The sequence below is a fragment of the Alexandromys fortis genome, unplaced genomic scaffold (assembly GCF_014885135.2).
Source record: "Alexandromys fortis isolate MF-2015 unplaced genomic scaffold, M_Fortis_MF-2015_v1.1 scaffold_0, whole genome shotgun sequence".
In the NCBI taxonomy this organism is placed as follows: Eukaryota; Metazoa; Chordata; class Mammalia; order Rodentia; family Cricetidae; genus Alexandromys; species Alexandromys fortis.
The window spans coordinates 26438408-26510496 of NW_026067949.1; positions in this window are offsets into that span (position 1 = coordinate 26438408).

A 72089-nucleotide genomic window follows, 5' to 3' on the forward strand; every position below is an offset into this window, starting at 1 on the left:
GTATTGGGAGGAAATTCCAGTGAGTACTGAAGTTCACCTGCAGTTAATTTCCAATTGCTTAAAAATACCCCTGGCCCCCAAAAGTAGGAGTAAGATAAAAGACTACATTAACATGATACAAGAATATGAACAGACCAATTGAAGGTTGCAAGCTACATTCATAGTTAGACATTCTGTTCCTAGAACAAATCAAGTCATACTCACACCCTAGACCAAAACATTCTGTAGGCAAACCACTCCCTGCGTGGAATCCAAATTTATCTCCTTAAGGGAACTGGAATTCAGTTGGATCCTTAGACTTTTGTTTGAGGTAAGGAGAACACATCTACTTCTCTATTCCTGGAGTACAAGATCTGGATATTAGCCACGCCTTTTGAAAATAATATTGAGAGAGCAGAACTCTCTGATATCAATCTAGGTGGGATATTTGTTTGAGGTAGAAACACAATAACTTTGGAGGAATAGAGGTACGTTCCAACTCTCTGATCTTTGGTCAATGTGTTAATAGGCTCATTTTTTGGGATCAGGGACCCTGGATAGAGGATGAGGTCCTCTCGAGGATCAGTGCAATAAAAAGATAAAGGATGATAGACAGCAGGCTGATGATCTAGAAAGTCAAGATCTCACAAGCTAGGGGTTGGATAGAAATCACCACCAAGGGGAAGGTAGGGCCATAAAAAAAGCAGTGATCCACAAGGGGAGACCATTTTTGCAAAATGTAAATGAAGGCTCTGTGTTAAGGAGCTACCATAAGCATATAATAGCAACAAGCCTCCAGGATTTCCTCCAAAGTAGCAAATCTACATCTCAGAGAGGGAACTGATCCAACCGCATTTCCCCAAGGGCTGCCCTTTCCAAGTGCCAATGGACCCAGCTTTCATCAATCAGGTCAGGTAATGAAAAGGAGACATGGAACTGGTAGAGCTACATACACACAGGAGACTTTTTCTCTGTGGGCCAAAGCTTAATTCTTCATTTTATTTTAATCTTTCTGTTGCATGTTATTTTATTACTTTAAAAAAAAAAACCAATCCAAATTCTCACTCTCTCCTCTCCTCCCACTCCCTCCATACACCCTCCCATCCCTCCCCCCTATAATACTAAGAGAGGGCAAGGCACCCTGTCTTGTGGCAAGTCCAAGGCCCCCCTACTACATCTAGGTTGAGCGCGGTAAACATCCAAAGAGAATAGGATCCCCATAAGCTTGTTTTTATTCTGTTCTTTTTCTTTTTTCTTCTATCCTGATATTTTTTTTCTGTTATCTCCCTTCTACATATTTCCTGATATTTTCCTTCTACATCTTTCCTGATGTTTTCCTTCCACCTCTCTCATTTTTCTCATATCCCTTTTATATCGCCAAGGCAGAAATTTCTACCCAAGGAAAGATTACCTCACAACCACAAGTTACATATTTTCCAAAAACGAATTAAAATCTTTACAAGGAAGAAATTACATTATGATCACAAGTTGCATGTTTTTCTTAGAAGTCCACAGTAGTTAACCATTTTTCCTTTGTACTGACTTTCCCACCATAACCTTTTTACCCCACAGCAATGATTCTCTTATAATAAATTAACAAAATGTAAGCAAGCAAGGTATTCTGTCTAAGCAACTTGTTATAGATTAATAAAACATAAACAAGCAAGGCATTCTTATCCAATTCTTTCACTGGCAGGCTGCATTTTACAGTTACAGAGAAAGGATTAATCAGTTCATTATTTATTCTAAAAGGTAATCTTATAAAAATCTTAGAAGAGCCACAAATCGAAACTTTTATATCTAAAAAACAATCAGTCATTTACACTTTTAGTCCTAAGAGTGCAAACCCACTCATCAACAATTTATTTATTAAAGCGAATCAGGAAGTTGAGGGCTTCCTGGTATGAGAAAAGGGTGCACAAAATTAATCCCCAGCCCGTCTTTAGCAAGAAAGGTACATCAGCTAGTAATAACTGAGCTGACTTGTTCTTTCCTGACCTCAACAAGTCCCTCACTCAACTAACAAAAGTGTGTCTTCTAAACTTTAAATTGTTCCCCACGATCTTCTACATTAAAGCCATTAACAGAAGCATCTTAACCTGATTGTGCTAACGCTAACAAGCTACATCTCTAAATTCTTTTTAAGGGTGGTAGTTGGTTAAATCACTAATCTCCTCTAGCAACAATGCTTAGAAAATGTCAATCACTATTGTAAATATAAGTGACGCTGCCCAATGAGGAATCCCCTTAGAGTGTTCATATAACCATAGATGGTGAGGAATGAGGCAGGCTTGAGGACAATAAGCCGAGATATCCTCAATAACAGCATGAGGTTTTCAGAACATCTAGTCCTCGGGGATCTACTTCTTCAGTGCACACCCATTGTGTCTTTGCTGACAAATGGGTCATTTTTTTATGATTTCCAACACTGTTTGCGGTTCCTCTCACATGCACCCTGACACCAAGGGTAGCTGAGAGTTTGAGGATCATTTATGAGAAAGAATATAATTAAGATAGGCTTTCAAGGAAAAGAGTAAAGGACATTCAGAAGGGAAAATGTGGAAAGCATTGTCAATGGTGACAAATGTTATGGCTGCTACAGAGGTCATCATCCAGGCAATGACCAATGAAATCCGAGAGTCCCCCATCAGACTGAGAAGTAGCCTAGTTTACAAGCTGGGGAGCAAAAATAAAGAAGTGTTAGGGAAGCATTTGCAATGAATAGATGTGATTCTTGGGGATGTCCAGAATATTACTTCTAATCTAAATGACCAGTGTTACATGGAGAAAAATGGGGAGGGGGATAATGTTGGTAAACAGCATATAAGATCAAAGAGGAGCTGAAAAGACATGGCTCAGGGTACTGCTGGAGTAAAGACATTTGGTAGTGGGGCAGCACTGAAGGCCAAATCGTGGAGATGCAGTAAGGAGGCTGGAACCAAGGGGAAGCCTTCTGCCACCTTTGAGCAGTTTTGCATACATTGCAACAGTCACATTTTCTTCATTAATATAGAAACAATTGACATTCTATTGACTCAATGATATAAGCTGAAATTATCTGCCTAAGAATTTGATATCAAGGGATTAAAAAGGAGAGGAAATATATGTTAAAATGTTATTCTTTACAATTAGAATATTTCTTAAAATTGCTTCACATTTATTAATTAAATCATTTATAGTTTGTGTGTGCGTGTGTATGTGTGTGTTTGTTTGTGTGTGTGTATTCAAATTCAGACACCATGGTGTACTTTTGGATGACAGGTGATGGAAACCTTTGATTCCATTCTTCCAAGTGGTTCCCAGAGACTAAATTCAGCTGACCAGGCATAGTGTCGCACTCTCCTGCTTGGTAAGTCATTTCACTGAGCATAAACATGTGATTGCTTAAGAATCTAATTTTAGAAAATGATGGTGCTGAATTTTTTTTACTGTGTCCAGCAAAGTATATAATTGAAGTAATCAATTCCAAAATGCATTAGCACTTTATAAGGGAAAGTGAAATCAATCATAATATCTGGAAACTCTCAAAGGTTTGAACAAAAAAATTTCCACTGGTATCCAAACACTTATATTGGAACAACATATTTCTTAGGACAACTCATGAAATTTAATGATATAATACATTGTATTGTGTGATTGTCTTTTTTCATGTACTATATTGCTTTCAAGATTAATTATGCTTCTTGATTCTTGTTTTATATTTGGTGCATTGATACTCTGAGACCCTGGCTTTCAGATTCACATTATGCATCTTATCTAATAATTCTTTTTAATATTGTGTCACTTATGTTTGACTGTTATACCAATATTTTCTCCTGCTTTTCGTTTGTTATTTCTTAAGTTACATTACTGAAAAGTTTTGACAGTCACCTTCTGCTCTCTATTAGTATAGTCACAGAGGATGGTGCGAGGGGTTTTCTGTATTTTAAAGTACCTCCTTTGTTCTGAAGGATAAGCTATAGTTGGTTGCTCATAGATGAAATTTAATGGTTTAAATGGATTTTCAAGGATTTTAGTTCAATTTTAGTACCATCTTGTGAAGCGAAACACTCTTATTAATTAGTACCTTCCTTGGCTGTATTGAGGGCACTGAGAGGCAAGGAAAGCATCTTAGCATGCTGTCATACTGTTTTCTTCACTTATTTAGAATCAATGTAGGAGAATTACATATTTAGAAGAATCCTTACGCAGTATTTTCCCCAAATTGGAATATAATGTTTCATGCTTTTTCAAAACTATTATAGTTACTTTAAGAAATATAAAAAGTTGCCTTATAAATGATTTATCAAACTTTTCATGCCACTGCCCAAGGTCTATTTATTTTTGATATTTTAAGCATGAATATTGCAGATTAAGGTACACTTTTCAGATAGAAGTTACAGGTGATTTCATAGGCACTGTATTCTCTATTCTTGTCCGAAAGAGACACACATAATACAGACTCTCTGTGCATATTTCATCTTTACCTGGCTTATTCTTTCTTTACTCTTTTTAATATATGACTGCATTCTGTCTCTTTAAAGTCTTTGTTTTATTTTTTAAAAAATCATTTAATTCTTTCTATAACTCTCTATACTCTCTTTCTTCTCTCTCCCAAGTCTACATACATTTATCCAACACTGTGACCCATTTAAAGGTCTATTTCTATTCTAATCTGCCCTTTTGTGTATCTGTAATTCTTGATGTCCAGGAGTGCTTCTTAAAAACTTAAGCTGTGTCATTGGTAGGGGAAATATGGCATTGCCGGCTTTCTCCACCAAATCCAGCATGGCAGTGTTGCTCACCACCTCCTAGAGCCATGCATGCTGTCCTATCTCTAGGCACACAGCTGGTCCGTGTTGCCACCAAGTAAGCTGTATCACGTTGCTCACAAACCCTATTCAAATGTTCAGTTTCCTGAAAGAGCCAGAGGTCATGCTGGCAGCATAGCCCAGAAAGTCAGCATTTTAAAACTGTGCAGCTTTTTTTTTTTTTTCTGAGACTTCTGAATCAGGAAAACCTCTCTTAAAGGAGCTGTGGCACACCATCAGGAAGCTGTGTTAAACTCTGTTTATGTGTGTGTGTGTGTGTGTGTGTGTGTGTGTTTCTAGAATTCCTTTTTAAACTTATTAGGTTTTACATGGATTTAGTCCATCATGTTGAACCAATTTGTTGAAGGAGAGGCCACTTGCCAGTTCCCAATTGCTCACAGAAACCATATTATTTAAATCACTGCTTCACCCATTAGCTCTAGCTTCTCATTGGCTAACTCTTACATCTTAATATAACCCATTTCTAGTAATCTGTGTATTGCCACATGGCTGTGGCTTACCAAGTAATGTTTCAGCATCTGTGTCCAGTGGGGCTAGATGGCTTCTCTCTCACTCCTCCTTTTTTCTTCCAGCATTCGTCCTAGCTTTCCCCACCTATCTCTATTCCCTGCACAGGCCCAAGGCAGTTTCTTTATTAATTAACAGCATGCATAGCATACAGAGAGGAATCCCACATCAAAAACAACATTTAATTAAGTCAGAGCAACAATGTATTTCTAGTTACTAAATTGTACCTGATAGAAATACACTATTTCCAATCTAAGACAGAAAATAATTCATTAGGAGAATCTCTTCTCTATTTCTATGCCTGAACAATAGTGGAGAAGGCATTACTTTGTAATAGTAATAGCCAACCCTACACAAAGACACACAGGAAGCCAAGGAAAGCTGAGAGCAGGAGAAACAGTCTTAAGCATGGAAAAGCATGACAAAATTGTTTATCCATTACAAATAGTCCTCTACCAAATCACAGACATATATAAGTAACATTATACAGACAAAACAGGTTATATTTAATAATATCTATGTGTACAGAAATACATTTATGTATCTTACAACAAGTAATAAAATTAGGTAATGAATTTGAAAGAGAGCTATATAAGAAGGTTTGCAGGAAGAAAAATGAAGGGAAAATAATATAATCTCAAAAACTAAAAGCAATAATTAAAAATTTATAAACACTATTGATTTGAATCATGGGTTATCCCCATTAAAGAAGGATCTCTTGAGAAATACTTAAAATAATATTATATTAGAATAATAAAGAACACATTTGCTTTATGTAATAATGAGAATTTCTTATGGTATTGGTTATTAATGATGTCTGATAACTTAGCTTAATAAACACAATTTCTTTGGGGCCAGAAAAATTCCTCTTCAGAACAGAAAACATAAGTCCAGACTCCAATGTTATTATTATAAGTCATTTTAACACAGAAGACCAAGTAGGCAGTAGTTTGCCTGTGGACTACTTCACTCTCTGTTACACCAGACCCAAATATTAAGATCATCCATTGCACTGGATCAAAATAATAGTTGCAGCTCTCTTCCTCCATGGCTCCAGTGGACTCTTCAGACAATTCATCCCTACTCCTGCCTTTCTTACCACCTTTTTTTTTATGATACAACCTCAAATTTGGGTAGAAATTCCTTGTTTAATCACAGGCCACATCAGCCAGAAGACCAGGAAGGCATCTATCTAAAGACCTTCCTCACTTTCTCTTACACCTCAGACAAAATTCTCAAGACCATCCCTAGTGCTGCAACAGACCCTCCCCTGACCTCCACCAGCTTCCATCAGCACCAAGCATCCTCTGAAAACACATCAGCCATACATTCAAGTAAAACAGGAATCACTGAGCCAATACACTCTCTGAAAGTACAAAGAAGAAGCAGAAAGCAAGGAACAGAAAGCGAACTTCAACAACAAAGGCAAAAACACAAATCAGCACCTAGACCTACCTATAATTGCCACAAATGCAGATACCTATGTGACAGTGTACACATACAATCAAATGCAGCTAGGGCAATAATCTCCACTAGAGTCCAGCTATCCCGTGACAGCAGGGCCTGAATATTTCAATCATGCCAAAGAACAACAAAAGAGTTTAATACCAACTATATGATTATGATAGAGGTGCTTAAAAAGGAAATGAATTAAAGAAATACAAGAAAATACAAACATTTGGAGGAAATTACAAATCTCTTAAAGAAATCTAGATTTAAAAAACACCAAAATGAATAGATTCCTTTAAGAAAGCCAAGAAAAAAATATAGAAAACAAATAAAACTTTTCAAAACTTGAAAATGAAAGCAGAGTAATAAAGAACCACAAACTTAGGAAGTCCTTGAAAGAACATACTTAGTAATCTGAACAAGAACTATTGAGGTAAACATCATCACCTGAATACAAGCCATAGAAGAGAGAATCACGGCATTGAATATTGTTAGAGGAAATGAAAACATAGGTCACAGAACACTGTAAATCAAAAAATTATTGACAAAAAAAGTCCAAGAAATCTGGGACACTAGATACAAGATTAGCAAGAAGAAAAGCAAAAGTATGTTGCCTTCCTATACACAAATGACAAGAACTGAGAAAGAAATCAGTGAAATAATACCCAAATAGTCTCAAATAATGTAAAATATTTTGGAAAAATTCTTACCTAGCAAAAGAAAGACTTGTATGACAAAAGAAAAGTCACATATTTTAAGGGAGGTTGAAAACACAATCTGTTTCCTAAAATATGAATTCTTTTACTATTGCAAAAGTATAATTAGTCAGAATTTCTGATATATGAAGTTTGTGAAGAATATGAAAAAGGGGCCAGAATTTGTATACTTTATAGGACCATTGCCTATTTCCAAATTTGTGAAACCACCAAAATAAGTAAAATCTAAATATAAAATAATATATTTAATATAAATTTGATATAAACAATTGTTTCATTAAAATGTCATTAAATAACAAAATTGGGACACATAAAATAGTATTTTTAAATTGATTTTAATTAATTTAACATTAAGTTAATTTGTTTTTCTACTAAAGTAAGCTATATTATATAATTTTGTGTATTAAAATTACGGTACCAAAATTGTAAACTTGTGTTGAACTGGTAAGTCTCAAACAATGAGCATATGTAGCTGTTCATGATTTACTTTATGTGTAAGTTGTCACTACACAATATTATGATGTGTTCTGCAACATATTTTCCTTCCTTACTGGAATGATGTCATTCTTGGTGGAACTTATTTAGGTTTGTCTCTGTGCTCCCTGCATTAGTAGGGATTTGCTCTCTGTCATGTATTGCATGGACACCTCCTTCGGTATTAACTTCACATTATGTAAATAGAAATGTTTCTTAAAGTGCTTGAACCAATCTTTGCTCAGAAAATTGCTTGCTTTAAATGTTATGCTGGTATCTTTAGCACCTGTGGTTATGCGAAAATGGTTTTTAATGGCTTCTGGCTTCTTAAATTATATTTCCAACCAGAATCCCATATTCCCCATGCACATCTTCACACAACACATCCATTATCTTTTCAACTGTCATGAATAATTCTCTTTCCTCCTATGTAAAGTTCTGGCACTGACTTTAACACAATATAAAAAATAATCTTTATTTCCATATGAAGAACATAGAGTTAGCTGAGTATCATCCCTCACAGGGACGTTTATATCCTACCTTAGTTTTGCAAATATCATTTCTTTTTGAGATCATTCAATAAATGAAATTTGAGTTTAATCGCTGCTCAATATAATATATCACTGCTTGATTATTTTAAATCTAGGTTAGGACAGAATGACTAATAAGCATAGAAAAAACATATTGAATCATTGTTTTTGTTCAGGTTTAATTATTAGGTAAAACAATACAATCCTGTACCATTCTTAAATGAACCTATTAAGATACAAATAAGGCCGTGCATAGGTATAAGAACAAACACATCATAGGATTTTTGGTCCTTGCTGCATACAAAAGAGCTTTTTAGTTTCTATGAATATGAAGAGTTTAGATTACTGTATTTAAAACAGTCCTTTTACATATGTTTGCAAGATTCGAACATTTTGCCAAGCATTCCAGTCAATGGAGATAAGTGGGTAAGAAATGTTCCCTAGCAATGGAATCTACTGTAGTAAATTAATAAAGTTACTGCCAATTTTCAGCTCATTTGGGCTTTACATTATTTGTAACTTTGACTTAAAGATAAACTTTGTTTAAAAAATAAAATAAAAAAGAAAAAGAACCAAAAACAACAAAAATCTTACTACAATAATTTAATAGAATTTATAATAGGCTTAATATAATCATGTATAGTTTTGCTCAAGACTCTTTCATGCTCCAAATCAAGAAGACCAGTATTCAAACATCTTGCAATAAAAAATAAATTTGCCAAGCTTTTAATTATATATTGCACTTCTGTAACTTGGTTTATAATAACAGCTGTCCTATACAAGTTTTGTAGCTGTTATTCTGTATTCAACTGTTTTGAAATACATTTACTTAGCAACATTTCAATGAACTATTAGCAAGTATACTTCAAATTACTAAACCAAACTCTCCAGACAAGCTTCTAATTTTGTTATCTAATGCAGATGAGGAGGTGAGCTCACACCCCTACCATGATCTATAACAGGATTTACAGATGTCCATGGTTTCATGTTTTGGTCAACTCTTTGTTGCTTATATCAAACATGTTTTTGAGTTTACTTTGTCAAATTCATGACAATGTATGTGTTATTCAGCTAGATATAGGTTACAGATTTTTGTTTTTATTCGTGTCATTTTCTAAAAAGAGCCAGTGGTTCTCAAATATAAACTGCTAAAGAAATTCGAAACTAAATCACAATACTTATAACTCCCATGATTAACTGTACAAAAATCAACTGAAAGTGGGATCATACTCCCTTAATAGAAAAGAAAAAAGACTGACACAAATACAATTCTTTTTTAAAATTAATTTTATAAAAGTTATTGTTAAAAATTGTTAATTAAATAAACATATCATAAACAGAATTAAACAGATCCCAAGTCCATACAATTCAACCAATGTCTCTGTTATTAGAATAAGTATTCAGAAGGGAAGTTGTAGAATTTCACATTAAATATTACACTTTCAGTATTGAATATATTATTTACTTATCCACCATCAATACTAAATGGCTCATGACAGAATTAGAAATGGAAAAAGAATTAGCTTTATATCATCTGGCATAATTTGTGTCCATTACCTGTATTCAGTCCTTCCTTATCCCTTTATATCCAGCCTTTATTGTTTTCTTTTCTTTCATGTTATGTTGTATCAACATCTCCATTTGTTTACATATACACAAATATTATTGGCTAGATTCAGCATATGACAGAGAAAAATGCTTTTTCTTTCTTCCTGAGATTGTGTAACAGCCATTAAAATTATAAATTCTAAGTTCTAAAATACTGCCTAATGCTGTTGTAAAATTGTAACAGGTAAATCTAGCACAAAATTATAAATTAAGGGTTGGTGACATAACTGAGCAGCTAAGAATATGTTTTATTCACTTTTGAAAAAGAATTGGAACCAATATAGTTGTCCATCACGAATAGATAGTAAAATGAATGGATAATGAAAATTGAGTGTGTATGTGTGTGTAAGTATGTGTGTATGTAAACCAGATATATGTGAATGCTACTCAGCTATAAAGAAAAATAAGATTAAAATTTTGCAAGACATTGGATGGATTTAGAATTTATAATTTTAATGGATGTTATGCAAATATAATTCTTAATAGTGTGTAAAGGTCACATAATTCCCATGAACTGGATTCAGCTGTTTCTGTGGATTTCCAAGTACTGATCTTAACCCCCTCTTGGTCTGTTTGAGGCAATGGGACCAAGATCTATCCCTGATGTATGAGTTGGCATTTTGGTCCTCAGTTCCTATGGCTAGATGCCTTTATCACCCTTGATGCACTGGGAAGGGCCTTGGTCCTGCCTCAACTTAATGTGCCAGGCTTTGTTGACTCCCCTATTGGAGGCCTTACCTTTTTAGAGGAGTGAATGGTTGATGGGTTGGGGGAGAGTTGGGAGGGAATTAGAGGGGGGAAGGACTGGAGGGAGGTGGAACTGTGGTTGGTATGTAAAATGAATAATTTTTTCTTAAAAAATGACCACATAATTCAAAAGCATACTTTCATACTTTGATTAATAAGTCCTCTCTCTCAGAGCTGCAAGCATAAGTAAACACAGCCTCGCATATTATTCTTCACATACTTAATCTTCCTCATGAGTCAGTCATTCTTAAACAAGAGATGCATTCAATGACCAGACTTATTTAACATTTCCTTTTCATTGTTCCCATTTAACCCTTTATGTTCCTGTGTTATGTCTACTTTTTTTAGAGACCTTTCTCCCACTGTCTCTAATCTCCTGTCCTCCCATGATTGTTCCCAATGAAACACACATATCAGAAGGTTTAAAGCTAGCATCTAGACATGAAAGAAAACATTGATCCATATACCATGGGAATTTCCCAATTTTAGTTTTCTTAGCAGCTAAGTAATATTTCACTGGGTAAATATACCTCATTTTATTGCCTATTTATCAGTTGATAAAATCTAGCTTGTTCCCATTTCAAGACTATTATGAGCAGAGAAGAAATATACATGGTGATCCAAGTCCATCTTTGCTACCCTCTAGAACTTTATGGCAAGACACAGCATATTTGAGTTATAAAGCATGGAGAGGTCAAGATGGTCCTCGTGTGGAAGATTCATCCCTACTGCTAGCTTTCATAGCACTGGAAGATGTTATGTGCACTGCTGGTAGAGAAAAATAATCACCAGTTTACCTAGCCTTGAATTATGGGAGCTATAATAATGCCTGGCAGCAACAAATACCCATTGTTTGTTCCCGGCTGTCCAGAACCAAAATAATCACACAGAAACTGTATTAATTACAATACTGCTTATGCATATTTCTAGCTCACTCTTATCTCTTAAGTTAATCCATTTCTATTATTTTATATTTTACCACAAGATTCATGGCCTACCAGTAAGGTTCCAACTGGCAGCTTGCATCTTTCTCCTCTGGCGGCTCCATGGCATCTTTCAACACCGCCTTCTTTCTCCCAGCATGGCACTAATTCTAGATGTAAGAGCTAGCTAACAATACATTTAAGTGATTGGTCAAGCAGTGATTTAAATAATATAGTTTTTTGTGATAATTTTGGTGCTGAGCAGCTGGGAACAAACAAGCAGCCTTTTTTCAACTAATTGGCATGCCAACGTGGCCAACTTAAAATCTGAGAGAGCTTGAAAAGGAATTGTAGAAAAGGGGAGGTGATGTGGGGTTCCCTTCTGTATGCTGTGAATAACATGGGCTAATAAAGAAACTCTCTTGAGCCTGCACAGGGCAGAATAGATGTAGGCAGGGGAAAAAGCCATGTAGCTTCATCAGAAATGGGGAAATGGTGTGGAAAGTCCATCTGTATATTAGTTGCTTTTACTGGTTAATGAATAAAGAATCTTTCTTGGATGGTGATAAGACTGAATAGAGTTAGAAGGTGGAAACTAAACTGAATGCTGGGCAAAAATGGTGGAGTGAAGATTCAAGCTGCCAGCCAGAATCTTGCCCATAGGCCATGAGCCTCACGGCAAAATACAAAATAATGGAAATGGATTAATTCTAGATGTAAAAAATATATAGCAACAATTTTAGATGTAAGAGCTAGCTAGTAATACACAAGTGATTGGCCAAGCAGTGATTTAAGTAATACAGTTTCTGTATGATTATTTCAGAGCTGAGCAGCTGGGAACAAACAAGAGGCCTCTTTACAACACCCAATAGTACTTACAATTCAATGCTGTTCTTCAGCATGTTATTTAAGCCCTTTATAAACCACATATCATAGGGCTGAAGTTAAAACAAAAGATTTACATTTTTTTGCAAAGTAATACTTCTATTGTAGAAACATTGGCATGTGCATGTCCATCTCAGTCAATATTTATATTTATTTGTAGTTCACCTACTATAGCTGATACCTACAGGATCTCAACAAAAGCCTCTACTGCTCAGAAACCTACACACCATCTGCACTATTTTCTCTTTTTGTGAATTCTGAAGGCTTTGTATCCTGATTTGCTAACTTTTCTGACCACATACTTTATTTCTTTTCATTTTGCTTTTTCCTACTTGTATCAGTCTTGAAATGATGCATGCTTAACCCAAAGGTAACCCATTGGTGGTAGCCTGGGGACCTTTTTTTCAGCAAACTCTTGACTACATACTGGTCTTGTCAACCCTAATCACATTGACACTTACTGTCATTTTCAATGATATTACAGGTCATTGTCTTGGGTCAACTCGATTATAAATCTTGACAGCAAGATGACTATTCATTTGCTGAAAGAATCTCTAGACAGACATCTGCTGATGAATATCTCAAACATCACCAATGAACTCTTATCTTTAAAAAAAGAAATCAAATGAAAGGAAAGGAAAGGAAAGGAAAGAAAAGAAAGGAAAGGGAAAGGAAAGAACATAAAGAGGATCATAGAGAAATATATTCCAGATATCAATCTTGGGTCTCCACAGATATGTACACATCTGTAGACACATAAGTAATCACATATGAATGTGAATATACATTAATAGGAGAATAAAGAAATGTTTTTCCAGATTTCCATATGTTTGAAGTCAAAACAGTAAAGTAATGGTGAATTCAGCAGAGCCCTTAGCGTGCAGCAAGTGAGAACCGAGTTTTAGGAGTGAGGAGTTAGAATTTGCAAGCTATAAAATCAGAAAATAATGAAGTTAGAAGGGAAACTGCTATAGAAATCTGTACTGTGTTTCCTTGAGCCTTGCTAAACAGTGATCTTGCACACACCTGAAATTAACTACTTGAAAGTCTGGGAATAAAGGATCCAATAACTCATCTACGGCAGGGTGAGGTTAGAAACTGAGCCAGAAATGGTCAACCCCTAGGACTTGTGCCTGCTATCTCATAGAGATAGAGCTTCCTATAATATTAATCTAGCTACCACTAAAGTAGAGGTTAAACCTCTAATGCTAGTTTTCTGTTGCAGCTAGAGATTAGGTCTTAAATAGCACACACTGATTCTCTGAAGAGACCTGATGTAAAACATTAAATCCTTAGGCTGTTTGGTTCCTCGTGAGTCATTTGACTTTGGCTTGCAGGTGGGCTCCTTTTCTCTGTGACCTTGAAGAGATTCTTGTTTCTCTCTGTACATCTTTGGTTTTACTATTGTTGTCTAAATGCCCCCCCCCTTTTTTTTTCTAGGAGAACATTGGACAGATTGGATTAGAATGCAACTTCAGGACCTTTCAATTTAATCTCTTCATTAGAAGTCTCATCTCCAGCATAGTAGTTTTCTAAGGTACTTGAATTGAAGGAATAATACATAAATTTGAGAAGACATGTCATCCTAAAAATAATCTCTAAAGTCATTCAGTTAATTTTTGATAAAATTAAATGAAGCAGAAAATGTTAAATACATTTTAAGGAGAACAAAAAGTTCACAAATTGGATAATGTAACATCCCTCATGTCTAGTGATTGTTTAAAGTATACTAGATATGCAAATAATCTGGGAAAGTGGCCTAGAGCAAAGAGATATGACATAAAAGAGTTAGAACAATGGAGACGGTGATAGACTTTTAAAAACAGACTTTTATCAGTATTTTTTAAGTCTAACATTAGGCTGACATAGTATCATAAAATTAATAAGACAAGAAATTATGTGTGAAGGTGTTTAGAGATAAAATTATACAAGATATTAGATGAAAGTTTGCGAAGTAGAAATCACATAAATTGGGCATACACAGAATGAGATGAAAATATTTAAATATGTAAATAGCCTAAAGTTTAAATTATACAAGACAGTGCATAGAAAATTGATACATAAATATAGAGTATCATTTTGACAACTGCTTTTAAACATCATATGACCGATAAACACTGGAATCCTGGAACACTGGACCATTAGAATAATATCCAAAATCACAAAGTGAATTGTTAAAGAATATTAAAGACACCCTAGGGAGGTGGTGGCGCAGGCCTTTAATCCCAGCACTTGGGAGGCAGAGGCAGGCAGATCTCTGTGAGTTCAAGACCAGCCTGGTCAACAAGAGCTAATTCCAGGAGAGGCTCCAAAAACGCCAAAACCACAGAGAAACTCTGTCTTGAAAAACAAAAAATAAAAAAAGACACCCAACACTGAGTTTTACAGATATGATTAAAATATAACAGACAGACAAGTCAAGGATACCGAAACAAGTGAAACAACAAACCGTACAAGTGAGAAGAAAATCTAATCAGAGGGAAGGAAAATGATATAGATATGCAGATGAATACAGACGAGAATCGGTGCCCAGAGTAGATACTTCAATAAAATGAAAGTGAGGTAAGGGAGGGAAGAATGTTAGAAAAGTACAAACACTCATATGTACAAAGTGCCACAATGAATCTCATTACTTTCATATCAACTAAAAGTTATTAAGACTCCCTCAAAGAGGAACTAGGAATAACAGTAAGAACTAGGTAGGAATTATGGTAAGTATTGAAAATTTGCTAAGGTTTTTCTTTGTGTACTTTAATCCCAGAAGTGGTGATTGATGCAGTCAATTTAGAAAGAAGAATCTCATGCTTCAAAGGGGTTCAACCTTTAAATTCTACTAAAGCTTGTAGTGACAGATGTGATTGGAACCCTGACATATGTGTTTTAAATTAAGGATAGGATGGACAATGGATGCGCGAAGCAACACAAACATTTCTTTCACTGAGTTCCTTCAAAGAATGGTCACATTAAAAGTAGCTAAGGCATGGTGAAAGTGCATTTTTAAGAAAAGAAGGAAATTACAACCATATCAGATAAAATAGAGCTTAGATAATAAATATTACATACTAAAACAATATTTTTGCAATAATAAAAATTAGAAAGAATTGATTAAATAAGTATAGATGAGTAAATATCTAGTGATAGTGTTAAACAACATTGAGGGAGAAATAAAGGAGATAAAGAGGAATAAACCTATTAAAATATTCTGGCTTTAAAAATATGAAATACACATTTTCAAAATATCTTTCAGTAATAAGGACAATCCTCATTGGTAAGAATGAAAGATAGCTGAGTGTCATTAGTCATCAAGAATAGACTTATCTGTATAATCAACTTTTAAAAAATATAAGTATGAATACAGAGCAGAATGACTAGGTAGTTATAATGCATTTTTTTCTTGAAAGACAAGTCTTAATACATTCACTGCCTGGCCCATTAGCTCTAGCCTCTTATTGGCTAATTCTCACATCTTGATTAACCCATTTCTATTAAATCTGTGTATCACCACATGACTGTGGCTTACCAGCAAGATTCTAACCTACGTCCTCTCAGGCAGGAGCTTCATGGCGTCTGCCACACTGCCCTTCTTCCAAATATTCTGTTCTCTTTTCCATGCCTATCTAAGTTCTGCCCTATCAAAAGGCCAAGGCAGTTTCCTTATTCAACCATTGAGAGCAACACATAGACAGAAGAAATTCCTCATGAAACTTTATTCAACCAATGAGAGCAACACATAGACAGAAGAAATTCCTCATGAAACTTTATTCAACCAATGAGAGCAACACATAGACAGAAGAAATTCCTACACCAAAGAAGAGTAGTAGGGCCATTGGAAGGAGAGTTCAGATGCAATTGAATCAAAAGCACAAGTCAAACCTTGAATCTGAAACTCTCATGTATTGGACCTGGCGCTGAGGTTATGGTAAACCCTGACTTTTAGCATGGCTGTGTGCAGCATATATGACCACTCTTGGACTGTTTTCTGGTTTGACCTTTAGCTTTTTCTGGCAGGGTTTCCATGTTCTTGGCATCTTTACCATTCTGGATTCTCAGTTTCACCTCCAGCTGCATTCTCGCTGCTATACTTGCAAACCTTCCCTCACCCTGTCTGGGATCATTTTCGAGTCACACAATGTTTGCCCTCTCACTCTTTCCTTCAAAGGGCCAGTGGAAATCTCTAAAGCTGTATTCTGTGTTTCTGCTGAAGTAAACAACAGGAACATTGACAAGTTGTGTCGCCTTCACAAGCTACACATGGGTCCAGTTGAACCATGGCTTTTATCACAGCCTTCAATGGCTCTGATGGCTGAACACAGGGAAAACATTCCTGAGAAAGCGATTTATTTTGGATACCCGCTGAAACAAGAATGCCAAAGCTGCCTTTTAAATGCAGTGTTTTTTCATCGAGTTAATATTTTCTACATTTGAGCATATAATTTGTACAGTCTTATGTATTAGAGAGATGCCTTGAAAGGACAGACTTCTAATAGGCCACACTTTTTAAAATGTTCAGTTACCTTCCAAGATTGATACAGACTGGGGTTCAATCTTCAAAAACATAGACAATAGATAATGTTTTAGATTCAAACTACAGCAATGATGTAACTTTTATCAGCATTAATATGAAGATTCATATCCTAAACATTAATATCTAGAGAGTAGTCTTAGACTACTTGTTGTGCTTTATAAATATTGTAAGTATTGGTCCTGACTTGTGTGTGCATGAACATGTGTGTATTATTATGTAAAATAGAACATGTTTCTATTTTAAATTTTATGATTTACATATATTAAATGAAAGGCACAGGATCACACTTATATAAAAATTAAGTCTGTGATATTGACTACAAGCTTTGTTCAAGAGATCCATACTCCCCAGTGTAAAGAATTTATGGTGGGAAATGAAGGGTGACTAGATATTTGTTTAGTGAGGAGGTTGAGGCACATAGATAACAGCAAACAGAATATCACACTCAAATTTTAAGTAAAAAAATATGATGAATAATATGTAACTTTAAAGAACAACAAATGATAGGGTGAAAATAGTTTAGAATACAGAGTTCGTGAAAGAGAAGTATTTCATGAGCTAGAAAGTTACATAGAAAACCTGAAAAGAAAATGAAGACTGGGTGATAACTGGTTTATCTAGACACAATGGAGACCTCAAGAGTTTTCATCAAAGAGTAAAATACTCAAAAGGACATCCTATGCTGGAGAAACAGACAACTGAAACTTGAGATGGAAGGCATTGCATTCTTCTCGTGTAACATTCTTAAGGACAAAGAAGAGGCCATCTAGATTGGAGAATACTAGAGAGCTTCTTCTACTTTCATAAATGTTGTGTGCAGGCTTGGAATGGAATCTTGCAGGGTTAGGCTATAGAGTAAGGGCTATAGAATAAAGGGACAGTAAGTGTTGGCAATGTTAAATATTTGTTAGGGTCTTTTTTTTTTTAACAAACAATGTGATTTTCCTAGTGATTGACATCTGATTATTTGGTAAAGAACATATGTCTCATGCCTAGAGAAATAAACCTGTGACTCAGTTACCCTAAATGTATTCAAAATGATTAATCAAAAAAATGAATGTGTGATGTAAGCAGAAATAATTAGCTATTTTGGTACAGGTAACAGAAGAAAGAGGAGTCTAACTTTTATTATACTTTAATTTGAAGAAGGAAATTATTGTGAACCTTACTTTAGCCATTTCTGTCATAATTAAGAAAGTGCATTGGTTACTAGACCTGGATGGAGGTGGGTGGTCCTTGGACTTCCCACAGGGCAGGAAACCCTGATTGCTCTTTGGGCTGATGAGGGAGGGGGACTTGATTAGGGGAGGGGGAGGGAAAAGGGAGGTGGAGGTGTGGAAGAGACAAATCTTTAATAAATAAAAAAAAGAAAGTGCATTGGTTTTATTACCTAGTTTGTGACTGCATGCAGTTAGTTATAATTTTTCAAAATGTATTATGTGATATATTTAGTAAAGAATGACAAATTTATTCAATGTCAGATTTAAGTTATATTTATTTGAGTATTTATACAATTAAATATTGAAACATATAAAGGTATATGGCATAACTCAAAATAGCATTTTTTATAATAGAGGAAATAATAATCTTTACAAGATAGATCCAACATGTTTAAAACCACAAATCATAAAAATGTATTCTGAATGTGTGTTTCTAAAATTCCTGTGCTGGAAGTGTAGAAATGAGATGAAATCACTAATTTTTAACAATTTAAAGTCACATCCTAATGAGTTAGAGAAGCATCTCAGACATGAAATGCAAGAAATTTATTTTTATGTATTTAATCAAGAGCCTCCTCTCCAGCCTTTATATTGAAGCCTGTCTAAACATTAGATCAAAAACATTTTCCCCAAAGCAGAGCAACCTTTTAGATGTGATATTTGCATTCCATGGGAGATTAGTGTAGAAGCCTTGGGATTTTTCTGAGCATTTTGTAAAGACTGTTTTGAAGGGCCCAGTGTGCATCACTGAATTTCAGGTGACATATTTCACACTCTCTCATGAATTAAATATCACATTATGCCCACATAATTAAATATCACAAATATGCCCACATTGTAACAATGCTTTCCCTGAAGCCACTTGGTGAACAGTTCACCCAGTAGTCAGAAAGAACACAGGAGAAATGTGTCACGATATCAAAATTAATGATGTCCTTTACCTCCCGAGAGAGTATAACAAGGTTTGCCCTCCTCATAACACTGGAAAGTATCTGTTATGGTATTCTGTCAGCATTATTCACTAAACAGTAATGAATAAAGAGTAATGAGATAGAAAAGAACTCAGTCTCAATGACAATGGATGTATTGAATCAATGGCAATGAGAGTCTGAAAAATGTATCTTTCACTTTTATTCAAGTTTACAAAACATCAAAGCTGAATTTACAGGGCAGCAAGCAAAAACTCAGTTTGAATTGTATGTTTTAGATTATTTTATTGTATTACTACTAAGACTATAAAACATAAAAATAATATTCAATCTTAGTATAATATTTTATTTTGTTCTTAAGGCTAGGCAGAATAGGCATTTCACTGGTGTGCCATTTAGAGTTATAATTTTAAAAGTTGTTCTTATTGAACTGTATATCAAATAGAAAATGCAAATGTTTCATGTGTGTTAATTTCCATGTCCCCATTTCTTTGCTTAAGAACCAAGAGTACTTCAACCATGAAAAGCCACGCTAGGACTAATATTTAGCAAGAAAAGTTAAGTGAGGGCAAACATAAAGAATGGAAAGTTTTGAGTTCATTCATTTTTCATTTCTGTAGAGTTGTACTGTTTGGTAATCACATGCAAATACATTACTTTGTTATTCATTTAAAGATAAACAGATGGTAGAATCATGAACTACATATTCTATATTAATTTTCTCTTATATAATAAAGTTTTTCTTAAACTAAAATGTGAAATGAAAATTTTCTTCTGGTAATGAAGACTGGCTTGAAGTATATATAATCTATGTACACACAAAAAAATCACTTGACAATTATACTCATTTATAATGTTCAGTTATAAGCAAAATTTATTTGAGTACTTCAATAAGATTCTGATAAGCAAAAGAGAAAAACGCATCTCTGAAATTTGAACTTGAATAAGCAGCTTCTACTTTAGGTAAAAAAAAATGTATTTGTTCCCTTCTTAGCATAACTTCTCCAAAAGAGAGTAGCTGCTTCATGTTCCACTGTCATTCCTAGTAACTGTTTTCTTACTCCCGGTAACTACAATAGAGGATGTATTTGCATGAATAAAGTATCTACATAAGAAATTAGTGCTTATCTTTGGGGAACCATGAAGGATTTAATTTCAATATACTCATTGAACAATGGTATTAATCTCTTTATGGCAATTTTGTCTTCAGTATTCTTGTTATAGGATATCAAAAGGCAAAAGGAAAAAAAAAACAAAATCTATATAATTGTTCTTAACTCTTGAAAGGAAATTGAGGTATGCAGTTAGCCTTAAGACGTAAAGATCTTGAAATGAAGGCACAGACTGTAGTTCTACCCTCATAATAGATAGAATTTTGTACTATGGAGAAGGCAGAGTGGCTTGCTAACAAGAAACATGCTACTGTGTCTGTGTCCCAGAAAGAAAACTTGTACATTCCTATCCCCAAGAAGGCAGCATCATAAGACAGTACATAAGAAAGACAGAACACCAAATGCTTATATTGCAGGGCTTCATTGGAGACAGTATCTTGTATGGTCTTTCTCAGACTGAAAGTTAATAAAAGATGTTAGAAAACATGCTAAGACAAATAACACTAAATACGAATACAAATACCTACACACATAGCAAAATAAATTGGAATCTATACCCCTTCTGTCTCTCCTTGGAAAAGAAACTGGTATCTAAAGAATAATCAAAATAAAATAAAAGTAAACATGAATGGAATAAAACGGATGAGAAGAAAAAGAGTCAAAGACAAAGGATAGAATTCACATGCAGATATAGAGACGCACATGTTCATATAAATAGGAATACCCTAAAATTACAAAACTAGAAGCCATCATATATAAGCAAATGACCTGTAAGGAAACACATGTACAAATAAACACATATACATGCATGTGCAAGTGCACACACATACACACCTACACAACATACATACACACATGCATGCAGGCAGGCACACACACATACACACATATACACCTACATGCATACACACATATATACACATGCACACATTCACACATGCATACAAACATATATATGCACAGACACATGGATGCACACGCACATCTTGTTAAAACTTTATGAGGCAAAGAACCTCTGAAAGTAATCTTGAGTCCATTTTGTGTTTCCATCTAACACTGGGAATGAGGCCTGGCCTTAAGAGGGGTTTGAATACCCAGTGAGACTGTTTTGGAGAGAACTGGTTTTCCATTTGTAAGTGGTTAACAATTGAACACAGCTGCTCGGTTAGGGAGGACTGTCCACTTCTCCTGTCAGTTCTGGAACCCCATTTGACATAGACCAATACAGGCCCTCTGCATGCTACCACTGTCTCTCTGAGTTCATATGTGTGTCAGTTCTGATGTGTTCAGAAAGCTTTATTTCCTCAGTGTCCTTCATTCCCTTTGCCTCTTATATTCTTTCTATCTCCTGTGCTGCAGGGCTCTGTAAGCCATGAGAGAATTCTTGGAGATACATCTCTTAGAACTGACTGTTTAAAGTTCTATATCTCTGCCTACACATTTCCACCTATGAGACTCTGCGTTTCTTCTAATTTACTGCAGAAGGAAGATTTTCTGATGATGGCTGAATAAAAACTGATCTATAAATATAGAACACTATGACCTGCTAGTAGTCATTTTAACACTACATTTCTATAACAGAGCAGTAGTATTTGGTTTTCCCCTAGGTCCCTAGATTATCTGATCTCTAGTTCTTGCCCAACAGAGCACATGGAGTTGCTGTTTACTCTTCTTTTTTGGTAATGTGAAAAGGACCTTCAAGTATCATGAACACTAGCCTACAGGGACAAAGGCTCTTGGTAGGTGCCCACTCAACTTCGTCATGTGCAATGAGTTATGTAGATGTTGTCTTCAGCAGCTGTGCCTAATTGCAAGTTTTTTTTTATTTACTTATTAGTGATTTCTGACTCTTCCCCGCCACAGCCTCCTATTTCCCTCTCCCTCCCCAAATCAAGTCCCCCTCCCTCATTAGCCCAAAGAGCAATCAGGGTTCCCTGCCCTGTGGGAAGTCCAAGGACCACCCACCTCCATCCAGGTCTAGTAAGGTGAGCATCCAAACTGCCTAGGCTCCCACAAAGCCAGTTCGTGCAGTAGGATCAAAAACCCATTGCTATTGTTCTTGAGCAAGTTTGTGACAAGAAACCAATAGCCTTGGTTGTTTGGGGTTCCTAAAGTAAGGCACTAAGGGTAACAATTAATAAATAAGAACTCACAAAACCGATATGCTTGTATATAGCAAAAGAAACCATCCCTCTGACAGTGCAGGTGGCTACAAAGCAGAAAAAGACTTTTGGCAGATACACACCATATAGAGGACTAATATCTAAAATATATGAAGAACAAGAAAAAAATCATCCTGAGTGAGGTAGCCCATAACCAGAAAGACAAATATGCTATGTACTTACTTTTATGTGGACGTTAGCTGTTAAATCTCTGATGAGCGTGCTACAATTTATATAACCACAGAGGTTAGGTATAGAATATGGGAATAGGGGGAGGGATGAATTTCCATAAAGATAGCTATAGAATATACTTATAGAAATATTTATAGAATACAGCTATAGAAAAAGCTAGTTATAAATGAGTAGGAGGGGCAAGGAACAAAGGATAAAATAGGGAGAGGGATGGAAAAAGGGAAGCGGAAGGGAATACTGGAATAGACAGCTAAAACAAGATCATTGACAAGTCACATGGAAAGTATTATAATAGAGGCGTCCTAAAACCCATTTATGTACAAAGGCATTTGAAGTGCAATTTCCAAATAATGGGAAAGACAAACCCAAATGGGCTTCCCTAGTCATCAAATGAAGTTTCTATGGCAGGGAACTGGCTGGTTCTATTTAACCGAGTTTTCAACAACAACAACAAAACCCTTTTCTAATGGAATCTGGGAAGGTTGGCATTTTTGTCCCACTTTCTTCATTTTTTAGGAATATTTAGGAATTAATGCAACTATAACCACTTTAAAAGTTCCGCACATGCTTCAGAAGGCTGCAGCCAAGATAAAGGAAGCATTATCTGATATTAAATTCCTCCTTCATATTTCCCACATGCTAATTGGGTAAGGATAGAGAGTTTATGCAACCAGAAAAAAGATAACACTCAAAGTTGTAAGTTGTAAACTGAACCAGAAACCAATTTTTTTTTATAGGAACATAGGTCCATTTTTAAAATGCCCAACAATGGAAAATAAATAATCAAGGAAGAAGGTGATAAATATTAACAATTACATAATCATACAAACACATTAAATAATATAACTGTGGGAAAACATCATAGCATAGTACACATAAGTTATTTGGCCAAAACTTTTAAAATAATGAAGTTTCTAAACAAGATGAAATTTTTTGTATTAGGATTCAGCTGACTGAATATTTATATATAAATAATGGAGATTCATTAGAATAGCTTATAGGCTATAATCTAGCTAGTCCAACAATGACTGTCTTCCAATGAAGAATGAAAGAATTCGGTAGTCATTTTCATCCATAAGGCTGAATATGTCAGCAACTATAATTTTCTCTTGAAATTCTGCAGGATTTCAGAGAGCTGCTTGTGTTTGGTAAATGTCAGAATCCCAAAGAAAGATCTTCTAGTGCTAGTACAGGGTTACCTAATCAGCAGAGGAGATGAACTTGTCAGTGAGTGTGAAAGCCACGCAAAAAGGCAAGGCTTTACTCTTTGATGTCATCTTAAAAATATCTTTGAGACTATAATATGATGACATAATTTCTCTCAGCTTTCCTTCTTCTATATCTTTCTCTTTTAGATTCATGATTTCCTTTTTCCATTAATTGTTGTTAGAGACATACATCATCCCTGAATACATAAATACATTATCAGTCACTATATTATTACCTGTAGTGTGTTCAGATGGGCCCATCTTTAAAGTGGGTCTTCCCACCTAAAATGATTCAATAAAAGAAATGCTTCACAGGCTTGACTAACTGCTTACATTTTAGTGAATTCCATATCTAATCAAGATGATCCCAAGATTAGCTATGACACCCTTATATACACACTAAGATCATATTTAAATAAAAAGATATACCAGGAATTAGAACATATGGTATAATGAGGGCTTTGATGGTATCTTCTGGTCTTAGAGTAGAGAATTCCTCCTTTGTATCATATATAGTGATGCATTAGAATCTTCCAAAGAACATAGATATTAAGGTCTCAAAATTATTTTATATCTACTAGATATATGTAGTGTTATGAAGATGTAATTCAAGGATTTGTGTAGATAAACAGTATTTCAGTAAGAGAGATAGGAGGCAAAATGAACTAAAAAGCTTTGTTAGTGTCTAAGAAGAAAGAGATGGGGTAAAATCTATAAATTAGTGACAACTTTGGAGGATGATTGAGTGAACAGAGAAAGGGCTGACATTGCTTATAGAAACCTAGATATAGACTGTTCTAATTAATTCATCCAACAAGTATTGTAGGGGATGAAGAGGTAGGGAACATGAGAGGAGGTGCAAGGAATAAATGGAACAGAGAAGTGATGCAATTATATTTTATTTCAAAATACACATAAATAAAAATTAATCAAAATCACACTGCAAGTGTCCAACTTGCAATAAATTTCATTTCATTCTTTTAGACCTTCATAATGTTTAAGTAGTTGTACAGATATAAAAATTCTATACCAGAGCAGGCACTTAGCTAATTCATTTATTTTTATTACAGGTATATGTATACAGTCAAATTATTAATAAAATCAGAACTATGTTCTTTGAGTGCTACAATGTGTTTTAGATTTACTTTAATTACGTATGTGTTTGTATGTTTGTTGTATGCACACATGCGTGTGCATGTGGTATGTGTACATAAGTGCCTACATCTACACAGGTCAGATGATATTGGATACTTTGGAGCTCAAGTATAGGTGATCATGAGCTGACCCACCTGGGTTCTGGGGAACAAATTTGAATCCTCTGCAAATCACCAAATAATATCTTTAGCCCCTACCATGTATAATAGCTCACATAATCCATCCTTCAGCATTTAACTACATAAGACAACACAACACCTGTTTTGATTTAATGTTTTTGAGATAATGTCCTACCTTGTAGTTCTGGCTGGCCTGAAGCTGTTATCCCTCTTCCTTCTTTCTTCCTGCCTGCATTATAGCTTTTTCTTCATGCATTTTACTGTAAACACAATCTATATCCAAGACTAGAGAAGTTATAGACCAAGGATGTCACATTTTGGTGCTTTGTTGTTGTTGTTTAATGGTCATGTTGTCAACCTGTCTTAGGTGTTTATAACTGTGGAGTTGTGATGCTTACCCTTAGGCAGAGAAACTTTATTGCAATACAAAGTGGTTAGTGCAAAGAATATAACTCTTTAAATGACTACTAGTGTTTAGCTCTAGATAGAACATCTATATTATCAAAGGAAAAATAAGAGCTGGATGATGAGGGTAAGTTTGGTAATTGTTGTCCTCTAGCCATGGCAGGGTCTGTTGCATGCATAAACCCACAGCAGAGGTTACAAATGACCTGCATAAGTCAGGCTAGTTAAACATGTCTGCATGGGGTTTACTTGATTATTATACTGGTTCTAATTTTATCTACAAATTCTTTAAGGCAGAGAATTTCTAATTCACAATTAAATAAATATATCAAAACAATGCGACAGAGGTTTAAGTCACTAGCTAGCTTTGGAAACCATGAAAATTCTGGGGAAAGAGGAGTTTCTTTTCTTGGGAAGGATAGTCACTTATATATTTCTGAAACTCTCTTTTGAATATGACCTACTCATAAAGTGATATTTTATTGGGTTTTAATAAATAAAGCTTGCATGAAGATAAGAGTGCAGAGCTAAGCCAATAGAGGCTAGGGAATGGTGGCACAGGTCTTTAATTCCAGAACTTGGGAGACAGAGGCAGAGGAATCTCTGTTAGTTCAAGGCCACCCTTGACTACACAAGATTGAAAACATCTAAAAGCAAAACAGAGCCCATGCAAAGGTGGGATCCCACGCCTTGAGTCCCACCATTAGGGATGTGGAGACAGGAGTGATATGGCTGGGCTGAGAGAGGAATATAAGGCAGGATAGGCCTGAGGAGCCTTGCAGTTTGGTGGAGAGCACTGCAGTCTGCAGTCACATTGAGGATCGCCCCTTTAGTTGTCTGAGTCTTGGTAGAGTTAAGAACTCTCCTAGTGGTTTGGTTGCATTGTTTTTCTGATCTTCAGCTTGAACTCTGATATCTTTCTCTGGGTTTTTATTATTCCTACTACATCCTCACATCCATGTTCACGTAGCGTAGCACTTCTTTGAGCCATTAAATTATATATGTGTGTGTGTACGTACCTATGTGTGTGTATTTGTAGATGGAACGGATGTATACAGTGGGGCGGAGAGATTATGCAAAGAGAAGGGATGTGATTAAAATGTAAAGCATACATTTAGGAAAAAATTTAAGAATAAAAAATAATCACAAACTGTGTTAACATGCATGATGCACATTAAATGGAGTAAATAAACACTTCTTTTTGTATAGTGCCATATATATATGTAGAATATGTCATGTCAATCAGAAATATATTTGTAGGAGTAAGCAGGGAATGCTTTTAGGTTTGACACTAGCACCTCCTTAAAGAAAGATGGAATGTTTCATGCTTCAGAAAGTTTTCACTTCCCTTTCAATTATCAGCTCACAAAATTAGCCAGAGTCTGCGATTGAATATTTTTAGCTGAGATGCAATAGTTTGAACATCTTTGACACAGCACACACCAGGTGTCATTGCTTTTCTTGGGGTAGGGAAATCTTTCAAGGGTGAGCATTCTGGATAAACATTGAAGGGTAACAATGTGGGTTTCTAGATTGCTTTAAAATATCCAATGATAATGAATAAAGCTAGAAAAAATGCATTATAAAACACATCCTGAAAAGCAGACTCAGGTGTACTTTTTTGGTAAAGCTACTGTTCAAGGCTCTTTGGATTAATATGCATTATACCTCCTCCACAGATTAAGCGAAACCACCTGGGATATGGATGGCCGTGAACCACCTTATCTGTGCTCTGCAGGTACCTTGAGTGGTTTGCCACCTGCAACATAATTGTTATTCTGCTCTGGTGTAGGCAGTGCTGCAGGAGCTGGAACTATTCTCTCTCCTTCCCTTAATTTCCCACAGAGAAACACAAGGCAGGACAGCCTATTTTTAAAACAATATTGTTTCCCTGTATTTAGACAATAAAATGCACTCGTAATTCAGAGACAGCTAATGTATCCTTTAACAGAAAATAGAACAATTATTGTCTATAGGGAGGAACAAGAGAAAAATAAAATGGAGAAACCAGAGGGGACTTTTTCTACTTTATCAATTAGATTTCTTTGGTGCCTTTCTGAATCAAAATCATTTGTTCAATATTATGATCACGTCTTTAAAAATTTTCATTTTTGTCTGTACACTAACAGTTCAGTAGAAAAATTAAAGAGTAGATGAGGAAAATATCTTAACTCAATATTTATACATTTGAGGGAAACACACGTGTGTGTGTGTGTGATTGAAGATGAAAGTAAGATATAATGTAGGGATATATATATATATATATATATATATATATGAAAATGTTTTGCCTGTTTTGAGATTAGATTTCAGTATTATATATATTTTCTGCGTGCTTGTTACAACATACTTAACACATTTTATATATAAGATGAGAATGGTTCACAAAGGAAATCTATACCAAATGCCTCTTTATTATAACTACCTTCTAATGAGAGACAAAAAGGGAATGGATCCCCATAGATGGGGAGGAAATGGTAGGAACAAAAAGAAGGGAAACTGTAGTCAGGAAATACTGTTAGAGAAAAGAATTTGCTTTCAATAGAAGGAGTGGGGGAATCTTCTGAAGAAGGAAAAAAAAAGAAAATTTTGTGTACTGTAAGGCAAAAGGAATTCTACATCTGAGCTTCAGGTTGTGCTTCAAATAGAAAGCTGACTCTGGACTGTCATACTGGCTCCATTCTAATCCACAAACCCTTGAAGGCAGAGAATTTTGAATTCACAGAGGATTAGGATGCATTCCAAGCATGAGAGAGGCCTAGTTCGTTGCTGCTGGCACAAGAAATTATGAGCAAGAAAACAGACAGCCTTTGGGATGAATACAGACATCAGGCTGACAACCCTGGTTAAAGACCTTCAACTCTAGACCACAAGGAAATTGTTCCAGCTGGGAACATCAATGGTTTGGGAAGTATACAATTCTCCTGAAGCTTCAGGAAGGAATATCATTTTACTAATGCTGATTTCAGTTTTATGAAATTGAAAACCTCTCTGGATGATAGTTATGGTGTCCATCAATCTGATTACAGGAAATACCAGTTTGGGCACCCAATCCACCATTACTAGAAGTTTTAGCTGGAATAATCCCTTTGGATTCTTGGGAATTTCCCTGGTAGTAGGTTTCTCCCTAATAGTGGCTCTCTCTATCAAGGTCTGTTTCATGGCTTTCCTACTCTGCCCTTTCCTGCTCCCGTCAATCAGTCCATTCTCTCATGTTCCCATTTCCCATCCCCTTCCTTTTAAAGCCCTCCCTTTCCCCTAATTTACTGAAGAGATTTCATCTATTTCCCCCTCCCAGGGTGATCCATGTATTCCTCTTAGGGTCTTCCTTATTACCTAGATTCTCTGGAGCTGTGGAATGTAGTCTGGTTATCCTTTGCTTGACATCTACTATCATTTAATATCCACTTATGAGTAAGTACGTACCATGTTTTTTCTTTCTGACTCCGGGTTACCTCACTCAGGATGGTTTTTCCAGTTCCATTCATTTGCCTGGTAGTTTCATGAGACCATTGATTTATGTAGCTGAGTAACATTCCATTGTGCAAATTTACCACATTATCTTCATCCATTTTTCAGTTAAGGGGGATCTAGGTTGTTTCCAGTTCCTGGCTATTACGAATAATGCTGCTATGAACATTGCTGAGCAAGTGTCCTTGTAGTATGATTGAGTGTTTTTGGAATATATGCTCAAGAGTAAACCATATTATTTTTAATGCTGTTGTGTCCATTTGGCTTTATCTGTGCAAAGCCCACTGATCATTTCTAAGAGTCACACATTAGACTCTCTTTTTATAAAATGTAGTCAAGAAATTAGGATTATATTTGTAATTATAAGATTTTATTTGCACATATCTTTAATTTTTAAATATCCCTAGATTCATTTAGCCCATATCTACTGAAACCCTATCCTGTTTTCAGCACCTGAATGTATGAATAAATAAGCAGAATTTTTGCTATATCTAATAAGCTTACATTCTGCGAGGTAAAAATAAAAAATAAAAGTAAAAAACATACACAAAAAAATTAAAGAAAAATAAGGTTGTACGAATGAACAAAGTTAAAAATCAGTAAAAATATCAGAATATTTAAAATTAACCAAATCAAACTATTTATCAAAAAATACAACTATAAACATTGACCGACTTTCTATTGGCTTTACAGTTGACGTGAGAGTTTATGAGAAGTTTCTAACAAAGCACAAGCACACCATAAGAATTCAATACAAAGGAATATAATACACAAAGTGTGATCTTAGATATCTATGAGAACTCAGAATAGTAGGAAATATGAAAATACTTTGAAAAAGCAGGATACTTATCCCAGTTTTATTAAAATCAAATTTACTGAGAATGCATTTTGTGAGCATTCATGTACTTCAGAAAGATATATATATATATACATACCAAGATGATGCTTATGAACGATGAGAAGAGAATTTCTGTAAAAAAAAAATCTCCTAAAATATAAACATAACGCAAAGAAAACCAGCCCACAAATTACAATCCCAGAGAACTTAGACAGCAATGAGGACACTAAGAGAGATACATGGTCTAAACTGCATGGGAGGTAGATAAAGACAAGATCTCCTGAGTAAATGGGAACATGGGGACATTGGGAGAGGTTTGAAGGGGAGGGGAGACAAAGAGAGGGGAGCAGAAAAAAATGTAGAGCTCAATAAAAATCAATAAAAAATTCTCTTAATATTCAAAACCAAAGAATCTAGAAGAATATTATACTGCATGCAAGAAGTGAAATAACTGTTCATGCAAAAGCCTCAGATAATTTCTAAGCATTTAACTAGTAAGGAGCTCACCTTATAACAATATGATTTTTCAGAACACAAAAATTCTGGACACCTAACCTTGAAGACATTTGGAAACTACGAAATGTACTTGTTTTACTAAACTTAATAATTAAGTCAAAACAAAAGTTCAAATATAAGTACTACAAAAATAATCTACGTGTACATACATGATATATAAATGATTATTAGGAACTCACATTTATAGAGAATGTTACAGAATCTTATAAACTTAGTAGAGAAGAAAGTAAGTAAAACCAAAGGTCTAATTTCACCAGATAAAAGAAAACCACCTTAGTGTTAAAAGGAATAGCATATGAGAAAGAAATAGCAAAGATGCAAACAAAATTCAGAAGTCAAAAATAAAATATGTAGTAGCAAATAGTCACAAAGTAGAGGTTAATTTGTAAACCCCCTTTAGAAATGATGAGAAAGAGAAGAAAAGATTTTTTAAAAAAATAAATCATAAATATTGTAGCATTCATCCACAAAATTACCTGATTAATATTTTCCACTTTTTAGTTTGCTTCATTCATTTATTCACGTTACCTTCTCTTCCTTCCACTACCACCCTCTCCTCCTCTCCTCTTGTCCTCTCTTCCAACCTTCCCTTTTTTCTTCCCTTTCTTTTCCTTTTCATTTATAATAATAATGACTAATAATAATAATAAATAATAAAGAGTTATCATAAGAAATTTCATCTAATTAGAACTAAGCTCATCCAATATCATTTTTCTTTTTCTTTTTTTTTTCTTGTTTATGTTTTTCGAGACAGGGTATCTCTGTATAGCTTTGGAGCCTGTCCTGGAACTCACTCTGTAGACCAGGCTGGCCTCAAACTTATAGAGATCTTTCTGCTTCTGCTTCCTGAGTGCTTGGGATTACCATTATTTCTTAATATTAGCATTCATAATATCTGAGGAGAAAAGAGCAAGTCATATCCAGAACCCGGAAACAACCTAAATGCCTCTCGACTGAAGAATGGATAAGGAAAATGTGGAACATTTACACAATGTAGTACTATACATTGGAAAAAAATGATGACACCTTGAATTTTGCAGGCAAATGGATGGAGGTAGAAAACATCATTTTGAATGAGGTAACACAGACCAAGAACAACTTTTTAATGGTGAAAAATAACCCAATCAGCCAAAATAAATAACAGTTGTTATAAAATGAAGACCTTATTGGCTGTCAGTTGATACATGCTGCTTCCTCTCTCACTCGTTCTGTGTGTGTGTGTGTGTGTGTGTGTGTGTGTGTGCACCCATAGGCCATAGGGGTGTTGTCTATGTGTATGTATGATGAAGGTTGTTGTTTGTGTGTGACTGATATATATGCATGGGGGTGTTCTTGGGCCCAAGCATGTATATGGAGGTCAAATGGTGATCTCTGATTTAGGCCTTTTATCCACCCACCTTGTGTTGTCTGAATCTCTTGCTCTTCACCTATAAATGCAGCAGGTTATCTCACTGCCAAGCTACTGAAGGTTTTCTGTCTCTGAATTTTGACTCACTCTAGGAGGTCTAGTATTGCAGATATGTCCTATCATGCTTGGTGTCTTGTGGGTTCTGGGAATTTGAACTCAGACCCCCACATTTGAAAGACAAATATTGCCGAGCACCGCGCCTCAGTCTGTGCTCTAAGCACTAGAACCCAGTTTGCAAGCTTTGGGCAAGGGGCTGGAGGTTGAGGAAGCACCCTCAGAGACAGACCAACACACGGACCTCCAATCGCTGGTACAAAAAAAAGCCCTTCTTTAATAGCACCATGGAGGCTTAAATACCCTGCAGTCAATGGCCAACAGGTGAAAATCCCATCCTCTGATCCTCTAGATAAAGCACAGCTTTTAGTAACTTCAATTAGAAGGCTCTAGCAGGGAAGAGCAGCTGAAGGCCAGGACTCAATTAGTCCCAACAAAATATATTATTCACTCAGCTATTTTCCCTATACACATACAGATATTTTGGTGAGAAATATTATGTTATTACATTCCAATACCAGTCTCCATGATTAAGGATTCAAGTGAAAATTTTACTTTATTTAAACTAAGCAGATCTTCGAAGACCTCATTTTTTCTTCTGGATGTAATGATGTCAATTTTCACTATTTTTTCTTTTATTTAAAAGTTTTTTTTTTATGCTATGTGCCTACCACAGTTCCCCTTCCTTCCCCTCTTCCAGTTCCCATCCCCACACCTCCCCCCCCAACACCCCCATCCGTTCTCTCCAAGGGGAGTCAACATAATCTGGCAGATCAAGTTGAGGCAGGACCCAGACGGAGCAAGGCACTGGCTTCTTTTTGTATCAAAAGGAAAGATGTGAGGGACATGCAGAACATTGATGGTTAAAATCCACTAGTATGCAGCATTAGCCTTGCATGTACCAGGGAAATTTGCTGTTCTTTACATCTTCTGTGAGTACACCCCTTAGCTCTATTATCATAGTGAATTTAAAATCAGTAACAACTGTTTTACTTTTTTGATCCATTTTACTATTAATAGCCAATGTCATAAAAATAAAATGGCAAACCTCACAATTTTGGATGGACTTTTATTAAAAGATCATTTATCTCCAGTGGTAATTCATCCTTTTACATTTTCATATGTGTATATTTAATTATGGATAGTCACTTGCTGTGTTAAGACACACATTAAGTGGCCGGGCGGTGGTGGCGCACGCCTTTAATCCCAGCACTCGGGAGGCAGAGGCAGGTGGATCTCTGGGAGTTCGAGGCCAGCCTGGTCTACAAGAGCTAGTTCCAGAACAGGCTCCAAAACTACAGAGAAACCCTGTCTCGAAAAACCATAAAAAAAAAGGCACACATTAGAAGTTTCAACAAAGATCTTGTCACAGGAAGATCAAGAGGTACAAAGTTATAAATAGCTATTTGGGCATGAGTGCTTCTGTTTATCAGAAGTATTAAAATCACAAAAATTTTTTAATTCATAAACTTTGTTTAAAAATGCTTGCAAATAACTAACCTCACTTTCTAACACTCCAGACCTGAAGTCTACACAATGCTATGAACATCTGTAAATTTAGAATAGGCATTCAGAGAGGAAGCTAAGAAGCATCTTTTTAAATTTTACACTTAGGTACTTAACCCAACACACAAACAAAAATAATCCATGAGAGAACTAGAGCTAGAATAATAATTTTATATTATAAATAACTTTATATTATTTTTCTTAACTCATGCCTGATACCTACATTCCATTCTTCTGCATTCCCTTATATCTGACTTTCTTGTATATTTTACTTCCATATATATATCATATATGATATATATATATATATATCAGACACATATACACAAACACAGATACATACATAAGCACAGTTATGCCATAAATTGGGTTAGATTGTGCTACTTTTACTGTTTCTGTCCATGGGCAACTGGTCTTTTTCAGTCTTGAGTAAGCTTATTCTCTCTCTCTCTCTCTCTCTCTCTCTCTCTCTCTCTCTCTCTCTCTCTCTGTGTGTGTGTATGTGTATCTGTGTATGTTTTGTGCATCATTTCTGAGAAGGTGTTGCAGAGGACAGGAGAAAGAATCAGATCCCTGGAACGGGGATTCCAGAGAATTGAAAGACTGATGACAGGAAGCCTGGGTCCTCTAGAAGAGCAGTAAGTGGTTTTAATATGGTTCCACCCCGCCAACTCTTCAACCTGATGTCATATAGATATAGGAAGAACAATGTTCAACAATCACATCACTATTTGCATATTGAGATCAGTTTTAAAAATGCTGTTTCTTTAATTGCATTTTAAGTGAAAGTACCAATCAAATCAAATGGGTTCTTAGCTTAAAATGTTGAGAATTTCTTTAAAACTTAGTATGCCTCTTCCATTTAGTGATTTTTTTAAAGCTAACAAGTCACAGTAATTTTTCAAGCCAGAAGCTAAAATGCACTAAATTTGAAGAGCTCTTTCCACGATTTTTGCAAATTGTCTTTTGTTCAATGAATGTTTTACCAACAGATCTTTTTAACTCAATAAAAACTTCTATGAAATAACATGTTATTTCTTAGAAATTAGAAATGAAAAGATGGAAAAATATGACTTTCAGGCTTTTAAAAAGGCAGGCATTAAAGATAAATGATTGACTCATCCATTTCTACTTTTTCTCAACATAATATTTTTATTAATTATTTGGGAGTTTCACAAAACATACTCTGGTTGTATTCACTTCTCAGTCTTCCAGGTTCATCCTTTTCTTGGTACTATTCTCTCCTCAAAAAAAAAAAAAAAAAAAAGAGAAAAATCTTGCTATAGTATTTAGAAATTTAGTGTGCATGAATGTCTGATATATGCTAGCCTAAATTCTTGACCATAATGAATTTTATCTAAATGAATTTACTGCAATGTTCTCTCAAAGAATTTAGTTTTTATTACCACCTCACTGAATTGTATAAAACTGACTGTTTAAATGCTATAACAACGTATTTTCTCCAACATGATCAAATGTCACTAGAAAAGATAGTTTTAATAGTAAGATTCTCACTGTTAGCAATATAGAGTTAAGTCACTAAACCCAATAAAACAGTTTAATAAGATCAGAAACATTGTCAAATCTCTTTATGGAAATATAAGAGGGTGTTTGGTCTCTAATAAAAAATATTGTTTTTTCTATTTCTTAATAGTTTTGCTACAAGTGGTTTTAAGGAAATTATTAATGCTCTTCAAGTGCTAGTTCCTACATTTGTAAACTAACAGTGATAATTAATACAAAACACATGTGTCTGGGGGGACTAAATTAGAAAATACTTGGAAAATGCATATCATTACTCTAGATTATATTATGCACTGAACAAATTGTTTGTTAACAATACTAACATAAAATTATATATTTTTAATATGTAAAATTTTAAACTTGATATTACCTGAATGCACTTTATCACAATCTTTCATTATCTGGTTATACTTTCTTTTTTTAAAGACATGATCTACCTATGTAGATTTGACTGACATGGCATGTTTACCAAGTTGGCCTCTAATTCATAGAGGTGCTGCTGTCTCTGCCTTCTGAGTACATTTTAAAGGTGTGGCCATCATGTCCGGCCATTACTTGAATTTTCAAAGGACATTGTTTGAAACAGAATTTTGAATTGAAATATTGGAGTAAGTAGAACATGAAATTTTAAGATGGATTAGTAAACAACATGTATTTCTATAAGCTGTTGCAATGGGCATTATAACTAATTATTGAATTAATGAATAATATATCAATATTTATTTATATAGGAATGGACAAGTTAACTCCAATATCTTCTGAGAAACAAAATAAAATGGATCTTTAAAAACAGTAAAGTGTCGAAGTCATTAACTCCAACATAACTTTTATTCCTGTGTTCTCCAGTCTTTGTCACTAATTATCCAAATATTGCATCTTCTGAATTCAGTTTGCCTTCTTAGATTTGGTCTACTGCATGAGAAAAAGGAGGGAATATTAGCTTGGGAGATTGCTAGGGCCTCTTTCATTCTGAAATACTTGTGGCAATTTTTCTATTGAGCAATGTGTATTATAGGAATATGCCATAAATTCAAGCAATCTAGGAAGACTGAAAAGATTATAGTTGAAAAGCACATAAGTAAGTGTGTAATATGCATGTATATTTTACACACACACACACACATATATATATATATATATGGATAATTGTGTTTGAATGATTAGTTTTTATGTCTATGATTGTTTTTATGTCTGAAGAATGAGACAGTTCTTCCTGGTCTGCATCTTTTGATCCTCCTACTTTGGCATCACAAGTCATGGTACTAAAGTCATGCACTACCATGTCTGTGTAATAAATTTTGGTGCATTTCTGTAGTTTGTTTTTATTTAAAGTACTAAGAAATAGAAAATTCTCCAAGGTTTATAAACCATCAAGTCATGTGAGCTAATACTCTCAGAGCTTATTTTATTTATTCATTTATCTTCAGTACATGTGGCAAATATAAAGTAATCAAAAACTAAGATTAATGAACTTGAGGGAATCTAAGTTTATCAACTTTCTTAATAAAATGGAAATAAAAAATACACACACTTAGGTACAAATATAAAACAAAAGTAGCATTGAGGATGGCAATTGACAAACCTGTTAAACATCAAAGGGTCAAATTATTCTCTTTCTGAAGACTGCCAATTCTCTTCTCTTTCAGGGGAGGGTGAAACTTCATTCATCACTGTCTGAGTTTCAGTGCCTTCTCCATTGTAGGTGCTCACCAGTTGCTACAAACTAATTGGTTTGGCTGTCTGCACAGGTCGATTTTACCTCCAGTCATGCAGCCTTTGTAATTTCCATGATTCTATTTTTGTCTGTGAGGAATTGTGATTGAGACTGTCAGCCAAGACTAATGAGAATGAGGTGAAGAATTTTATTAACTTTTAAACAAGCTCCCAGCCTTTCTGGAGAACCATTGGTGATGAGTCACCCTGCTATTTCTGTATGACGATCAAGTCTGAGTTCAGAATAGAAACTTGGGTTGTGACAAGACTCATTTATATAACATTTTACATAATGTCAAAGTGATATTTTAATTCATAGTCTATCCCAGAATAAAATATTCCTAAGGGAAAGAGAAAGAAGCTTACAGAAAATATTAACCATGGAAAATAAAAAAACTTTATAAATTAATAAATTCAATCTATAATGATTATCTGGCAACACAGACAGAACTTAGAAGTTAGAATTCATAGATTATATTCCTTAGTAACTAACTTCCTTCTTATGTCAAAAGATTTGATCACTATAGATACGTTCCCTTCACGGAACAATTTTTGGACCAGATGCTATCTACTGTCTCTCAAAGCACTGTGAGCAAAAACTGAAATGTCAATTCATAGCTACTCCTGTTGATATACAGAAAAATCTCTTTTGTCCAGAACAATCTTTAGGCTTACATAGTGTAAATATAAAATCTGCAATCATACATTTAACTTTTAACCCATCAGTGAAAAGTTTCAATGCATATTGAGAGCGATTTTCTTTGAGTCTCTAAAACATTCAATATTACCATAACCTATTCTTCTGAGGTACTACTAGTTAAAAGTTATATCTTTTATATATACTGTGCTTGACTTTTGGTGGTATCCTGTATCAGTCAAACACAGATAATAAATTTAATCTTATAGAACATCTTGAGTTAGAGTTATATAAATATAGATTTCCTTTCATACAGATTGTGGGAATGCAGAGGTTATTATTGTATTGCTATCATTTAAAATACTGGAATCTGTAATGGTATGTGTGGTGATATTTTGATTGTGTTCTAATACATAAAGCTTGCCTGAAGATTAGAGGCTGGAGCTAGCCATTATTTAACCACAGAGGTCTGGAGGTCTGTACGGACAGACAAAACGTGATATGGGGGGGCAGAGAGAAGAATATAAGGCAGGAGGAGACAGGAGCTCAGCCCTTTTCTGGATGAGGAGTTAGCAAGGTAGTTGGCTGCGGATGCTCTCTCTGATTTTTCAGCATTTACGCTTAGATCAGGTTCTGGGATGTTATTATTAATTTCAATTAGAACTTGTTTAATAGATATGTCTTGAAATAAAATATGAGTTTTATTTGGGGACTTAAATCTAAATTTATTGTACTAAATCTGTTAAAATACACAGACTAAAATAAAGCTATAAAACATAAAATTTGAAGTCACTCCCAACATATTGATAAATGCAGTTTATTAAATTTTCTATAGGAGAGATTTAATTCTGGGTATGGCTGATGCATCCAACTCCCAATTCAGGTGGTTGCAGTGTACATTTTGGTAAGCTGTCATGTGACAATTGATGTGAGAGATGACTCTGAAGGTGAGATCGTCCAACCCTGAGCCTGACTTCAGTTGAAAGCATGTCTATGTCAAGTGTCCCCATGCACTGAGACCATCTGGATGCCTATCTCTACAATAGGTAGAGAGAAAAAATAAACTTCTAAGGATATTGTAAACATTGGATCCTTGGAAATAGGTAAACTAATTCCAATAAAAGTTACTGTTGTTTCCCAATTTTCTGAGAATCTGCCATACTGATTTCCAAAGTGGTTGTACAAGTCTACATTCCCACCAGCAATGGATGAGGGTTCCCCCTTACTCCATATCCACTCCAGTATAAGCTATTATTGGTGGTTTTGATCTTAGCCATTCTTACAGGTGTAAGATGCTATCTCAGACTTGCATTTAATTTGCATTTCCCTGATGGCTAAGGATGTTGGACATTTCCTCAAGTGTCTTGCAGCCATTTGAGATTCTTCTATTGAGTATTCTCTGTTTAGTTCTGTACCCTATTTTTTAATTGGGTCAGTTGGAATTTTGATGTCTAATTTTTTGAATTTTTTTTATATATTTTGGAGATCCGTCTTTTGTCTGATGTGGGGTTGGTGAAGATCTTTTCCCATTAAGTAGGCTGTCTCTTTGTCTTATTGATTGTGTCCTTTGCTTTGTAGTACCTTCTCAGTTTCAGGAGGTCTCATTTATTTATTGCTGTTCTCAGTGTCTGTGCTACCTCAGAATCCAGCAATACCACTCTTGGGCATATACTCAAAAGATTCTCAATTGTACTACAAAAGCATTTGTTCAGCCATGTTCATAGCAGCATTATTTGTAACAGCCAGAACCTGGAAACAACCTAAATGCCCCTCAACCAAAGAATGAATAAAGAAAATGTGGCACATTTACACATTAGAGTACTACTCAGTGGTAAAAAAATAAATAAATAAATAAATAAATAAATAAATAAATAAACAGTGACATCTTGAATTTTGCATGCAAATGGATTGCATTAAAAACACTATCCTGAGTGAGGTAACCCAGACCCAAAAAGATGAATATTGTATGTAATCACTCATAAGTGGATACTATCTATAAACAAAGAACATTGAGCCTATATTGCTCATGATCCTAGAGAAGCTAAGTAATAAGATGAACCCAAAGCAAAACATATATAGATCCACCTGGAAATTGGAAACAGACAAGATTGCCTGACAAAATTGGGAGCATGGGGGTGGGGGGAAAGGGAGGATGGAAGGGGAAGAGGAGGAGAGAAGGGGATTGTTGAGGAGAACTTGAGGGAATGGGATAGTTGAGATGGAGGAAGAGGAGAGATGAGAGCAAGGAAAGAGCTATCTTGATTGATGGAGCCATTATTGGTTTAGCAGAAACCTGGCTCTAAAGAAATTTCCAGGAAATCACAAGGCTGACTCCAGTTAAGACCCTAAGCAATAGAGGAGAGGGGGATTGATCTTGATTTGCCCTGTAGTCAGACTGATGAATATATTAAATATCACTATAGAACCTTCATCTAGATGATGGAAACAGAGGCAGAGACACACAGTGAAGAACTGGGCTAAGCTGCCAAAGTCCAGTTGAAGAGTAGGAAGAATGAAAATATGAGCAAAGAGGTCACAACCACAATGGATTCACCCACTGAAACAGTATACATGAGCTAATGGGATCTCAGCAACACCAGCCAGACTGGGAAGGAACAAGCATAGGACCAAACTAGTCCCTCTGAATGTGGTTGACAGTTGCATGGCTGGGGCAGACTGAAGGGATACTGGCAGTGGCACCAGGATTTATCCCTACAGAGTTTATGGGAACCTATTCTCTTTGGAGGATACTTTGCTCAGGGAAGATATAGTAGAGAGGGCCTTAGATTTTCCACAAAGCAATGTGCCTTACCCTCTCTGAGTATTGGAGGGGTTGGAGTGGGAGGGTGTGTGGAGGGAATGGGAGGAAGAGAGGGACTAGGAACTTAGATTGGTATTCTTAAAAAAATCTGATAAATAAAATAAAATAAAAAATGTAAAAATATTTTTAAAATTTATTGTTGTTTATCCCATAATATAAAAATGTCTTTAGTGGGAAAGGACAGCCAGCAGCTCAGTCATGAAGAGAAGGCTTGATTGCAAACTGCCAAAGACTGACTATACAATACATTTCTAGTAGGATTCTGCTCGATTCTTGTGTTTGTAAGTCCCTGGTTTGGTGATGATTTTCTATTCATCTCCTGTGTCTCCATATCCCTCATCCAATATTACTCTTTTAATTTGAGAAATAGATAGATTTGGTTCTTCTCTCATTTTTATCAAATAATGAATTTATGAAATTCTTAACCCATGTATGTATTGATATACATATATATTAATAATAAATAAAGAAACAAACATACATATTAATCATATATATATATATATATTTATCCCCACCATTTAATAACTTTCCAATTGGAAATGCATTTAACATATGCATTAGTTTCATCTCATTTTCTTTTTTATTGTTTTTATTAAGCAATACATTTTTCTCTGCTCCCTTCTCCCATTTTCCTCTTTCCTGTGACCCCATGTTCCTCATTTATTTAGTAGATTTTGTTTTTTTTTCTTCTTTCTATGTAGATCCTTGTATGTCTCTTTTAGGGTCCTCTTTGTTGTCCAGGTCCTCTGGGGTTGTGGACTGTAGGCTTGTTTTTCTTAGCTTTGGGTCTAAAAGTTACTTATGAGTGAGTCCATATTATATTTGTATTTCTGTGTCTGGGTTACTTCGCTCAATATTTTTTTTCTAGATCTAGTCATTTGCCTGCAAATTTCAAGATGTCTTTATTTTTTCTGCTGTGTAGTACTCCATTATGTAAATGTACCACATTTTGTTTTTAGGTTCTGGATATGATGAGTAGCGTTGCTATGAACATAGTTGAGCACACACACTTGTATGATTGAGCATCAAATAAATGCTCTACATCCTTATCCATCAGAGAAATTCAAATAAAAACAACTCTGAGATTCCATCTTACACTTGTCAGAATGGCGAAGATCAAAAACACTGATGTAGCTTATGCTGGCAAGGTTGTGGTGTAAGGGGGAACACTCTGTCTTTGATGATGGGAGTTCAAACTGTACAGCTACTTTAGAAATCAGTATGATGATTTCTCAGAAAATTAGGAAGCAATCTACCTCAAGACCAAGCAATAGCACTTTTGGGTATATACCTGAAGGATGCCCACACATTATTATTTCATATTACCTGCCATATATACAATAAAATATTCATTGAAGATCTAAAAAAAAAAATAAATGGCTAGTGTAGATCATTCGCCAGACAATAGAGAACATCAGTGCACTGTGCTTTAATGGGAAAAGAATTCACAACTGCCAAACTTGTTTTAGAAATGTGCATTTAGATTATGTACTTGTAAACTGTTATCACATCTCTCTGTTTTTGAAAACATTTCTTTTTTAAACAATTGATTTTCTAAATGATCATAGCATAGATTTTATGTCACTTGTACTTTAAAGCAACTCTTCCATCCATCATTGGCAAGAAGAAGTAAACTACTGAGCAAAAATATTTCCATAAGAGTAATTATAATTAAATCCAATAGGTAGTCAAAATTTCACAAAGATCTACTTGGCTGGAAATTTTCATTTTAGACAAAAATAGGTTAGTATATCTAGAGCCCCAACTGCTCCTTCAATAATTTCTACTGAAATAATTCAAGGTTTAGTTTCATATGTGACAAGTGAATATGAAGGAGTGATGGAGTAGTGGTAATATATGAAAATAGGCAAAATGAGTTTTAAAATACCATCAGCCAGTATCATATTCATTGGTATCCTTGTGTTATATTAAATCATTAGGAGTGAACAACGTGATCTTAAGATTCTCTTGTTTTTACTGTAGACTTGCTTCTTCATTTTCAAAAACTATTGATTTGTATTATGTATAATATTTACTTTATAAAATATAGGTGTAATACCAAATTTTCACTGTACCTTCAGAGAAAACTTGTAAGTCTTTGTTTTACAAACCCTGGATGGCATTCAGGTAGACAGAACAGACACATTTCTATGAAATCACCAAGGAAATCACTACCAGTCTGCCTTACGTCTGCTGGACAGAAGCCTAATTTAGAAACACCTGCCAAGCATCAACAGGCTACTCTACTTAATCTTACTGAGGGTCCTCCTTTCCAGTGTCAGTCAGTACTTTTCCTAAAAATTCATCTCAGTTTTTATAAGTCTTTTATCTCAGCTTCTGTGGAGTTCAGTTTACTCTCTTGTCTCCTGCCATTAGCCATGCCAGAGGAGCAGTGGGTGGTTATTGAAGCTGCAGGTGTCAGCCCACCAGAAGAAAACTATCTGATGTGCCAATCTCATGTTGGCAAGGCCACAGGACTGTGCCCTGGAATGTATTTTGCTTCTTCTGTGCCTTTATATGTTCACTGCAGCTCTCTTTCTCTGGCATCTACAGGTGTGAGTGATGTGTGAAGATCTCCACTGCCTGTATTATAGTTTTGTAATAGGAGCAGTGGGGCTGCGTCCCCAGCACCCTGGCCACCTGGTAGCTTATGCCCCGAAATAATTACACGGACACCGTATTCATTTAAACACTGCTTGGCCCATTATATCTAGCCTCTTCTCAGCTAACTCTCACACCTAGACTAGCCCATTTCTAATAATCTGTGTAGCCCACAAGGTAGCTTACCAGGGAAGATCTTAACCTACGTCCATCCTGGGTCGGAACTTCATCGCGTGTCTGCCTCAGAGAGCAGAGTTATACGTCTGCCTGGAGGAAGGGAGCATGGCGTCTCTGAGCTCACTTCCTCTTCCTCCCAGTATTCTGTTCTGTTTACTTCTCCCACCTATGTTTTAACCTATGAGGCCAAGCGGTTTCTTTATTATAATTAACCAATGACCTTCCTCCATCATTATAGTATGTTTATCTCTTGGAAACAGTGTTCTTCTGAGCAGTTTTTTACCTGTGGGTTGTCAAGAAGATGATCCTTCTCTAAATGTAATGTCTAATTTGACAATAATAATGTCAGTCTATACAAAGTTTTGATGAATAAAAATAAATACAAGACCTATTTTTTCCTTTGTAGTCTTAATACCCTTTCTTTATTCTGTATGTTCAGTGATTTGATTATTATGTGGCAACAGGACTTTTTTTTTTTTGATACAGTCTATTTGGTGTTCTGCAAGCTTCTTGTTTCTTCATAGAGATATCTTTCCTTAGGTCGGGAAAGTTTTCTTCTATGATTTTTAAAATATATTTTCTGTTGCCCACGGACCTTGCTGGGGAAATCCCTTTGAACACTTGGGAACCCCTCTAGAGCCAAGACCTAAAATGACTTCCTTAATTAAGATATTTTCTTCCCTGCTCCCATATCCACCCTTCCTCCATCTCAATTATCCAATTCCCTCAAGCTCTCCCCAATCCTCCCCTTCTCCCTTCTCTCTCCCTGTCTTCCCTCCCCCCTACTCCCAAATTTGCCCGATGATCTTGTCAACTTCCAATATCCAGGAAGATAAATATATGTTTTTCTTTGGGTTCACCTTCTTATTTAGCTTCTCTAGGATCATGAACCATAGGCTCAGTATCCTTTGTTTATGGCTAGAATCCACTTATGAGTGAATACATAGCATATTCCTCTTTTTGGATCTGGGTTATCTCACTCAGTAAAGTGTTTTCTATTTCCATCCATTTACATGCAAAATTCAAGATGTCATTGTTTTATACCGCTGAGTAGAACTCTAAAGTAAAAGTTTAAGTTTGTAATTCCCTTAAGACTCTTTATAAGATTACCTTTCAAGGTAAGTAATAAGTAATTGGCACTTCTTCGTAACTGCAAAATGCAGCCAGTAAAAGACCTAACTGACAAGAATGTCTCTCTTGCCTACACATTTAACTTAATACAAATTGCTTGAGTAAGAATGTATATGGGTTCTTAGAATGATGTTTTCCACCTGTATATGTAAAATGTTTAATCATGTAAGGGATGTGGAAAAATACACTGTTTTTAACTGTTCATTTTATATTCATTGTAATCATTCACTTGAAAAACAGAGTGTCACCACAATATAATTTATATATTGCCTGAAAAACTTTGTTGGAGTATATAAGCTGTAGAGAATAAGTATACAGAAAGAACAGAGAAAGAACAAGAGAGAAGAGAGGATAAAGAAGGAAGTCATATAGAGAGTGCATGTCTTTTTTCCCTAAAACCTCTAAGATAGAAAAGTCTAGTTTTTGCTGACATTGTGGATTTCTCTCAAAGCACTGGGCTGGTAGGGGTTTGCCCCACAGAGCAGTACTCTCCTCTTGGTAAAACCTCGAGAAGAAACATCCTTGTATTTTTAACTTGTCCAAAGAAGTATTTCTTGATCACAGGTTACTTAATAAGAATAAAAATATGACAGAAGAAAGAAAAAAGAAAGGATCTTGAGAATATACATTTATTTTAGTTTGATAAAGCATAATTATATGGAAAAAGCTTTTCAGTACTTGAATATAATTATAACTTAAGGACATTGGCTAATGAGTTTCTTTACCATTAATATGTGTGCTGTGATGACATTTGTAGCACATTCTGGATAAATTCGTTCAGCTCTGAAAGTAGGCTCTCTTAAGTATGAAAAGGTTTCGCTAGCATAGACTGCTGTAATTTCTGTATATTGTACTCTAAATGCATTGTCCACAAAGTCTCAATATGTTACTTAGATCTGTGGGAAAGCTGAAACTGGAATTTTTTTAACTAATTAATAAAATCAGAAATCTTAGCTCAGAAAAACAATAGGCAAGTGCAAATCACCTTTTGCTTAGTATAACTTAATGTGGACACTTTTTGCAACTGTAGAAACAAAGTAACACAGTAAAGCTGTATTTGAAGTTATCAAGGTAGAAGCATGCCTTACATGTCCATTTCCCACACCCTTGCTTCATGCTTTGTCATCTTCATGAATAACTCATCCTGGTGCTAGATTAAAAAAAATCAAAAAAGTTCCTATCGAAGAGATAAGGCATCATGATCTACAATTTGGAACTATTCTAGCCATTAAGGTCTGCTGCGATGTGTTTCCCAAAACCTGTGTTAAAAGATTGTTCTCCAGTGGATAGCATTACTAGGAACTGAAAATACCTTGGAGAAAAAGGGCCTAGTAAAGGAAATTTAATTGTAATTTAAAGGCTGACATGAAAAGTAACATCAGTTAAGAAAAATGATAAAGGACTCTATGAAATCAAGTAGGGTCAAAAGAAAAATAAAATACTGGTGGTAAAAAGAAGAAAGATCAAAGTTCTTCGCATTGCAAACACTCTCATCTAACTGGGATAGGAATTGTTCACCTGGTAGATAGGGAGGCACTGAGTAAACATCTGATATTAAGGCATTCTGGAAGTCTGAATTTGGTGAGGTCACTTCTGTGAGGGCAGATGAGAGGCCATGTGTAGCATGACCAAAATAGAAGTTACTAAACCCAGAATTTGCTATAGATGTAACATTGTTCTTCAATGTCCAAAGAACATTATAAGCCTAGCTGCACAATACTGAAATGTAGTCGATTTATATCCTGCTAAGATGATCTAAGATGACTTTAGCTACATATCTACTGCTTTTATCTCTAAAACAGGAATAACCCCTCTAAACACATCAGCTGCCATCGAAGGTTTCTTGGTAAGTGATTTTTATACAGAACGACCTGACCTTTAAACATGGCCTAATGGCATAATTAAGTTTAGATTTTGAAACAAAAATGATGCTCATCACAGTATTTCATAGGCATTTCTGGACTTCCACAATTTGCAAGAGTCTGAAAATGAAATAACTTCAAAACAAAATATTAACTATATATTACTAGAGCAAGATAAAAATGTGAAAATGTTTAGCATTTTGTCCTCTTTCTCAATTTTCAGAAAATAAATATAAGTAAGCTGTACAGCTTTTTAAAAATAAAACTTTACAAATTAATTAAAATGATTACTAAGCATAGTAATAAAATGGACACAAAGTATAGATTTTTATTTAAATATTTTTACATATATTTTGTGTGCTTGAAGATATTTGTCCCATTCTAGTTTAGACTCCACACATCATAATAGGATCTGTTTTTAACTACATAAAGTACATATTGTTCTAAAACAAAGTTTACTTGATTTTGACAAGCAATTTTCAAACTGCCTAAAGTTTAGGGAAGGTATATCCATATGTTCAAACTATAGCTCATTGGAAATCAGCAGGAAATGACTCTGTATGGGCAGAAAAGCAAGCTAACTGTGTGCAAAGTTTGCTTAGAAAGAACTCTTAGGTTTGTGGCGAATGCAATAGGGTTGTTAATGGTCTTGTGTGGGTTTCCTGAGTGTTTCACTGTTAATCCTCAGGGTTGGTGCCAGGCAAAATATCTGCACGATAAAAGTACTGTTGTATTTATTTCTTTAAATTGTATATTGGTATTAGAGTTTGCTGTGAAATAGATTACTTAGTTTTCTGAAGGAAACACCTAATTACAGAAATTTATTCCTTGGACATTTCATTTATAATTAAAAATTTCTTATTGGTCCATGTAATTTAGCATGCTTTATTATTTATTTTAATTTGTCTATAACTGAGAATGGCTTGTTGGCTGGAAAACACTCAGGAGTTCTGTCATCTGATCTAAGAAAAAATGATTAAGAAAGAGAGAAAGAGAGAAAAAAAGAGAGAGAGAGGAGAGAGGAGAGAGGGAGGAAAGGAATTTATGTGTGAACGTATTGCATACATTACCGACAGCTGTAGCTTAGACATTTCAAGGGGGTCACATATTTCTTGACCTTCATTTGCAATTTCATAACTACAGATAAGCTATTTTGAAACTGGTCATTCTTCACAGTATAATGAGCAGGGCTTTCTTAAGAGATTTCACAAGAAAAAAAAAGTATGTTGTCTATGTTCACACTGTGCTTTGTCAAAGAGAAAAATTTGATGTTACACCAACAGTGACCGACTACATTAAGGTACAGGTGCATGACCTAATGGATTCAGAGCGGGTCTGAAAGCACTATTAAGTGGGCAATGCTTCCCTGCAAGTATTTTTTTTTACCAGAATTGAAAAATAGACATCTTTTGAGTTCAATATTATGCTATTTAATATATTCTCCAGATGAGTAGGTAAGAGTTTTCTGCCTGCCAAGGAAGTGCATGGCAAGATGAATGAAATTTTTCTCAACAGTCAGTGCTAATCCATTATTTTCAGTGCATTGGGCTTAATTTTAATACCTAAGAAAAACATGGGGCAGACCTGTGCTGACTCAAGGGAAGAAAGGGAATAGATCCAGAGTCCTTCCCTCCTCTCTGAGATTCGGCTCAGGGGAAGGGAAATAAACCCAGAATAAACTCACTTATTGTGAGTTTTACACATTCTTTATTCACAGAAAAGTGGTTAGGATCTCCCCTCCCCCAACTCTTCCCCGAGGTTTCCCCTCTCCCCTTCTATCCAAATCCTTATCCTTTCTGGGTCTCCTTAGAAAACAAACAGACATCTGAAAACAAAATAACAAAATAAGATATACCAAAAAACAAAGAACTTGAATATGCCCAAGCAAACAGAAGAAAAACCCATTTTTAAAATTAAAAAAAGCACAAAATCTACACAGATTCACAGATACAAATATTTCCAAGCAAAAACATAAAACCGGAAGATATACTATTTATGCAAAGGACCTGTAAGAAAAAAAAAAAAGCTCTGACAAAATGCTATGAAGAAAGGATTACTCCAAGTATGGTGTTGATTTCATTTTGTGTTAGCCATATTCCTGCTTCTCATGGGGCCTGCTCTTAAGGGTGGTTTGTAGACCCTCTGACACTCCATTGGAAAACTAGGTTTTCTTTTGCAAGCATTGCTCAGTTGGAGATAGTTTATGGGTTAGGGATGGGGTTTGTTTCAACTTCCTCTCTAAGCCTCTAAGCCTGTGCCCACATCAGGCTTAACCTGTACGGGCCCTATGTATGCTTCCACACACTTTCAGTTCATATGTGTGTCACTTCTGTTGTGTCTAAAAGCCCTTATTTCTTTATAGCTCTCCATAGACACTGGCTGCTACAATTGTGTTGCATCCTTATCAGTAGAATTCCCTAAGTGCTAAGCGGAGGGCTTTCACAGACACTTTCAATTTAAGACAGAGTGTTCCAAAGTCGCTCACTGTCTGTACATTTTCCAGTTGAAGGGCTGTATTTGTTCCCATCTCCTGCAAGAGGAAACCTCTTTAATGAGGCTGAGCAAGACACTGATCTATAAGTATAGCAGAAAATCATTAGGAGTCATTTTATCGTTACTGTTCCTTTCGCAGAACAGTAGTATTTGATTTTCTCCTGGGTCCCTGGACTATCTAGTCTTAGGTTATTGGCTACCGAGGCAATGTTTGGTGTGGGTTCCATTTCATGGAGTAAACCTTAATGCTAATTAGATAATGGTTGGTTAGCCCAGAAACTTGGTGCCACAATTGCATGAGTGTATCTTGCAAAGAAGTTACCCGTGTGTATTGAAATCCTTCTAGCTTAGTTGATGTTTACCTTTCTCCTCGCGTAGAATGCCACATATCTTCCGGTACTATGAATGTTAGTCTGTAGGGGCAAAAGCTCTAGGTAGGCATCAGTTCCACTTCTCCATGTCCAGTGAGTTATGTAGGTTTTCTATTCAGTAATAGGTCCTTAATATCAGTTGTGGGAAGCAACCAGTAGACTTTGCAATAGTCAGGGTTGCTTGGAGATTTCCATGACCAACAAATGCTTTATACATAACCCATTCCTGGAACTGGGGGCTTCATTGGTTGGCAAGATGTATCTAGTTCGGGTTTTGTTTTACTCATTATTTGATGATTCTACTTAGATTTCTTATATATAAATATATATTTAAGAAGGTTCTACTATACTAGATTTTCATATGAACCTTCTCCCAATACCCTTATTTTTGACTTTCTGTTCTGTATTTTCTCCCTTATTACTCTCTTTCTCCCTCCTCCCTATTTGATCCTCCTGTTCCAGCCTCTGTCTCAAACACATCCACGCACACATATCTATTCTCTTTTCCCTTCCTAGAAAGAACATTCCTTTCCCCATAGATTCCCATTCTACGTGTTATTTCTGTTGTTGGGGTAATTTGTACCACAGGCCATTAACTCCTCCTCATTGTGCTGTTAGGATTTAATCTCACATCCTCCAAATAGATAGTTGGTAACAGAGAAAACAATTATTTCCTTGTCTACTGATATTAGGTTGTACATTATGTTTTAGTTTGTACGCTTCAAAATGTATTTAAAGCTAATAAAATTTGGTAGTTGCTAGACTTGGTTCATTCATCAAAATGAATCTGTAAAATAGTTTACAAAAAAGCTATTATAAATTTCTCTCTTGCCTCTTTACACTGACATATGTATTGAAACAATAACACATGAAAACTGGAATTGCTGTAGTTAAAAATATTGACAATAGAAATGTGGAGATTTGGACAGAATTTAGAATCTACAAAATTGCTATTACAAAAAGTCTTTTACTGCTTAGGTGACCAAGACAGAGATGTAATAGCCAGAGACCTAGGGTAAACCAAATACTAATGTTCTAAAAACTAGTAGAAATAAAATAACTTCTAATAATATTTCTCCATACTCACAGATCAGTGCCTTGCTACATCCGAATCAGAAAAAAATTTCCTCTTGCAGAAGTTGGGAACGAATAGAGCGACCCACAGGCGGTCGCTTTGCAAAAAATGATACCTTGAACATAACTCTAAATAGGTTGTCTCCACCAAATCCCTCCACTCAGAGTTTAGGGTCTTGGTCTCACCCATTATTTGATGATTCTATCTAGAATTATTACATATATGTATACATTTTCAGAAGATTCTGCTGTATCGGGCTTCCATATTACCCTCCCTTATATAAACAGTATATATTTTATGAGAAAATAATATTTTGCTTATGTTTTGAGATAGGTTATATCTGTGTAGTCCTAGTGTCTGGGAACTCTCTCTGTAGACCAGGCTGGTCTCTAACTCAGATATCTTCTTGTCCCTGAGTCACTAGTGCTGGGGTTAAAGGTGTGTGACACCAACACTAAGAAATCATCTAATTGAATAGAAAGGGCAAAAACAAATGACAAACATTTAATCATTATGAAAATGGTTTATCGTTTATTTTTAAAAGCATATGTAGATTACATATATTTAACATATAAGCCTAAAATATTTCAATCAAGGGAATATAAATATATGCCACACCAATACCTCCAAATTAATTTTCCTAACAATATAATTCACAAACATGAAGAACATTAGAGGAATTTATCAAAAAGCGATTACTCCTATAAACTAAAAATGAATAAAATTGTAACTATGAAGGGAAAGAGATTATTAACTCTACTTCTCTGCCTCTTAAGTCAAAACAAGCCTCTAGTTCCTGACAACAGATTAAACCACACTATACACTTTCCTTGTCCTTTTTCTTAAGGTATAAAATTGACTAACTATGAGAAAGTAACTTCTATTATATATACCAGTTATTAATTCACTGTCACTTAAAACAATAATTTCTCTCTCTCTGTTCTCTCTCTCTCTCTCTCTCTCTCTCTCTCTCTGTACCTTTCATTAAAAAAAAACAAGACATTATTGTGTATGCTTGAGAATTCCCTTAAGCATTTGAAGCTACCATGCCTTTGTATTAATAGATAATTTTATTAAATATGAATTTATTTATAGAATGTCACTATCTAAATTTCTAGTCATACAAAGTTTCTGTGAACTTAAAATGACTTAATCATAAACCCAAAACATGGAAAATGAGACCCCAAACAGATGTATGTATCAGCATTTATTTAGCAGCAGTTTTACAAATGTTTAAATGTTTGACACAATTTACATAAGGGAGTATTTAAGTTATAACTTCAAGAGAAGATATACAAAACCATAGGACTATGTAGAAGGAAGCAAGGAGTCAATATTTAGTGTGGCAATGTATGTAAGAAAAGGTAGAAGTATTACCCTTATATAAATCCATCTATAAATATATGAACATATTTAATTGATTTGCATTTTTAACAATTCCATGTCTAAATTGAATAGCATTAATAGTATTATAATGTTGCATAAGCTTTGCCACTATTTCTGGAAATTTTAACTAACCTAAACACAAATTAACTCTATCCTGAACAAAAATTCTCCATTTCTTTGTGTTCTTCCCTTAGTATCTTCTATTCTACTCTGTCCATAAATTGACTACTTGATAGTCAGGATGTGGAAACATAGTTCAGGTTTCATCTGAGCTATCCTACTTCATTTAGTCATTCAATATGGATCTTGTGGTGTTTTATGTTTGTGAGATGTAAAATTGCATCATCTTAAATTGATATGAGCATGTCTTATAATGCAACCCCACAAAAAAGATGAAATTGCTATTCACTCAGGTGTGTTACCTTGCAGCATGCTGAAGGGGTAGGTTGCCAACTTCATGTCACAAGGCCTGAAATTACACAGCATTCCTTTTCTTAACAGAAACAGCAGGAAGCCATGTTCAGTCCAGACAGTGATAGAGACCCCCTACCGATGATGATTTAGATCGATTTTCAGAAAGTTTGCTCTTTTTAAAAAATGACTGCCTACTGCTTTTTCTGTCTAGTATCTTTTCTTTCTGCTTCTTTTTAAAAAACAGTCTCTCCTTTTGTCTTTAACTATGGAATTCCCTCATCTTGGTTATGTTAAAGTATTAAATATGAACATCCTGATAAAGTTTTAGGCATTCTGAAACATCATGCCAGTCTCCTGGTATCAGCAACAACAAAGAAGAATTACCACCCATCCTGCATCTTTTAAGAATTTGGCACATACACATGAAGCTCTCTTCATGTTCTATGATGAAATACATGCTGTGTTCTTTGCTATCTAAAATTTTCCATTCACCAGAAAGAATTATGTGAAGTTCAGATTATTGGCTGTCTTCTTTAAGGTGAATTATATCATAGTCAGTATGCATTTTGAATTAATTAGCTGCACCCTCTAGAATGAACAAAAAGTGACTGAAGAATCATCCTTTGTATAAAAGTTTGGCAGCATTAGAATAAGAACTGAAATAGAGACTACCGAGTGACTCTGAAAATAATAAGAACTGCAATGGTAGATAAAGATAATTGCCATATGAGGGAACTTCAGGACCATAGCTTGAAACTTTGGAGCCAAAGTGTTGCAATTTCAAGCTCCTAAAGATATGGAACTTCTGAAAATTTTGATTCAACCACTCAACATTTGGTTGCATTTAAAGTCTTTTTCATACTCTTATACCTTCAGCCAAGTTGATCCACATTTCCTTTAAAATATTTGAAGGAAAATTGTTATTTTAAGGTAAACTATGCAAGAGAAGCCAAATCAATACAAAATTATTTGTGTGTTATTAGCTTTTCCCAGAGTTGGATTCAGAGATGTGTGATTGATTTCACTGTTATTCTACTACTAGTATTTCTGAGAGCTGATAATAAAGAACTGTAAACACTTATTCCTGTTTATAATTAGTACATTATGTAAGTTGTATAAATAGCACTTCGCTATTCTATTTTCTTCTGATGACATGAGAATAGTAGCATGAGACGTTCCCTTTTCAGAAATAATATATTGAAATAATAGAGAAGGGACCCTACATATTTGACTTCTATTTGACAAATTATTTTGTTAAGAAGGCAAAAATAACCTTACCCTCGTCTTAATGCCCCTATGATATTTCTCAATAAAACATAGTGGAAATACAGTTATAGTCATTAACTATGCATGAGTAAAGGTTAGAAAAGGATATTGAATTTCACATTTTTTTTCATATAATGAAAAAATGTGATTTCTTCAAAGTTGGAGCTTGCCATTATAGAAATATACTTTCCTACTCTTGATAAACCTATAATTAATGAACATAAAGCCAACTTGTGAAGTTTAAATTATTTGTCCATGATCATTTATCAAAAATATTCCAATGTTTTTAATATTTTCAATTTAATTCTAGGAAAGTTTGATGGAATATTATGTAAAACATTAGACTCAATTTCTTTAAATCTTTGTATATTCTACATTGTTTACTTTTGCAACACAATATTTACAACTTATTTATAGTAATATTTTATTTATGTTTTAATAAAATAAACTCGTCTAATGATCAGAAGGGCAAAATTAAACCACTAGAGGTCAAGTAGTGGTGGTCAACACCTTTACTCCCAGGATTTGGGAGACAGAGACAGATGTATCTCTGTGAGTTCAAAAGCTACCAGAGCTTACACAAGATCAAATGCAGAAACAAATCCAAGTGATGGTGGCCTATACCTTTAATCCCAATACTAAGGAGTCATTCACCTTTAATTCCAGCACTAGAGAGAATATAAAATGAGAGAAGAAAGAGGCTTAATCTGCTTAGTCTGCTTAGTCTGTAGTTGCCCAGCTTTGGTAGAAGTAAGACTTTTCTAGTGGCTTGACTACTTTGATTTTCTGTTTTTTTTAGGGGTGTTGAACCCCAATATCTGTCTCTGGGTTTTTATTATTTGTGCTACATTTGGTGCTCAACATGGGGCTTCAAACCAAGGTGCTGTGGTTAAGAATCTCATGCACTACCAAATAGATAACTAGAAAAAAAAAAAAACCATAAAATTAAATGAGTATTTCATTTTTGCCAAATGTCTGTGTGAGTGTATATATGTTTGTAGGGAATGTGTGGATACATGCTTGTCATAGTAAAAGACTAACTTTATATGTTGTTACTAAGACACCTTCCAATTTGTTTTTGTTTTTAAAAGATCTCTCATTGGCCTAAGATTCGCCAAGAAAGGCTAGCCCAGCTGGGACTCATCCCCATGGGAGACAGTATCTTTTGACAGCTGTGAGTGCAAACGTAATTTATCTGGATTTTTCTCATGGGTTCTGGCTGTCAAAACCAACTATTAATTCTTGTTCTGTAGGTAATCAACTTGCTACTGTGTGATCACCAATGAAGTGACTATTTTTTTTTTTATTTTTTCTTAGTTGTGATTAAAACGTACTTGAATTGCAAATTGTATTTCTTAGCCAAGGTTTGTTTGGCATAGAGCTCACCAAGTAGGCTTGGCTGGCTTCCCTGGAATTGCCTGCCTTTGGCTGTAAGTACTGGGAATTCAACCATATGCCACCACACTAAACCGTCTTTATATGAGTTGTGGGGTTTGAACTCAAGAACTCATGCTTGTGTGACAATGTTTTTATTTACTCAGCTTTCTGTCCAGTTCCTATATTTACTTTTTAAAATAAGAAAATTTATTTTTCTAGCTTTCAAGTACCTGTGTTTATAATTTCAATATATAGGTATGGGTAACTTTCACTGAAACCAGAGAATCCATAAGTAATTTGTGAAACTATTAAAATTATATGTGAAATATGTGGCTGCAGTATATTGTGGCATGTTTAGGTGTATTGAAACAAATGGTACAAAGAAGAAAAACAGCAAGCATAAATCACATGAAAACATTAGAGTATGTAGAATTTTATATTTAATGCTGATAAAGTTTCCAAGAAATCCCATATCTAACTTATTTTAGTAAAATTGAAAACATGCTAATTATTTGCAGATACTGCGTGTGGACAAAAGAGACATATTCTGAAAAACAGAATTAATTTTGGTAACAGTTAATTATTTTCAGTTAATTTAGTTTTTGTTCATGAGGGAATAAAAGTTTTAAACTACAATGTTATTAATGTCATTAGAGTAAGAACAAAAAAACAGGCTGGAATAAATCTAAGAACAGTGTAAAAGACATACAAAATAAAACCACCATCAATCTTTGTAGAAACATTTTTAAGACAAGTAGGATTAAAAGTTTAGTTGATAGCAAGTTTATATGAAAAAGCTGTCAATTTTCTCTTGCATAAAATATCAATATAATGTCCAAAGCCAGCACTTAGGGATCTGAACCAAAGATCTGAACAAAACACCAAAACTGTATTTAAGAGACAGTTGCTATGGGAAGGGAGAACATCAGTAACCCTGCAGAATTATCCAAAGAACATCAAAAGCTATGTTTCATGTGTGCAGACATAAACAACCTGAGGGACAAGAAAGGGACAAAGAGCCATTGTCCCATGTGTGCAGACATAAGCAAGTTAAGGGACAAGAAAGAGGCCCTAAACCAATATCCCGTGTGTGCAGACATATACAATATGAGGGGCAAAAAAGTGGCTCAGAAGCAATATCCCATGTGTGCAGATATAAGCAACCTGAGGGACAAGAAAGAGACCTAGAACCAATATCTCATGTGTGCAGCCATAAACAACCTGAGGGACAAGAAAGAGATGCAGAACCAACAAAAAGTAAACAGGAAGTGAGGTTCGTTGCAAAAAAGTATTGACTAGTCAAAAAATACTGGCAGTTTACTTGTTTGAAAATAAGAATATTGAGCTTTTTGTCCACATTAAGTGTGAGTGTAAGTTTATTAGAGCAAAACCTTTACAAGGGTTGGAAACATTATATTATATTGATTGTAGTGAGGAATATATATATATATATTCATATATATGTATATATATATGTATACACACACATATATATCAAATTTTCTGTAAATTGTTGAAAATATAAGCCATTAAACTGGAAGAGTTATGCTGAAAAATAATGTGTATCAAATAACTTGCAGAATATATAAAAAGCTTATGAAATAAATAAGATCAGAGAAATAATTCAACAGAAAAATTTACACTCTAAATGTGAACTGCACAGGCAATAGTACACAAATGGTAAACTACAAATAATTTTACTCTAACACATAAACACAGAAAAGCTCAAACAACACATAACAAAATGCTAAAAACATCAATTTCACATGTTTAGAAAGACAAGATTTAAGAAGTCTACAAGAATGCCAGTGATTGTGACCAAGGTGAAGTAAGAGAATTCCTAATGCAAGCTTGGTGCCTAAATAACTTCAGAAAAAGATATTAAGGTAGATATTGACAAACAGAGAGCAGATTTCAAGATAAGTAACGCATTATGCCGCTTAAGATTAAAATTAAATTGTCAAAAACTAACATGTTACCAATGGTGATGGATCTCACAAATATTGTTCAGTAAACAAACCTTCTTGAAGGAATATTTTTATGGAATTAGATATAATTTAAATATAAATGTGGCTATCTCAATTAATTTCCCCAGTTTCTTTTTTTTAATTTATTTATTTATTAAAGATTTCTGCCTCCCCTCCACCACTGCCTCCCATTTCCCTCCCCCTCCCCCCATCAAGTCCCCCTCCCCCGATCAAGTCCCCCTCCTCATCAGCCCAAAGAGCAATCAGGGTTCCCTGACCTGTGGGAAGTCTGAGGACCACCCACCTCAATCCAAGCTCACTCATATTTGGTTTCTAGCCATAAATAAAGGACATTGAACCTATAATTCGCGATCCTAGAGAAGCTAAATAAGAAGGTGAACCCAAAGAAAAACATATAGGCATCCTCCTGAATATTAACCTTCATCAGGGATTGAAAGGAGACAGAGAAAGTGACCCACATCGGAGCACTGGACTGAAATCTCAAGGTCCAAATCAGGAGCAGAAGGAGAGAGAGCACGAGAAAGGAACTCAGGACCGCGAGGGGTGCACCCATACACTGAGACAATGGGGATGTTCTATTGGGAACTCACCAAGGCCAGCTGGCCTGGGTCTGAAAAAGCATGGGATAAAACCGGATTTGCTGAACATAGCGGACAATGAGGACTACTGAGAACTCAAGAACAGTGGCAATGGGTTTTTGATCCTATTGCACGTATTGGCTTTGTGGGAGGCTAGGCAGTTTGGATGCTCCCCAGTTTCTTAAAGACAAATATTCACAGTTCATAGAAATAATAAACTGAAGACTATTATAAATATCTATTTTCTCAATATGTTTGATAGAGAGAGAGAAAATCTATAGTTGAATAGGTAAAGAGGTGTGAAGTATTTGGGAAAGTTTCAGGAGGGAAAGTCTGTGGCCAAAAGTATTGTATATAAAAACTGTTAAAGAATAAAATTACTAATTTTTATATGTATGTATGTTTTGTCTCATGTACGTCCGTGTACCATGTGTGTGGGGTACCAGGGAAAGCCTTAAATAGGTTTGATCCCCTAGACTGTAGTTGCAGACAGTTTAGAGTTGCCATATGGATGCTGAGACATGGACCAGGACAGTCTGGAACAGCAGATAAAGCTCATATCTATCCTCACACCTCAAGTTTTTACTTTTAGTGGATACAGACTATAATGTTATTTTTATTTATTAAGAAAATAAATTATAGTAGGCATATGACTTCTACATTTAGAATAAAATAGTTACCTGGGAAATTGAAACAGAGATGTTCTAATTTTCCATCAAACCTGACAACCTGATTATAATCCATTGAACCCACATGGTAGAAAAAGGTAACTGTTTCCCAAAAGAATGTCTCTGGCCTATGCACACAAACATGCACAGCTCTCTAGCTAACAATTTATGAACTGTTGTGCCTAACTTGTTACATAGGTACCAGAATTCTAACCCAATCTCTCAGGTTTCTTTAGCAGGTACTTTGGGTACCGAGACATCTTTCTAACCTTTTAGTTTTCTTTTCATCATGTATGTAGAAGGTAAGTCCCTTACCTGAAGATATCCTGTACTTCAGAAACAGAGTACAGAGAACTCTGAGCTAGAACTGACCTTAATTCCCCCTCCCTGAGTACTATCTTTTATATTATAAAGCACCACAGAAGCTTCTGAAGGGAAGGGACAATTTATAGCCCTATTGAGTTATAATATCTACAAACTATATTATGACCAGCATGTTGCAATAAATTTAATGGTACATTAGTGTCATGTTTACCTTTGTTTTAACTAACAGCTTTCTTCTTGGATTCAAGACTTACTCAACAAGAAGGAATCCACTCCTGGAACAGGAAGCCTAACTAATTGCTTAATTATGTGGAATTATGCTTATTAAAGGGGAATGTGCAACCTCTAATTTATGAATTGGGGTCCAATTTGAGTTAGCCAACCACTCCTGAGCATGAGATCTGTGATCCTAGAATGTGGTTAATATGCTCAATGTCACTTCTTTGAAAAAGTTCTGCTTATTCCTTTCCCAGAAGCTATCACTGGGAATTGTAAATTGCCTCCTAGCTATGGCTGATACTTTGTGCCCACTTCTCCTTCATGTTGTAATTTTTGTCTGATTTATGCTTTTCAATTCTGTTACAGTCTCTGTGAATTCAAGGGTGCATCAGCTCTGTTTAAGAAAAGTACCATTTTCTTAAAACCATCTTTTCATCCCTCTTCTACATATATCCCTGAGCCTAGAGAGGAAGAGTTTGAGAAAGACATTCCTTTCAGGGGTTACCATTCCAACATCTCTCACTGTCTTAACATTATCCAATGGTGGGTCTTTCTGTTAATTACTGGTAAAACTTCTCTGATGATGATTGAGTAATGCACTGCTCCATGGGTATGATAATAAACCATTAGAAATAATTATATATTTTTGTTGATTTAGTATAAAAATAGTAGTAGGCTTTCTCCTGGGCCCATGCCTTACCTAGTCTCAGGTTTGTGGCGTCATTAGCAGTGCCAGTCATGGTATCCATATCATGGAAAGGGTATAAAATCAAGTCAAAGAGATCAAAGAGTGACTGGTTATTCCCAGAACATTTGTGCCACTGTTTCATATGTAGGCATATCTTATAGACAAAGTATTACTTGCAATGGTCTTAGATACGTGTTTGATGATTATTTTTCTCCTCCAATATCATGGAGGCATATTCTAGTACTATGACCAAACTAACTGATAGGAATCAAGTTTCTAATTTTCTAATTGAATGATGGCTAGGTAAGGTAGTCAATAGTAGTTGCAGTAATCTACAGTGCTTGAGTGGTTTGGGGGGAAAATGAAACCTATTTCTGGTACTGGGTTTTTATTAGATAATGTATGATACCTAATTGGAGAAATTTACTCTCCTTATTGTGACTTCATTCAAATGCCTTTAAATATATGCATGAATCTTAGGAAGCTTTGATAGTAATATAGTTTCAGATATCTTTATAAAAAGCATTTTGTATTATTCATTCCTCTTCATTTTCCCTCCTCTGCCTTCTCCCTCTCACTACTACAAATACTTTTGTTTTAATTTCCTCTGTATTCCTTTATAACAATATATTATACACTCCTTACCTTAAAAATTCGCTTTGTCCCTCCTTGTGACTTGCTAGCTATCTAGCCACTCATATTTAAATTACATGAAATCTAATATGCATGTACAAGAAAATATGTGATAATTTTCTTTCTGTGTCTAAGCTACATAACTCAGTGTGATTGTTTCTAACTCTAACAATTTATCTGGAAGTTTCGTAATTTCATATTTAACAGCTGAATAATATTCCATTGTTGAAGTAAATCACATATTAATTATTCATTTATCAGGTAGTGAGCATCTTGGCTGATTAAATTTCTGATTAGTAATAAATTAGCAATGAACATGGATGAACAAGTATCTCCATTGTAGAGATTTGCACACATACACAAAAGTGGTATAAGTTGATCTTGTTGTAGATCAATACTCAGACTTTTGAGGAATCCCAATGCTTTTTCCCACCTTGACTCTACTACTATGAACTTCCATTTTTATATTATTTCTTAGTCATTTGTTTCTCTGCTGATAATTCTCTGTCCAACTCCATATTGAAATCTAGCATTTTATAAGCTGAATGTGTGTATGTGCGTGTGTGTGTGTTCTATGCTCATATAAAAAAGATTTAATTCAATTAGAAACACCCAAGAAAGGGAATAATGTTCCTGCTAGTGAGATACAGGTTCTTAAATAGAAAAACCAGTACCTTTTATGGGACACCATCTCTCAAGTTGTTTGTCAGGGATTTTATGGAGACTCATAAAATAATACAGTGTATTTACATTGATCTGGGTTGCCAAACCAAACTTGCTGACAGAAACTTATTGCTGAAAATGTCTCACACTTTGTTATAGGGCATAAAGAAATAATGCTGATTCTAAAACTCTTTCTTCCTAAAGGCTAGCCTTCATCATATCAAAAGATAGTGTATAGGCTGCAGAGGAAAAGCATCATCAACAGCCCATTCCAGCTGTGAATGCTGTAAACTGCAATAGTGGTCATCATGATGAGGTTTGCCTGTGGAAGTAAGATTACAATAAATAATATGGAAATAACTCATTGCTCTCCAGTTCTACAGAAGGGAAAACAAGTCTGGTAGTATAAATGATATAGAGTCCATGCTGAAGAGATCATAGGCATCAGAGATGAACCTACCACCACCATCCTTATAAATGGACATCATATTAATCTGTATTTTACATTTTTATCTCTATAGTGTAGATTACACATCTCTCAGAGTTTACCATGAAGGTACTTTTTTCAATGGACAGTGGTTAATGCACCAACTCACAACAAGTGAAGATGAAGAGAACTAACGTCAGTGCTCAGCCACAAACACGATATCTATATTAACAAGCATGCCCTCAACACTTAGGTACCATTGCAGAAGAGGGGACGGAAAGATTGTAGGAGCCAGAGGGCTGGGAGGTCCAGAGTTCAACTCTATTTTTAGAACATGACAGCTTATATGGACTGACAGTACCTAGGGATGCTTGAAATAGATGTGCAAATAAAGTCAGTCAACATTGTATCACGTAAGAAGAGGCAGTTAAAGGCCACATCCCTAACAGAGGGATCATTGACAATTGAAGGCTTAGAGGAAAGAAGAGTCAAGTTTCCTGTAAGGGTGTGAGCTCTGCTATGTTGATCACACATATGCTGATGACACTAAATTTACGGTGATATGGGCAGCACAGATTAGATTCAGTGGAATACCAGAAACATTTTCAAGATTGTTTCAGAAAAGGAAATGAAGTTGGAAAGGAGGTGGGGATGTAAAAAAATGGGTCAGGGAGTTACTGGGAGGGATGAGGGTGAATATGATAAATATATATTTTATAAAGTTAGTAAAAATATTGTGTTATAAAAACAGTTAACCCAGATTTATGTTTTCTTTCTAAGGTTTGTTCTTTGCATTACTGCCTTATTCAGCAGCGATATCCACTGCTTTGCAAGCATCTGTAATGTTGAAGTGTGTCTCTAAGGTCTGCCTCTCATATCATCTTTATTTTCTCTACAAGTGCATTTCCCCACTTTATTCTTATTTGTTTGGAGGGTATTTTTCAAGCATGTCTATGAATTTCTAATTAGATTTTCTATGGTGTCACTTCCATTCTTATTAGGCCCGCTGTGGTTTTTCCTTTGACAATCTTGATTTTCATTTTAATGAAATCTTCCTTACAACCTATTCACTCGAGCAAACAATCCTTTTGTTAATTAATGCAAGTGAATAGTGTCTTCTTACATGAAACAAAGATAATAAAATTGGTATCTTTGAATGTCTCTATACTGTAGGACTTTTGAATTATGGATTTCAATGTATTTAGATATATTTTAGATAAGAGTAGGAATTTGAAATGATGCGGTTTAAACTTATACCCCGTCCTATAGACCTGAAGTTGAGTTTGTTTTGCTCTTTCTATTTTTATTTATTATTTAGTATTGGTGGCCTGTCGTTGGTAGTTTAATCCTTAAAAGTTCATTTCTAAAATATAAGAAGACTCTTTTTAATAATATTTAATTTTTCCTTATGACTGGCAAGGACATGGTGATGGATTTTGTGCACTTTTGTTAGGGACTAAGTATATTTCAACAACAATCATATATTAAATTCCTATTCTGCAATGTGATAATATTTGGAGGTGAGTCTTGGAGAACTAGTTATTTCATGAGGGTGGAGCCTGCTTGGACAGAATTAGTACCTCTTTAAGATTTGTGGCTAGAACTTTCTCTCTGTTTCATGAGGTCCCAGAATAGGGAGAAACCAGCAGTAGAACTCAAATTAGTAAATATAGTGTTCTTGGACAACCCATGTCTAAAAGTGAGAAATAAACTTACCATGACATTTTGTTATGCTAGTATGTTCCAGTAATCTTTCAGTTACCATAGCAAATATATGAGGTAATATAATATATAAAGAGGAAATTTTATTTTAACTTACAGTTTGGGAGTTTTCAGTCTGGTGTCAGTTTCATTGCTTTTTCACCGGAAGCAGGAAGTCCATCAATGGAGAAAATCAAGCTCTCCATTTAATGTTTGAGATGCAAGTGAGACAATACGTACTGAACAGTCCAGTGACGGAGCCACTTCCCACGACCCATAACCTACTGCTGGTTCACAGCCCTCTTTCCCACAACTTCCCAATCTCTATTTCTAAGCAGGGGGTAAAGACTCTCAAGGTCATTCTTCATTTAAATCACAGCACCAAACAATGTTCCTGCTGCAGACTACTCTGTCATAGGTCCTTGTGCTAACTGATGATATTTAACATTTCCTGCTGTGTCTGTTTATCTCTCAAATGGGAATTCTTTTCTCACTTATTTGCTTTTCGTATATTTGCCCACAAGATAATGTCAAAGGAATTCAGGAAATAATAGATGATGAGGCGGTACAAATATTTGTTTTATAAACTAGAGGTACATTAAATCCTGCTTTATCTAAGTCATAAATGCAACATCAGCAATGCTTGGGGGCTATGCCATGTGGAGCCCACCAGGTAAAAATGTGAAAAGCAATAACAAAAGGGAGAGAAACATCTGTTGGACATCTTGCCAGTAGCCAAGAACTGAGGGTCAAGGTAAGCCACAAGAATTCCTCACGTATCAGCACAGATGCAGGACAAAAAAGAACACAGTGTGAAAACTGGATTGATTCCTAGAAGAGGAACAATTGAAAGGAACCTGATAAATCCTCATCATGGTTAATAGTAGATCACACCAAGTTATACTTGACTGTTATTCATTGTAGTATAAGGTGATAAGTATATAGCAAAATGGTTGATGGAGTTTTAAATTTTATCTGTTCTACAGAGACATACTTATGTAACTCTGCATTTATTCTTTTTAAAAGAGAGATATGCTAAAAGCTAAATAATAGGGACAGGACGGGATGGCTCTGTGTTTAAGAGTGCTTGCTGATCCTGCAGAGGACCAATGTTTAGTTCCCACCTATCAGGCAAAAAAAAAAAAAAAAAAAAAAAAAACACCTTTTGCCCATGTGGTGTTAGCTGCTCTATACTGACACTCTTTGGTACTACCACACAAGCATACATACTAAAAATTACATGCACACACACACGTACATGCATGCATGCCAATAAATAAAAATGTAAAGCAAATAATGACCTAACTTTTTATGGTGCTGATAGAATAATGGAACATTCATGTAGAGTCCTTTATTTTAAAAGGTTGTGTTGTGTAGCAATGCCTCTTAATTTTTAATAAGTAGAACAAATGTCTGAAAATAATTTAAATTTACCCTAATCTTAATGAATAGGTCACTTTAACAGGAAGATGCTGGATACAGCAAGAAGTAAACGAAGACATAAAAACCTAGTGATTATTGCACTATGAAAATATAAAGACAAAATTATATTAATTACTGAAATTGGGCATGTGAAAAAATTAAGAACTGTGGTCTTCACTCTATAGTGTTTATTCTCATGATATTTCAAGCACAATTTTAATGAAAAGACCAAAAACAAAATACGTTACTCCCAGTGCTGTTGATATTTAAAAGAAATTAGAGGAGAATTAGTTGTCCATCACAGAGGCAAAAAAGCAACTTAAATATTTGGGATGCTTAGAGGAAAACAAATAAGTATCCCGAGGAGCAGAGAAGGGATGCCGACTTCTGGCATTACATGTATATGACTTCAGAGCCCTACATGCATGTGTTATTCTCTAGGAGATTGTAGTTTCCATCAAAACAATCTAAAAGTATGTAAGCAAGATACTGACAATTACAGCACGATACCATTTACTTAAGTTTTAAAAACCATATTCAGTATTCTCAAATTAATTACTATTATTCCAAGGTTTTTCAGAAACATAAAGATTAAATTCATAAGGGACAGGAGATATAGATTGTAATTTGGAAAAGGAGTCAATAAGTCACTAAAATATACGAAAGAGTAAATAAGCCATGTGCTTAAGATAATAGCAATTGTTAACTATATTTAGTTCAAACGTTTTTGGTTCTGAAGTCTTTGTTTATCATTAACCTCTTCTTACTAAACTTTAAGAGATGTTAAGAAGTATTCGATTACTAGGTAGTCTCGTCCATTCCTGTATTCTCAGCACCTGGATTGAGAACTCCAGATTTAGCCATGAAGCTAAATCTTTTAGTAATCATTAGACCCTTCTGTCTGTCAAAAATATCCAAAGAAAATGGAAGAAATATCTATTATTTAACAACAAAATCCAAGGTATAGTAGACATGTGAAAAAGAAAGTTACTATGAACAGAGGCTGTAGGTCAAATTATGATACAGCTGACAACTCAGCACACACTACACATACATCTACATAATGTTGCATGATAAATAATATAAAACAGAATAATAAGTGGACATGCATTGTACAGCTATGACAGATATCTATTAATAGGTATATAAATATAAAGTATATAAACATTTCATATTGAACATTGATGCAATTAATGCTTTGTTTACTTTTGGCAGGATATTATTTTTGAGACACATTACACCATGTAGCCCTGGCTTTCATGAAGCTCAGTACATAGAAAAGGGCTGTCTCAAATCCACAGAAATCTGCTGCCCCTGCTTCCTCAGTGCCAAGATTAATGGTATTCACCACTACCCCCAGCCCATTAGTGTTTTAAGTCCTTGATGTGAAATTTAAGATTATAACAAATTTAATAACTTTTAAAGATTGATTTATATTTTCCTTAATCATATAAATATTTTGTCTACATACAAATATTTACAACATGTGCATGCATGGTGGCCTCAAAAGTCAGAAGAGGCTTCAGTTCTCCTGCATCTGAAATTATGGATGAATGTGAGCTACCATGTGGGTGCTGGAAGTTAAAGCTATCACTCATTTTCAACATCAATAGCTAAGACTTCTCTCCAGCTCAAGATTACAAACCTTAAATGACCTATTCATTCACAAACTATAATAGAATATATAGTTTCCTGAAAATATCTATACTTTTATGCCTTGAGTCTAAGGCTACTACCTTATAGAGCAAAAAGTGAAATTTTTCTTATGGCAAAATATGTATGTCATCAAGGTTTTTTGAGATGTCCTTATTTGGATATGCATAATTCTGTTGCAAGGATTTTTTTTTCTAGGAGAGATTATATAAGAGACAAAAGAATAAAGGGAGAGAAGAAAAAGAAAATAGGGAATGAGGGAGGAAGGGACACACAACACATGCACACACAAACACAAACAGACATACACATGGGAGGAAGTGAAAGGAAAATGTGGAAGTCTATATTCTGCAAAAACTAGGCATCATTTTCTGCAGACAGCAAAAAGGAGCACATTTGCTTTCTTCTTGGTTTTAACTTAGTAAATCTAAAGTTTTTAAACCCTTTATATACAAATATTTAACATAATAAGTTTGTGTCATGTTGAGCAAAAAAAAAAAATTTGAAGGCTTAGTTAATGGCAGAATGTTGCCCTTCCATAAAATTATATAGATGGCCACAAAATTAATGAGTCATTGCCAAAGCAGCATTCTGTTCTATATAATATCCCACAGTAATAACTTTGCCTTAATCGTGTGGATTAATTAGGTGATATATTTTATAATCATTTTAAATATGTTAGTTGTCTGTTGCTTTCCAAAATTTCTTCATAGTTCAACCAACTGTTCAACAACTGGTAAATGTCCCTTACACGGAGAGCCAAATTCCACTATAACAGACATCCACTCTTTGTGCAGACATCTAATTAACTGTAAATTTTTGGCAACCTATTAACAACCCATGCAGAAGGTCTCAGATAAAAATTAAAAGATTATTAATTTTCTATCACAAAGCATTATTGAAAGAAATGTAAACTAGAATTGACATGGCAACAAAAAGGTATTTCTATCTGATCAGCACAGCCTTCTCCAAATCAAGAAATTAAAATAGAACTCAGTAAACAGAAAATATACAGTTTAAAGTTGTCTGACAATAAAATACAATAATGAATTTGTTTCATCCCGTGTCGCTTTTGATGTCTTTTATTTTACTCACACATGAAAGAACACCATGTTGCTATAATTGCAGCCATTAGTATGAACATGAATGATGTTGTTTTCCTTATCATTCACTAAATGTTAAAAAAAGACCCTGTGCAGTTTTTCTTGAATTAGATATAAGGCATTTTCAATAGATCAAAATTATCTTAAATGTTATAATATTCCAATTTCCACTAATTAATCTTGGAGCTGCTTTTTTTTTTCTCAAAAATCATCAATGTACTGGAAATTATAATTTTTTTCTGTCACAATACATATTCATCATAAAGATTAAATTTACTGTTAGTGAAAATGCATTGTTTCTTAAATCATTTTTGAGTACACAAATTTACAATACTTTAAGTCATTTTTGAATTTTTGCCATACATGGTTTCTCTGCTTTCTTTAAATGGTTTTAATTTTTTTAAGAATGAATTTAAAATGAAAGGAAGTAGAGCCTAACCATATCTCTGAATTTCTTGGGAACCTCTGGGAATATCTACAGAAAGTCTCTTTCATGTACCTATGCAATTGATAGCTGCGCTACGGATAAATGTTTATCTTTATTTCATTGCATATAAATAATCAAAAACCACATAAATGAGGAAGAAGATAATTCAAGGTAGATGAGAGCTGCAAGCATGTCTTTAGGTAAATGCACATTTGAGAATCCCTTAGGGAATGGTTTGCGAATGAAGTCGCAGACTTTAATCTTATCTATTGAACAAGTGTCTGTGAACTCCTAAAATAAACATTTTAATATTTTACAGTTTATATGAACATGTCCTATGTATTACAGGCACTAAAGTAAACACTCCAGAGCCGAAATATGAATCTCTCATAATTCCATAGTTGCATTCATCATTTCACTTTTTTGCATGTTAACATCTAGAAAAACTTTAAAAGCATTACAACTCATACTTATGTCTGTCAGGTTATGTTTCCTTTATGTTAGAAGAGGCATACACTGGTTGTGTAGTAGTCTCAATAAAAAGGCAGTATTTATGAGGAGTCTCTGCCTTCAATTCCAGTTTCTTTCATCCTTCTTTCATTAAAAAAATGTGTCTAGACTCCTCTGGTGCTCTTGGGTACACTTGAAATATTTTATACCTAGAATATTTAACTGTCACTGGGGGGAAGAAAGCAAATCTTAATTTAAATATATCTTTTCATTTCAAATTATATCTATTTTGGCATCAGTAGATGTTCTGGTTCATTATCATTTTCATCAGAGTAGCTGAGACTAATTGAAAGGCACTACAAAGAACCAAATTCAAGTCTGTTGACTTTCTTTCATTAAACCTTCATGTGAGACCTTAGCCATTCCTTTTTACACCTTCCTTCTAGATAAATTTAATTTTGCAATCTTCATGTGGACTTGTGACCTCCATAGGTAATGGAGCATACAGACTATGGGATACCAAAAGTGGCTTATCTCAAAGCTATAACAGAAAAATTGTCAACCATGCTTGGGCAATGATACTTTCTGGTAGTGTGACTAGTATAGGATCACCACACTCTTGTACTATACTAAAGATCTGTAAACTCAATAAATTCATTGGCTCCCTAAACTGGGCTTTGGTGGGATCATAATTTGTTCTATCCTTGGAGTCCTCAAAGAAGTGAGTAATTATTTGTTTGAATATCCCCAGAACACTTTTACATTATTTTAGTGGAAAAAAGCACAATAACACTGTTGTATTTGCTCAGTATTTTCTTTAAAAAAATAACTAGTATCTAGTTCTAAACTGTAATGTTAATAATAAAATGATTTGGTATTCCATGCTGTAGAGCTATGTAACCATTAGTTACGATTAAACACTTTAGTATCAGGCCACTATACTTCATCTCATTAAGCAGTGGTAATGAGTGACTTCTGTTTAAAGTATTGAAAACTTTACAATCTCAAGTTTATTTTAAATACTCTAGGGCATATCACACTATTTTGTGATTTGGCAATTCTTTAAAAATATGGTTCTCAATTCCCTCCCCTCAAACATCAGCACACCCTGCAGAAGAGGAAGCAGAAATATTATAAGAGCCAGAAGGGAGGAGACTACTAAGAAAATAATGCCTGTAGACACCAAGATTCATATGAACTCACAGAGACTGTAGCAGCATGTACAGGGCCTATACATGTCTTGGCCTGATGGGGTCCCAGAACTGGGAAGGGAAGTGGACAAGGGCCTACATCTAACCCAGGAATTATCACTAATTGGTAGCCACCTGCAAATAATTTTGTTTTCTCATCAGTGGAGTTTCAGTTGATGTACAAACTACTCTTAAAGGCAGACTCCATGTTCTGTCTTAGATGGCCAACAAAATATGAGCTCAATGGCATCGTTGAGGTTCCTTGTCTCATAATTCTTTGTCGTTTTTTTTTCTCTTGCAGCTTCTTTGCATATGCTTTCTAGTTTTGCATTTTTAGGGGACTTCTTTATGTGCAAATGTGTGTCTCTCCATCTACATGGGTTTCTTGAGCTTTACTTTGGCTCTTTCTTCTGTTGGTTTGATTGTTTTGTCCTATTCAGGTTTATTTGTCTAATTATATTTGATGCTTGTTGTGTGTGGAAGCCTGTTTGTTTCTTTAAGGAAAAGAGAAAGAATAATGTGAATTTGAGTGCATGGGGAAGCAGGGAAGTTCTGAGAGGAACTGGAAGAGGGCTGTATTGGCCACTATTCTATTGCTGTGAGGAGACACCATGACTAAGAAAACTTACCAAAGAAAGCTTTTAACTGGGGTCTGGTGTAGAGTTTCAGAAGTTTAGTCCACTTTCACCATAGTGGATATCAGGCAGCAGAGGAGGCAGGCACAGCAGGTTTGCTGGTGGAGAAATAGGGGAGAGCCACATCCTGATCCTGATACACAGGAAGAGAAAGCAAGTCTGCCTGGCTTGGGCTTTTAAATCTTCAGAGGCCACCCACAATGACACACTTCCTCCAACCAGGACCCAAATTCTCCAACAATGTGACATTTCATAATTCGTCTAATACTAATCAGATGGTGCCACTTCCAGATGGTGACTAAACATTCAAGTATATGAACATATGGGGATCATTTTTGGTAGTTTGCCTAGATAGGATTTCTCTGTATAACAGTCTTGGCTGTTTTGAAACATTTTGTAAATCAGGTCAGGCCTTGAATTCATAGAAATTCACCTGCTTCTGCCTCCCCAATGCTGGGATAACCACCACAATGAGGTAGGGCATTCTTATTGAAACCACCACAATGGGGAACCAAAATCAGAATACATTAATTTTTTTAAAATCTATTTTGAGTTAAAAAAGATACATGAGGAACAACTTAAAAAAAGATGATGATTCTATGAGTACTAGAATATTTATTACAAATTGTTATAAATATTTATTTTGCTATTTGAAATTGAAGTCTTGCAGTCTGACTTAAGTTTAGTAAATTTCTTCTACATATTTTATTCAAATACATACTCTCATAGAATTCTAACACTGTAAATCATATCTGGTAGATATTTAATTTAGCTACCAGGGTATTTTCTGGAAAGAAATAATTAGTTTTTGAGAAATCTCTCATGCTTTATGTGTCAGAGATTCTAGTCAAGAATTGCTAATTTCTACACCAACAGAGGAGGGTAAGAATGAACAACACTTCTGCTCAGCCATAGTCATTTTAATCAAGCAAAGGTTTTTGATTCTTTTGAGAGAACTTCTCACATCCCCAAGGGTAATTCAGCACAGTGGCATCATGCCTACGGGAAATTAATCAGCAAAGGTTAATTATAACTGAAGAGACTGCTTTCTGTTAGTATGTTTCTATCTGCAATTACTCAGTAATAAAAACAGATATTTTACAAGATAGTTGACTTTTATGAGCCCTACAAGGTATTTTCCTAGTGATCATGCCCAAAATATACTAGGTTCCTTTTTCTTCCAGGAACCATATCTACAATCTTAAGCAAGATATGGTTAATAGGACTATAAAATTATTAAATTTATCCTAAATCTTTACCACTTACCTTATAGACAACTGCAAATGTATAATCTTCGCATTAATTATCAACATACCTCAAATATCTACATTTATTTAACATGAATCATTGCCTTTGATATTTTTCCTACAGATGTTGCCCTTGCCCAACACACAAGACACCTTGCTGATAGAAGGAAGTAGGTCCTTGTCTTGAATCACAAGCAGTTAGATTACAGTTGCATTTTCTTTTTAAAACTATTATTTTAAAATATTTTTATATAATCTTTTGGTCATATTCTTTTCCTTGGCCACCTCCTCCTAAGTCTTTCTCATCCCCTTACTCACCAAACCTCATGTTTTTTTTTTTCTGTCTCTCCAAACCAAATAAAAAATTAAAACAAACAGAAATATCAACATGTCAAAAAAATTCAACCAAGCAAACACACCTATAAAACTAACAAACTAAGTACAACAACCAAAAGGTAAGCAAAAAATTGTGAAGATCTTTTGTGATGGCCAACTACTCCGGGACTTGGTACTGCCCTGAAATGATGTGATTTATACACCAAGTTATACTCCACTGAAAAAAAAATCACTTTCTGAACATGTTAACAGTTGTAAATAGCATCTTCCTTAGTGGTGGTACTTTGTGCCTCCCTCTGTTACTCAGTTTTGGTTTGTCAGATTTGAATCTGTGCAGGTCCTGTGCTTACTGCCATAGTCTCTATGAGTTCATATGTATGTCAGTCCTGTCATACCTGCTAGCTGCCTCTTCCATGGAGTTATTCATGACTTATGACTCTTCCTATCTTTTCACCTCTTCTTCAGCACAGCTCTTTTAAATGGGGGGGGGGTATGGTGGATGATAAAGACATCCTATTTAGCAGTGGTAACTCTGCACATTGTCCAGTTGTAGGGCTTTGTTCTAATTAGTGCCTACTACAAGTGGAAACATCACTGATGAGTATTAAGTGATGCACTAATAAGTATATCATTTGGAGTAGTTTATTTCTATTTCCCTATAGAAAAAATGTTAGTAGTAGGGTTTCCCCTATGGCTTACAACTTATCTAGTCTCAGGCTATTGACCACATTGTCAGTGTTAGATCAGGACCCCATCTCTCAAAATAGACCTTAATTCAATTTTAAAAAGTGATTGGTTTCTCTTTGGGTTCTCCTTCTTATTTAGCTTCTCTAAGATCACGAATTATGGGCTCAGTGCCCTTTATTTATGGCTAGAAACCAAATATGACTGAGTACATCCCATGTTCCTCTTTTTGGGTCTGGCTTACCTCACTCAGGATAGTGTTTTCTATTTCCATCCATTTGCCTGCAAACTTCAAGAAGTCCTTGTTTTTTACTGTTAAGTAGTACTCTAATATGTATATATTCTATACCTTCTTCATCCATTCTTCAATTGAAGGGCATCTAGGTTGTTTCCAGGTTCTGACTATTCTGAATATTAACCTTCATCAGGCGATGAAAGGAGACAGAGACAGAGACAGAGACCCACATTGGAGCACAGGACTGAAATCTCAGGGTCCAAATCAGGAGCAGAAGGAGAGAGAGCACGAGCAAGGAACTCAGGGCCGCGAGGGGTGCCCCCACACACTGAGACAATGGGGATGTCCTATCGAGAACTCACCAAGGCCAGCTGGCCTGGGTCTGAAAAAAGCCATGGATAAAACCGGTCTCGCTGAACATAGCGGACAATGAGGACTACTGAGAACTCAAGAACAATGGCAATGGGTTTTTAATCCTACTGCACGTATTGGCTTTGTGGGAGCCTAGGCAGTTTGGA